At 42.3% G+C, this 67,055-nt stretch overlaps 2 protein-coding genes across 2 annotated transcripts; both read left to right on the top strand.

Annotated features, from left to right (window-relative positions):
* The first annotated feature begins 2,103 nt into the window (after nucleotides 1-2,103).
* LOC311004128 (protein NLRC3-like) lies at nucleotides 2,104-21,390 on the top strand. Its single transcript, XM_083996076.1, has 7 exons — nucleotides 2,104-2,466; nucleotides 2,604-2,636; nucleotides 2,762-4,556; nucleotides 4,666-4,926; nucleotides 5,018-5,174; nucleotides 19,264-19,300; nucleotides 20,728-21,390. The coding sequence occupies exons 1-7, from the start codon at nucleotides 2,223-2,225 to the stop codon at nucleotides 21,282-21,284; spliced, it is 3,084 nt and encodes a 1,027-aa protein (XP_083852202.1). The 5' UTR covers nucleotides 2,104-2,222; the 3' UTR covers nucleotides 21,285-21,390.
* A 10,554-nt stretch (nucleotides 21,391-31,944) lies between these two features.
* LOC311004360 (protein NLRC3-like) lies at nucleotides 31,945-46,913 on the top strand. The gene is made up of 9 exons (XM_083996387.1): nucleotides 31,945-31,970; nucleotides 34,779-34,931; nucleotides 38,066-38,318; nucleotides 38,456-38,488; nucleotides 38,614-40,414; nucleotides 40,528-40,788; nucleotides 40,877-41,050; nucleotides 43,811-43,857; nucleotides 46,278-46,913. Exons 3-9 carry the CDS (start codon nucleotides 38,075-38,077, stop codon nucleotides 46,841-46,843), a joined length of 3,126 nt encoding a protein of 1,041 aa, XP_083852513.1. The 5' UTR covers nucleotides 31,945-31,970; nucleotides 34,779-34,931; nucleotides 38,066-38,074; the 3' UTR covers nucleotides 46,844-46,913.
* Nucleotides 46,914-67,055: the final 20,142 nt, after the last annotated feature.

The raw sequence follows: 67,055 nt of genomic DNA on the forward strand, positions 1-67,055 counted from the left end.
TATATTCTGATGACTGGGTTGTAGGTCTGCATGTCATCTTCTCCTCTGCCTTTTTTCCAGGAGAAACTGAGCAGCACTGCTCAGTCCACTCCATTAACCCTCCACGAAGTCAAAGTTAACCTTGGACATGTTATGTTAAAACTATATGCCTTATATTTCGCAGCAAAAACATAAATAAACAGGAGGATTTCGCTTACAGTAGCCTGATATGTGCCAGTTATGCAGCAGCTAGTCCCCGTGAAGTAAAGTTTGACAACAAACGGACGTTGTGCCTCACATGTAGTAGGCTACGGACTATTAAAAAAAATAATTAAAAAAAAAAAAAAGCCAGTTCACAGTCGCCTGTCACTCACCAGCAGCAGCTGACTGCGCTGTCAGAGGATCTCTGCTGCTCCTCTCTCTTTAGACACTGGTGTTTGGCTGCACTCTGTAGGAGTTCGATATGAAGATCTAACCTCCATCTGAATAACGTTACCGGCCATGTGGCGCTGCTCTGCTAGTGGTGTGTTAAAGGCAAAAAAAAAAAAAGATAGTCGGTCGTCCTGTCAGGAGGGAGGCACGAGCCAAAAAAAAAAAAGATTATTCACGAGTCTCAAAACACGAGTCCAAGTCAAGTCTGAAGTCTCTGTGGGTGCGACTTAAGTGCGACTCGAGTTCGAGTCGCAAACTCGAGTCCCCATCTCTGGTGACAGCGGCTTTGACAGGTGTTGCGTCTTTTCACCGACAGCTGTGTGATTAGCGCACTGCACTCACTCCGATGCCCAACAACAACAAAAAACAAAAAAAAGACAACAACAAACAAATTCATACCCTCGCTTTGTAATTATTACCTCTTAGTTCATACCTATTATTCCAAAAACTAACAACCGGCTCCACTTTGGAATCGTATTAGCCTTGTAAACCAGCCTCTCGCGGAAATGCATTTCATTTCATTTCTGAGGGAGAGTCTGGCCTCATCCCCCCTGTAAGCGTTTGGGGTGGGCGGGAGCTAGGCGGGAGTAGTAGCGTTGACAGACAACCCCATTCAGCCAATCAGCAAGTTGGTGTAGTGACAGGGCTTTGCACCACTCGGTCCCTGATTGGCCAACGTGCTGTGTCAATCACAGCGGCGACGCTGATTGGCTCGGCCTTCTGAGGGTTTCAGGCCAAACGCTTAGAATGGGGATGAGGCCAGACTCTCCCTCAGAATGAAATGAATTGCATTTCCGGGAGCGGCTGGTTTACGAGGCTAGAATCGTATATGTACAAGTTTATACACCTCAATCATGTCACCCCTATACCTCCTATAGACAAGGGTTGGCAGTCTTAAGTGCCTTAATCTTTCTCCATATCTTCATATCATATCCCTCCCTGGGATTCATTTGGTTACTCGTCTCTGAACTGCTTCAATTTTTTCAATATATTTTACTTTATAGGGACACCAGACAGAGCTTGCAAATTCGAGATGAGATCTCACCAGAGCTTTATACAATGGTAAAACAATTTCCTTACTTAAGTTTGTGAAGGTCCGTTTTATCATGGCCACCCTTGAATTAGTTATTTTTATTTAATCATGTGTTTTTGAAATTCTAATGCGCCATTAACCACCACACCTATATCCTTTTCCTCTTCTACTTTATGGACAAGCATATCTCCAACCAGATAGTTAACACAGTTGTTATGCCCTCTTCCAAGTTGCAGATATTTACATTTTTCTGGATTTAATTTCAATAAACAGGTATCACACCAATTACTCATCTAAACCGTCAGATCTTCTTCACAAGTAATCTTTTATGTGGGACTTCGTCAAAAGCTTTTTGAAAGTCCATATATACACAGTCAATTCATACAATTTTTATATCATAGTTTTATTTTGGATGCTTGATTTAATTTATGCACACCAAAACAGAATTATTTCACACACAAAAAAAACTACCTGGGTCAAAATGATGAGACTGTGTCTGAGTGAACACTGAAATACCTTCTGTCTGTTGTTGGCCATCACTGCTGTGAGTCACACTGATGTTTGTCCTGTGTAAAGATGGAAGACATTTCAGATTTATCCTACCAGTGTTAAATACTAAGTATAAGTAATAAACAAACATATTACAAATATTACAAGTATTAATTAACAAACCAGGGATGTGATGGCACTAAATAGAGTCACATCCCTTACCATGATAAATGGTGGTATCAGTCTTAGTGAAACAGTGTCACTGATCTGATTCTTACAGACAACAAAGATGGCGATGTCTGTGAAGGAGCAGCTGCTGCGGATTTTGATGAATTTGGGGAGTGCAGAGCTGGAAAGCTTCCAGTGGTACCTGCAGAATGCCGACTTAGTAGATGGTTTCCCTGCCATCCCAAAGTGTAAGCTGGAGGATGCAAGCAGAGAGAAAACGGTGGACTTGATGGTCGGCATGTACACTACTGAGAATGTTCTGCAGGTGGCGACGTTCATTCTGAAGAAGATGAGAAATAATGAAGGTCAGTCATGGGAAGTGCAGCCAGTGTTTTACCTTTGTTAAATCTCTTGGCTTTGTAACTATTTCCACACAGAGGACAAAGTCAACTGGGTTGGTCCTGCTACTCCTCATGATTAATGATTCCCTTTCCTCCAACAGGACAAGACCCGTCAGCAGCAGCAGCAGCAGCAGGTAAAGTTCAGCACCTTTTGTGAGGGGATGTCACATTTCACGGTTGTAGTCATCACCATGACTATGACCTGTTGTTACGAGGACCTTTACCTTACTGTCCTATTATCTGTTGTTTATTCATTCAGAAGCTCTTCACAAATGCCAGCCTAAACTCAAAAACAAGCTGAAGGAGAAGTTCCAGTGTGTGTTTGAGGGCATCGCTAAAGCAGGACACCAAACCCTTCTGAACCAGATCTACACGGAGCTCTACATCACAGAGGGAGGGGCTGGAGGGGTCAATGAGGAACATGAGGTCAGACAGATTGAAACAGTGTCCAGGAAACCAGACAGACCAGAAACAACCATCAGACAAGAAGACATCTTTAAAGCCCCACCTGGAAGAGACCGACCAATCAGAAGAGTGATGACAAAGGGAGTGGCTGGCATTGGGAAAACAGTCTTAACACAGAAGTTCACTCTGGACTGGGCTGAAGACAAAACCAACCAGGACATACACTTCACATTTCCCTTCACCTTCAGAGAGCTGAATGTGCTGAAAGAGAGAAAGTTCAGCTTGGTGGAACTTGTTCATCACTTCTTCTCTGAAACCAAAGAAGCAGGAATCTGCAGCTTTGATCAGTTCCAGGTCGTCTTCATCTTTGACGGTCTGGACGAGTGTCGACTTCCTCTGGACTTCCACAACACTGAGATCCTGACTGATGTGACAGAGTCCAGCTCAGTCAACGTGCTGCTGACCAACCTCATCAGGGGGAACCTGCTTCCCTCTGCTCGCCTCTGGATAACCACACGACCTGCAGCAGCCAATCAGATCCCTCCTCAGTGTGTTGACATGGTGACAGAGGTCAGAGGGTTCACTGACCCACAGAAGGAGAAGTACTTCAGGAAGAGGTTCAGAGATGAGGAGCAGGCCAGAAAGATCATCTCCCACATCAAGAGATCACGAAGCCTCCACATCATGTGCCACATCCCAGTCTTCTGCTGGATCACTGCTACAGTTCTGGAGGAGCTGTTGAAGACCAAAAGGAGAGGAGAGCTGCCCAAGACCCTGACTGAGATGTACATCCACTTCCTGGTGGTTCATCTAAAACTGAACAAGGTCAAGTATGATGGAGGAGCTGAGACAGATCAACACTGGAGTCCAGAGAGCAGGAAGATGATTGAGTCTCTGGGAAAACTGGCTTTTGAGCAGCTGCAGAAAGGAAACCTGATCTTCTATGAATCAGACCTGACAGCGTGTGGCATCGATATCAGAGCAGCCTCAGTGTACTCAGGAGTGTTCACACAGATCTTTAAAGAGGAGAGCGGCCTGTACCAGGACAAGGTGTTCTGCTTCGTCCATCTGAGTGTTCAGGAGTTTCTGGCTGCTCTTCATGTCCATCTGACCTTCCTCAAATCTGGACTCAACCTGATGTCACAACAACAAACAACCTCCTGGTGGTCTCAAGTGTTTGGAGACAAATCAGCATCTTTCTACCAGAGTGCTGTGGACGAGGCCTTACAGAGTCCAAATGGACACCTGGACTTGTTCCTCCGCTTCCTCCTGGGTCTTTCACTGACGACCAATCAGAATCTCCTACGAGGTCTGATGACACAGACAGGAAGTGACTCACAGTCCAATCAGAAAACAGTCCTGTACATCAAGAAGAAGATTGAAAAGACTCCCTCTGCAGAGAAAAGCATCAACCTGTTCCACTGTCTGAATGAACTGAATGATCGTTCTCTAGTGGAGGAGATCCAACAGTCCCTGAGCTCAGGAAGTCTCTCCACAGATGAACTGTCTCCTGCTCAATGGTCGGCTCTGGTCTTCATCTTACTGTCATCAGAAGAAGATCTGGATGAGTTTGACCTGAAGAAATACTCTGCTTCAGAGGAGGTTCTTCTGAGGCTGCTGCCAGTGGTCAAAGCCTCTAACAAAATTATGTAAGTGTAAGTGTAGAGATAGTTGGATTTATTCATCAGTACATACATCTTTCAACAGAACAGATAATAAATTCCTTTCTTCTTTAATTCCTCATGATCATCTCTTCAGACTGAGCAGCTGTAACCTCTCAGAGAGAAGCTGTGAAGCTCTGTCCTCAGTCCTCAGCTCCCAGTCCTCTAGTCTGAGACACCTGGACCTGAGTAACAACAACCTGCAGGACTCAGGAGTGAAGCTGCTGTCTGGTGGACTGGAGAGTCCACACTGTAGACTGGAGACTCTGGACCTGAGTAACAACAACCTGCAGGACTCAGGAGTGAAGCTGCTGTCTGGTGGACTGGAGAGTCCACACTGTAGACTGGAGACTCTCAGGTGAGGATCCATCCAGCTGTTTATCTGATGCCACTTGAACACAGCAGCAGGTGTTGACAGAGGGTTCCTGAGTGTTGTTGTGTGTATTCAGTCTGTCAGGATGTCTGGTCACAGAGGAAGGCTGTGCTTCTCTGGCCTCAGCTCTGAGCTCCAACCCCTCCCATCTGAGAGAGCTGGACCTGAGCTACAACCATCCAGGAGCCTCAGGAGTGAAGCTGCTGTCTGCTGGACTGGAGGATCCAGACTGGAGACTGGACTCTCTCAGGTATGGAGAGGCTTCTGCAGCCACACACACTGTCTGATAGAGGAGGAGGAGCTGGAACATTTTCTATGGCCCCGTTCACACCTGGTATCTGTCTCAGGTGATCCATGCATTGATGACACCAGATCCCATCACACAGACCATATCCAGAGGTGGTGTAGGCCACAGTGAAGCTCCGCCCACTCCACTGACGTCCTCTGTCTCAGTCTGACTCGTCCCAACACAGTTTATACTGAAGCCAAAATCTCAGAGTGTTTCAAACATGAGCTGTGCAGCTTTCATCAGTCACAGTGATGAACTACTGGGATCTGAAGTTTCTCCCAAGGGGGCAGTTGTCGGTCTGAGAAGTGAAGCTCACCTCCGCGTTAAAAAAACTGCAATCCCCTCGGCTTTCTCTGGGGGCTGGCTCCAGAAGGGAGCAACTCCAATTGAGCCCCATGTTAAAATAGCCGACTTAACAGCTTAAAAAAACCTATTTACAGCCTGGTACACTTCATTTTTTTGGTCTCAACCGATAGTTTCTACCCCCGCACACACTCTGAGGGGGGTGAATTTTTTAAAAACTCTACCGTTTTACTGTTATAAGGTTAAAATTCTGGCCAATTAACGTTGAGTGACCGGAGTCCGGAGACCGCTGCTTCGAGGCCAGTGGGCGGGTTCTCGGCCGGCCAACCGCCGCACCGCTCCAAATGGCAAGTAGAATCCAACATGGCGCAGTTCAAACCCCCGTAGTAGCGGCACAAAACAGACTCCCCCAAAGCAGTGGGTGACGTCACGGGTGCTACGTCCATTCTTTTTACAGTCTATGGTTTCTCCTCATGATGACTTCAGTGTCTCATCATGACTCACTGTGTCATATTCAGGAGAAGAGATGTCAGTGATGAAAGCAGCTGTTGGCAGCTGTGCTCTGAGTCTCTCCAGATGTTTGGATCAGACTTTATTTCAGAGTGTATCAGGAAACATTTCAGCTGCAGCTGGTTGAACTGCTCCTGAACCAACAGAGTGTTTGACCTGAACAGTCCCAGAGACTGTAGACACCTGTAGAGTGTGGACACTAGTGTTGTCACGATACCAATATTTTCGATACTTTTAGATACTTTTCGGTACTTTTCCAAATAAAAAGAGAACACAAAAAATTTCACTATTTACTTTATTTTAATAGAAAATCTTAGAACTATATGTATCAGTAGCTAAATAATCATTAAATCAATAGTATAAGTAGCTAAATAATCAGTAAATCAATAAACAATCTGCTGCATGATTAAAATAGAAATTTCCATCTATATTAATCTGAACTCTAAATTAAATCATTAGTGGTCTGTTTAAAAATGAATATCAACTGCATTATTTGAGGTCTGAAAACACTCAAACACACACCTATTGTTTCCCATATGTAGACCTGATGTAGACCAATGTGTGGTGCAGCGTCACAGAATCAAGACCAAGCCACAAATTGACTCTTTTTTCTTCCATCAACGCGATATCGTTCCGTTAATTAATCTCCGCGTAGCGCTCTTGAGAGAGAGAGAGAGAGAGAGAGAGAGAGAGTCTCTCTCGCACGCGCGGCGCACACACACACAAACACAGGCACATGGACAGGTGGCGCTGTAACGGTAATAAAAAAAAAAAGCACCTTGCTTCGTTTGTGACTCGCTCACTCGCTCGCCTCGTTTCAAATTACAATGCGGCGACTTCACGCGGCGACGTCACCGCTGCCGGCGGCGCAAAATGAAAGTACCGGTCCCATCTAAGCGCAGTATAGTACCTTTTTAAATGCCTCAGTACCCCGGTACCAATCTAGTACCGGTATACCGAACAACCCTAGTGGACACACTAATAACAACACAGCAACAAGAATCAAAGCATGTCCACTGCTCAGAGACATTCGTCTCCCAGCGTCTCCAACCAAGGAGGAAATGAGAGACAGAAACCAGGCGACACCATCAGGTCTCTGTCTGGTCAGATATTGATGATCAATAATCAGCTCAGTCTCTCTGAGATCCTGGTCTTGTCCTGATGAGATGTGTTGTTGTGTTGAGGAGACAGTAAATCACAGTGTGACATCCAGATGTCCTCACTGTCCAGAGGCCTGGAGCTGTCAATCAGAAGACAGTGAGTGTAGTGAACAGTGTAATAATCAGTGTTTGTGGCTGAATGTGTGTGTGGTCAAACAGCTGTTTTCAGACTGTGTGTGTGCTGCAAGGTTATAATAGTTTTGGATTTTTAATTATAGTTTAGTTTTATTTAGTTTCGACTTCTTTTTCTCTAATTCAGTTAGTTTTAATTAGTTTTTAGAGCGGGTTTGCTAGTTTTAGTTAGTTTTTATTTTTTCCTAAACGCTTGGTTTTAGTTTAGTTTTTATTAGTTTTAGTTTTTTTCATACTTTGGGTTATTTGTTAGTTGAAGGATTCAAAAAGATCAGAGGAAGTATTGTGTAATAAAACTCAAAAGATACCATTTAACAAATGTGTTCATTTACTGCAGTTTTTTTACATACCAGTGCAGTAAAGTAACAATAGGTCTACAGTAGCCTACCTTGCACGTTGTATTGACATAAAGTAGCATAAAGTGAACACAGCAAATGTTTTGGACATTTAAAGTGCACTTTTATCTGGTAGTGCACAGAGCCAGACAGCTGATAATATACTTCTCCACCTCAGCTTGATGCTGGTGTGCTTAGCTTTTCTATGTTAAAGTACTGGTTCAGGATGAGGCATTTGAATTAAAATAAAATTCCAAATAGGTGTAATAATATAAAATCTCACTCACTCACACACTGCCTCTGTGTGTGTGTGTGTGTGTGTGTGTGGGGTATTTTACTGTTGGTTCTCTCTCTCACACTCGCACGCACGCACGCACGCATACACACACAGTCTTTCTGCTCTCTGGGAGTGGGCAGCTTGTCTGTTCTTCTGAGCTCCCAGATGTTCAAGGATCTGTATGGGCTGCTACATTTCAGTTCTCAACGGGCCTGTCAGGTCAACCTAATCGGTCGCGCGGGCTTGGACCGAGTCTGGCCGCGTCTGGTTCGGGCTTCAGCACGCGTGTTGGACCACGTCTGGTTTAATCAATACAAGGATAAACATCGCACACACACATTTCAACCATAGAGCGCTGCAAGCATAACCCCGAGTATTGCGGCTAAACTGAGACCAATAAAAACAATCAGCCGCGGTGGGCTGAACACGGGAGAAATAGTTGACGCGCACACTTCGCTTTACTCTTGCTCTCAAAGCACCTTTATTTCCATATCACGGCAACACAGAAGCTCCAACTGCTTACAAACGTCCGCGCAAGGTTAATAAGGGAAGCACAATATGATGTGATAGCGCAGCGGTCAACAGAAAGTTTCACCCCCGTGGCTCACCCCACGCCATGTTCAAACGCCAACTGATGAGACCAGGTGAGTGCAATCACAAGTAACCACGGATCACACGCCCACAGTGACACACCCCTACCCACGCACCAATGCAGTGTTCACATCCACAAACCAAACACACACAGACTTACATACGGCTCCTACATTCCGGCCCCTAATTATTTAAGGCAATAATTACACAATTATAACATGTAGGAGACCAAACTTAAGGTTAGCAAGATATCAACATCACACTCAAAAATATCTCTTACCCATGACCTACGATTTATGGCAAATAGTCCCGGTAATCATACAAATCAGTCCAAGTCCATTCACGTGCACAAATGTCCAAGTCAATACAAACTGTCCATATTCAGAGTCCATGCAGCTCTTCTGACTCCTCCGCCTCTTGAAGAAGGCACACCTTGGTGATGGGCCTGTCCAGATAGCTGCTCCTAGTCTTAATGCGGACCCGACGCACAAGTCCTCCTCTGTCAGGGTCTGCCCGCACAATCCTTCCAGTAAGCCATGAATTACGGGGAGCCGAGTCGTCCACGATGATCACAACATCCCCTGGCATGAAGTTTCGTCTGGTGCTCTGCCACTTCTGGCGCTCCTGAAGCTGGGGCAAATACTCCTTGACCCAGCGTTTCCAAAACAAGTCGGACATATACTGCACTTGTTTCCACCGTCGACGAGCGTATATGTCCTCCCTTTGAAACACTCCTGGTGGCAATGCAGGTTTGGACTTGAGCAGCAGCAGATGATTCGGGGTCAGCGCTTCTAAGTCATTTGGATCAGTGGATGCCTTGGTTATAGGGCGGCTATTAATAATAGCCTCAACTTCACAAAAGACTGTACAGAGACACTCTTCATCCAGATTCTGCGTTCTCAAGACAGAATTCAACACTTTCCTCACAGATCTAATCAATCGCTCCCACACTCCGCCGTGATGTGAACCAGTGGGCGGGTTGAAAATCCACTTGATTCCCTTCTGAAGGAGTGTGTCATTGATCTGGGCATGGTTCCATTTTCCGACAGCTTCCCTCAATTCACGCTCAGCTCCGATAAAATTCGTGCCATTATCGGAACGCAACTCCAACACCTGACCACGTCTTGCAATGAACCGTCTAAGGGCGTTCACAAAGGAATCGGTGTCTAAAGACGATGCCAGCTCCAGGTGTATAGCTCTCATCGCAAGACATGTAAAAATTACACCGTACCTTTTCGCTGTTCCCCTTCCCCGCTTGACCTCAAACGGTCCAAAGCAATCCACTCCCACTCTGGTGAATGGAGGCTCATCAGGTGACACTCTGTCTTGGGGAAGATCTGCCATGCGCTGATGTCCTGGGGCAGCATGTAATCTACGACAGACAACACACTTGGATAAAGTCTTCCTTATTGCAATGCTCGCACCAGGAATCCAATATCTTTGGCGTAACTTTGCCAACATGTGGTTACGCCCACCATGACCTGTCTGCAGATGTACATGATGTAAAATGAGGTCAGAAATATGAAGATCCTTGGCCAATATAGCCGGATGTTTTGCCTCATCCGGCATGGCTGTTCTGCTAAGTCTGCCTCCAACTCTTAGAACACCTCCTTCGAGTATGGGATCAAGCTTGCAAAGGTGACTGGTCCTCTTCACACCTTCTCTCTTTTGCAAACTAGTTATCTCTTCTGGAAACCGCTTCCTTTGACAAAAACAGAGAATTGCGGTTTCTGCCCTGTCAAACTCTTCAAGTGAAAGAGGCCCGAGGGCAGCACGAGCCTTGACACTCCGCATCTCCTCTTCTATCTTCTTCTTGAGCTGTTCTTCATCCAGGCCAGATTGAACAAGAACAGCTTTCAATTGCTTCCTCCTTCCAACAAGATCCCACAGCCAACTCTTGAACCTGAGAAGCCAGCCCACCATCCTTTTCAACCTGATCCAAGAAGAGAAATGATTCATAAAGCTCATAATGATGTCCACCTGCTCATTAGCTTGGATAGCATTCACAGAAATGACAGTCTTGATCTCAGGATCTTCTGAAGAGACATTTCCTGACAAATCAGGAGTTATTGGCCATTTCATTTCAGGTTCGACAAGAAACTTAGGCCCAGACACCCAACTATCGCTCTTTAGGAAGGACTCAACCTTGGCTCCTCTTGAAGCCAAGTCTGCAGGATTGCTGGATGTATTCACATATCTCCACTGAGATGAGTTAGTCGAGGCAAGTATCTCTGAGACCCGATTTGCAACAAATATCTTGAACCTTGATGTTTCATTCCTGATGTACTTTAATACCGAGGTACTGTCAGTCCAAAAAATGGACTCCTGCAGCGGCATTTTCAGCTCTTTCCTCCACAACTTATCCATTCTGCTCGCAACCACCGCAGCTGTTAACTCCATGCGAGGGATGGTGATCGATTTCAATGGAGCTACACGTGCCTTTCCCATTATAAAGGCACTATGTGCCTGTCCACAGATGTTATGCAGCAACAGGTAGGTCACGGTTCCATACCCATCCTCACTCGCATCTGCAAAGTGGTGGAGCCGAGCAGAAGCAACTTCCCCAAAGTTGAGAGGTTTTAAGCACCTGTCGACCTTAAACTCCTCGAGCCGATGTAACTCATTTAGCCAGGCCCTCCACTCCTGGGCCACAATGAGGGGCAAGGCATCATCCCAACCAAGCTGTCGCCTACACAAGTCTTGAAGAATCCTTTTGGCGGATAGCACAACGGGCGCTAGCAATCCCAAAGGATCGTAAATAGAGCTGACAGTGGACAAGATCCCTCTCCTTGTTAGAGGTCTGTCCCGGAGCGTGATTTTAAACTTGAATGAATCTGACTGGACACACCATTGTACCCCTAAAGCTCTTTCCATAGGCAAGATGTCATTGTCCAAGTCCAGATCCTTCACCTCTATAGCTCTTTCCTGTTGAGGTATGGCAGCGATGACAGCACGTCTGTTGCTAATCCATTTAGTGAGCTTGAAGCCTCCTTTAGCACAAAGCGCGCATAATTCTTCATAAAGTGAGACTGCCTCCTCTTCTGAACCAACAGACACAAGGCAGTCGTCAACATAAAAATTATGCAACACAGAATCAACTGACCTTGGACTGAACTGTTCCTTGTTGTCATCTGCACACTTTCTTAAAGCAAAACTTGCACAACTTGGAGAGGATGTGGCGCCAAACAGATGTGCAACCATTCTATACTCCACCAGATCCTGGCCATGGTCTCCATCCGGCCACCAAAGAAACCTTAAGAGGTCTGTGTCAACACGTGGTACTCTGACCTGATGGAACATAGCCTCAATGTCCGCCATTAGTACTACAGGCTCCTTTCGGAATCTGGTTATGACCCCCACCAGCGAGCTAGTCAGATCAGGGCCCTGGACGAGCTGGGCATTTAGAGATGTTCCCCGGAATGAAGCTCCACAGTCAAAGACCACCCTAATCTTTCTCTTCTGTGGGTGGTACACACCGTGATGAGGTATGTACCATACCCTACCATCACAGCGCTCCAGATCCCCGGCTGGGACACTCTCAGCATAACCTTTGGAAATTATGTCACCCATGAAGTTGGTGTAGTCAGCATGGAATGAGCTGTCCCTGTTAAACCTCCTTTTGAGACTCAGAGCACGCTGTTCTGCAACAGTTCTGTTATTAGGCAATTTGACATCATCTTGTCTCAAAGGTAAACCAACACTGTAATGACCATCCACCAATGTGGCAGACTTGTTGACCAACTTCATGAAATGACAGTCTTCTTTCGATAATCCAAGCTGCTCATCCTGTGCACATTCAGGGAAATCGGCCTTTGTTTGCTGCTCCCACAATTCCTCAAGTCTTGAAACAGAAATCCTATTGACAGTGGCATGTCGCTGCATACAAGCAGCGTCACTGCCGAAGTCTCCTCTGAGAGGACCGTTTACAGTCCAGCCTAACACAGTTTTGACTGCGTATGGACCTCCATTCGTGCTCCGAACAACCTCCCATGGCTCTAGAGCAATAGGAACATTAGTACCAATCAGAAGATCTACCCCTGAATTGATCTCCGAAATTTTCACATGTTCCAGGTGTGGCCATCTTTGAAGGTCTTCCTGTCGAGGAATGTTACCTTGAAGGACAGGCATGCTTTTCTGGGTGAATATGTCAGGCAGCTCACAGAAACAATCTGTGTCCAATCCAGCTACCTCCAGGTCTGAAACAATGTGACTATCGACAGCTTTCTCCTGACCCATTGTCCGTAGGAGAATAGCTGTTCTTCTCCCTGTGAGATTCAGCTTGTTCATGAGCCTTTCAGTACAAAATGATGCAGAACTCCCAGGGTCCAGGAAGGCATAAGTGATCAATGTTTCATCTCCTTTCTTCGACTTCACTTGAACAGGAAGTATGGAGAGTGTACAGTCGCGATCACCGGCCCCAGTAAGCCCGCTAGATTGTACTGAGATTAAAGCCCTTCTGTTAGCTGTCTCTGGCCCCATGTTAGCTTGCTCTGAAACAGCTTCCTTTTCCTTAGAATGGATATGCAACATGGTAGGATGTTTCAGATTGCATACTTTACACAAAAGACGCTTACGACAATCTTTGCTCCTGTGCCCAATGCACAGACAGCCAAAACACACCCCATTTTGTTTCAAGAAAGACATTTTTTCACTGTGTGACTTCCTTTCCAATAGACGACACAGATCCAGGGCATGTCCAGCACCACAAAACAAGCAAACCTTTACAACAGCTGAGGCCCTTTCCCTCCTCATACTGGCCTCGACAGTTTTGTCCAATGTAGCGACGGTGGTAGCGAAGCTACTTCCTTTTGCTTTAGAATAAGGTTGGGATTTATAATTCCTCACATCCTTTCTTACTGCTGTTTGAGAATCCTGAATATCTCCAAACAGTGGGTCACTTGCAATCTTTACTTGTTTTTCAATAAATTCAACAATGTCACAAAAGGTCACTCTGCGATGGAATTTATCCTGTAACTCACAGGCAACGTTTCTCCATCTATCCCGGAGTTTATAAGGCAATTTCTTAATGACTGTTTGCATATTAGCTGTAACGTCCAACTCATGCATGGCACCTACCTCTCCCATGGCATTGCAGCATCCTCGTAATAAAAAACTATATGCCTGCAGGGCTTTCAGGTCCTCAGGTTTCAAAACTGACCATGTGAGGACCTTCTCCATGTAGGCAGAAGCGATTTTTAAAGAATTGCCAAAATGTTCTTGCAACAAAGATTTAGCTTTGGCATATCCTTGATCATGAGGCATATGCTGACAGCTTCTAACCAGGTCCTTGGGCTGGCCTCTGGTGTACTGCTCAAGAAAGTATAAGCAATCTTTAGCACTGTGCGTCTTGTCTTCGATACTATGTTCAAATGCCCTCATGAAAGTTTGGAATTGTAAAGGATCACCATCAAAAATCTGAATGTCCCGTCTTGGAAGAAAAAAGAGAGACTGCTGCTCAACCAACAAGGATGTAATTTCATTCTGTTTCTCCAAGACTGTTATTAAACGATTATGATCCATGGTATTTTGCATCACAGGTAAAGGATTTTCTGAGTTCAACTGAAACTGATGACATGATCGTGTACTTTGTATTTTACCTTGTTGCACCTTTGGCTCCAACCCATTTGACCATGTGACTTGTGACTGCAGCTCATTCCTTTTCTCCTTAGGTCTCGCATCCAACAAATGTGAACGTGGCTGGTCACCTATTGGCATATACTGAGATGGCTGTTTAGCTACCACAGGCACAAATGTCTCAGCATCAGCATTCAGTTTTGGAGCTCTCCTTTGTTGTCTCTCCAAATATGAGTTCATTCCGTTAGATTTAATGCTGGAAACTCTAGAGCCTTCCGAGGCCTTTAACACTTTAACTTTAGCTATTGATGCAGCTAATTCCATATCCAAATCAAGCTGCTCTTTCTTTTTTCTGAGCAGCTCTTCTTGCTCTTCCAAAGCATGTTTGTCCTTTAAAAGGCTTTGGCGAGCAAGGAGGGCCGCCATGTCTGCCTCAGCTTTAATACGTGCTGATGAGGTAGATGAAACACAGGACTTACTTCCTGCTGAACTTCTTTTCCTTGAGGTTCTACTTACAACATTGGAAATGCTGTCCCTCGGTTCAACATCATCTACTGTCACTGCAATCCCCGCACCATTTTCAGAGTGTTTAGATAAATCATTTCCATTAGTTTTTACATCAAATGGTTCAATGTAAGGTGGATGTAACTGAGGCGAGGTGAGGACATCATCTGTGCTCATTTGTGCAGCACTTTGATTAGATTGTCTACTTGCATCAGAAAGCCACCCCCTTACATTGTCTATAAAGCCACTGTTATGCTTAAGTATACTCGAGAACCAGGTGTTTTGTTTTTCTTGTTCCTCTTGAGGAAGCAACTGAATCACAGCTTCATGAAGTTGGCTTGCATCCTCAAGCAACACAGATAAGTTTGCAAGATGAGACTGAACACTTGGCGCATTATCTTCATTTTGCATAAGTTCTTTAATTTTCTTTATAGCGGCTTTAATTTTATTAACCTTAGCTTGACGATCTGTTTGAAACGTTTGTATTTGATTTTCCAATGCTTTCACAGAGAGTTTTATTATTCGTTTTTCAATTCCCACATTAACATCAGGACATGAAGAAGATCTACTTAAATCCATGTTCATTTATGAATTATCAAAACATCCATGCACAGCCCAAAACATTATAGATCACACACAGCGCTTTAATGGCATGAATACGTCACAGGAAGCCTTGCATACACACGAGCGATAACGATCCACAAACAGGCAATTGCGTAATGTATTCCCCGCTGAACTGCCTATAGAAAACTATCTAAACTCACCCTAGTCTTCTGTGCATACTAGCGGTGGGTATTTATGTACCTATATACCGTTAGTCTTGAACAAGACAAACTGTCTTAGAAAAAGAACTACGGCGGCACTCCCGAGCCAATGGCTCCACCCGCTTGATGACACGAAAATAACAAACGGCTTAAAACAAAAAAGGAGTACAACCACCTTATGTGGTTACACTGCTAAAGCCTACCAGGGGAATTATTTAGGCTAATTCGCAAATATTACCTGTTGTGTGTGTGTGTTTGTGTATGCGTGACCATACCTCCGCTCCCGTAGCTGTGATGAATGAGCCGCACGGGCTGGCTTGTGAATAAATGAAAACCTACTATGGCGATGAATGAACTGGTGCGTCTCTGCGCGCTCCAACTTCCTTGTTTGAAGCGTTCCAGAATGATCCCAGGAATCCAGCGTAAACGAAACTTTCCGTGGATCAACACTTCGGTAACTTTTCTGTTGACTATTATTGCGGCTAAACTGAGACCAATAAAAACAATCAGCCGCGGTGGGCTGAACACGGGAGAAATAGTTGACGCGCACACTTCGCTTTACTCTTGCTCTCAAAGCACCTTTATTTCCATATCACGGCAACACAGAAGCTCCAACTGCTTACAAACGTCCGCGCAAGGTTAATAAGGGAAGCACAATATGATGTGATAGCGCAGCGGTCAACAGAAAGTTTCACCCCCGTGGCTCACCCCACGCCATGTTCAAACGCCAACTGATGAGACCAGGTGAGTGCAATCACAAGTAACCACGGATCACACGCCCACAGTGACACACCCCTACCCACGCACCAATGCAGTGTTCACATCCACAAACCAAACACACACAGACTTACATACGGCTCCTACACCGAGTGTCTTTCTAAGGGACGTTTGGTCACGGGAAGTGACAGACCGTGAGGTGCCAGCTCACGTAAAATTGCACGAGTGAAATAACCTGAATCGATTTCTATTAATCCGAAATTGACAAAGACGAAAACGAAGGGAATTTCATCTATAATTTCAATACGTTTTAGTTAGTTTTGTAAACACACAATACAGTTTCAGTTAGTTATCGTTTTTTCATTTGATTATAGTTTTTATTTATTTCAGTTAACGAAAATGTTTTTTCAATTCTAGTTTTCGTCATTTCGTTAATTTTCGTTAACGATAATAACCTTGGTGTGCTGCTCCAACACGTCTGACTCCAGATCAGATGAAGCCACAAAGCGGCTCCTTAAAGCCCCAGTATGTAGGATTTACCCCCATCTAGCGGTGTGGTTGCATATCGGAACGTATCCTTGATGTTGCGTTTACGTGAACTCGGGCAGAAGTCAGACAGACAACAGACGCTGCATTTAACAGGATAAACAAGCCTCTATGTAAACAAACAGTCCGCCAGCACAACGCAAAACAATACAGGTGTGACAATATGTTGTCATGGTGATGTCGTATTGTTTACCTGACCCACGTTTTACCGTCTTTCTCTCGTCGAGTAAAATGACATCCAGTTGGTTTGCCGACGGCGTTATTCAGGTGTCTGACTGCACCTGAATGCAACATCAGTGCCTCCGTCCTTCCTCACACTACACGGTGGTGACAGTTTTAACAGGCGCTACCTGGAAAACTTTCTCCCCGAGCCGACAGCTCTGGTGAGTTTCCGTGGTTACCTACAGACACGCTGACACTGAACGTAAAAAATGGCGATGCAACATGGCCGCCTCGGTTCCGTGCACCCCCCCTTGTATATTTGTAACAATTTGTAACAACTCATTCTAAGGTACGAGAAAGCTTTCGTTTGTATGCGGGTGTGATTCCACTTCAGTGAAATACGTATTTATGAAAGCAATATTAGATTTTTGTAGCCAGGCTAGCGCCGCCTACTGGTTCCGGCAAATTTCATTTGCCTCAACAATGTAGTCAGGACACTAGCAATGCGTTTCGGTTTGCTCCGTCCAATCAGCGAACAGACGGGTAAGTGAAGGCGATGACGTTGAACTCAAGCGCTCAAGATTAACCTATGAGCTTAACCGGTGTATAGCACACGTGACCACCAAGCAGCAGCGATTAGTTGAAGCAAATGTAAGCAACCGCCTCCCGGAAGCAAACGAATCCCTATGGCTCGTGTTCAGACGCTATATGAAATGTAATGAAATAAGCGGCTGATGCATCAGGCTAAGATTTTTGCTCATAAAAAGCCAAATAAATCGCATACTGGGGCTTTAATGAAAGTCTCCAGCAGCTGGAGCTTCACTTCCTGTCTGAGTCCATGTGCTCTGAGCTGAGCCTGCTTCTCTCTGCTCTACAGTTTCTCTGCTTCCTCTGGACTCTGACTTCAAGTCCAGTCAAAATGTGTGGACAGGTTTGATGGAGCTCAGGACTGGTCCTGAGGACGGCTGCTTTATTCCACATGATGTGACTGATCTCAGTGAGTCAGTGTGTTGCAGCTGATCTGTGTGAAGAGCAGAGAAGAACAGAGTCATTGATCATGAGATCCTGATCCGTCCTGTCACTGTGATCAGATGGTTTCTATTAGAGCTCCTTCATCCACTCACTGCTGCTGTGGCTCCTGTGGAAACCTGCTCACAGCCTCATTCTTCAGCTTCCTGGGGAGTTTTCTTCAGACAAACACAAGTTGTGTTCACACTCAGTGTTTCTCACTAAACTCACTGTGTTTCACTGAGCTCTAACAAACGTGTTGAGTGTGTTTCCTTCCTCATCAAACACTGAAACCACACTGCAAAAATTCAACATCTTACCAAGAATATTTGTCTTATTTCTAGTCAAAATAAATCTAATTATACTTAAAATAAGACTCATCACATTTAAAAAGTAGCTTGTTTTTAGACACTTTTTTAAATTTTTTCAAGCAAATTTTCCACTTTAAATAAGTAGAAAAATCTGACAGCGGAGCAAGTTTTTCTTTCTTATTACAATCACAAAAAACTTGCTTTCACTGGCAGATTTTTCTACTTATTTCAAGTGAAAATTTGGGTAACACTTTATTTTAAGGGGTCCTTGTTCCTGTGTATCTACCTAATTAATTACAGTGTAATTACCTATGTAACCGTATGTAATAACATGTACTTACATTGTAAATACATAGTGTATTTTGGTGTACTTACAGGTCCTTGTTACACTTGTAATAGAATGCTTGTGCAAAGAGAGAGGCCACTTTGGCATTTCTTATTACAAGTGTAACAAGGACCTGTAAGTACACCAAAATACACTATGTATTTACAATGTAAGTACATGTTATTACATACGGTTACATAGGTAATTACACTGTAATTAATTAGGTAGATACACAGGAACAACGACCCCTTAAAATAAAGTGTTACCAAAATTTGTTTGAAACAAGTGAAAATGATCTAAAAACAAGTTCATTTTCAGGTGATGAGTCTTATTTAAAGTGGAAAGAGATTAGTTTTGACATTTTGACAAGAAATAAGACAAATATTCTTGGAAAGATTTTGAGTTTTTGCAATGCATCCACTCTTCACAGCTGCACACTTCTTCTTTCCTGGTGCATTGTGGGATATCTGGGCTGGTCAGCTCCACCTGTTGTGTCTTCATCTTCTTTGCTGTGACGTGTGTTTGTGCAGCTTGAGAGTCAGAGAGTGAAAGTGTGTGTCTCACACTGCAGTGACATCACATGGAGAAAAGACATGATGAAGTGTTTCCTCCTCGTCTCCTCCTGCTCTGTATCATCACTAGATAAAGACTCCAGCTCCTTCTTCTCTGTGCTCAGTGTTCATCCATACATACCAGCCTCCATGTGAACACAGTGATAAAACAGTGTGTGTGTGAGAGCCATGTAATGTCCATGTGTGCATGCTGACAGAGAAGGTGCTGCTCTGACCCCCCTCCTCCTTTCAGGGTGGAGCCTGCTGGAGTCCCATGGTTGACACCAGGTCTGAGGAAGTGTAAGTCTGTTTTTACTTTGATTCATGGAAACGAGGGATGCACATGTTGAACCGTTTAACTGTTAACCGATAACAAGAACTTTGACCGATTAATACTATCCATTATTTATTTATTTATTTATTATCTCCTTATGTCGTCAACTCATGGGGGCGTGTCGACACGTGCAGATTTCCACGTGCCTTCAGTCATATTTTGCAGTAAAAAGTTCCACAGGAGGACTGACAGTATGTGCAGCAGCCCCCGTGAAGGAAGGTCAGACCATAAATGTAGCTACACAGACATAGATGTGAATCATCTGTAACAACGGCGCTGAAAAAAATGAAAAAATAAGTAAATAAAAGAGGAGGCTGATGCAGCTCTCCTGCAGCTCCACAGAGGAGCTCTGCTGCTCCTTCAGTCTGGTGTTTGGCTGCACTTTGTAACTAAAACAGTTCTACACTGGACGATCTAACCTCCATATGAGAGATCACCTGAGACAGAGCAGAGTGGATGTGGCACTGATCAGCTGTCACAGCACACGTGTGTATTTAAAGGGACAGTTCAACATTTTGGCAAATTGGCCCATCACCATAATCCCTATAGTCATAGCAGTAGGTTCGTTACCTTTAATTGTCGGTGCAAGCTGTTTTTAGAACGGCGGAGCAGAGCCGTGAGCTGCTCAGAGCTACGCTACGGAGGTTCATTATGGGATTTCTTGGTTTCCCTCATCAAACTCATCAAATACAAAATCCCAAAACTCCAAAACGCTCTGGTGGACAAGTTGTGAGCTGCACATTCACCACGCTATGAGATAATAACACAACGTTACCAGACAGAGTTGTTTTAGAGGGAAATGCAGAGACTGTTGATGAAAAACTGTCCCTGAAGGCAACGTGCATCAGCGGTTTTGCATGAATTTCCATCTAAAACAACTCTGTGTGGTAACGTTGTGTTATTATCTCATAGCGTGGTGAATGTGCAGCTCACAACTTGTCCACCAGAGCGTTGTGGAGTTGTTGGATTGTGTATTTGATGAGTTTGATGAGGGAAACCAAGAAATCCCATAATGAGCCTCTGTAGCGTAGCTCTGAGCAGCTCACGGCTCTGCTCCGCCGTTCTAAAAAACAGCTTGCACTGACAAAGGTAATGAACCTACTGCTATGACTATAGGGATTATGGCAATGGGCCAAAATGTTGAACTATCCCTTTAATAGCAAAAAAAAAGAATTGGAGCGTCGTAATCTTATCGGTTAACGGTTAATAATCGGTTAACGAGTGTCGGTTATCGGTCAGAAATTTTTTTCAAAATGTGCATCCCTACTGGAAACAAAGCAGCACATTCAACCATCTTCACACTGTCACATCACTGACCTCATGAGTCTTCATCAAACTGTCAATAACTGATCAATGATCAATAACTGCAGCTGTGTCTTGTTCTCTCCATCAGATTCCTGTCGACTCACAATCGACACAAACACAGTGAACACAAGGATCAAACTGTCTGACAACAACAGGAAGGCAACAGATGTGGAGGAGGATCAGTCATATCCTGATCATCCAGACAGATTTGACTTCTGGCCTCAGCTGCTGTGTTCAACTGGTCTGACTGGTCGCTGCTACTGGGAGGTCGAGTGGAGAGGAGAGGTTTATATATCAGTGAGTTACAGAGGAATCAGCAGGAAAGGAAACAGTGAAGACTGTGAGTTTGGAGGGAACGATCAGTCCTGGAGTCTGATCTGCTCTGATGGTCGTTACAGAGTCTGGCACAATAACAGACCGACACCTATCTCCTCCTCCACCTCCTCCTCCTCCTCCTCCTCCTCCTCCTCCTCCTCTGTCTCTACCAGAGTAGCAGTGTATGTGGACTGTCCTGCTGGCTCTCTGTCCTTCTACAGAGTCTCCTCTGACTCACTGATCCACCTCTACACCTTCAACACCACCTTCACTCAACCTCTCTATCCTGGGTTCTGGATCAGTTCTGGTTCGTCAGTGAGTCTGTGTTGAGTGAAGCAGAGTCTCCTCCTGTCACAGAAACCTTCTCTCTGTTGAACAGACAGTTCAGTCTCTACACGTCTGTCTCTGTCTCTCACTCACGTCGTCTTCACAGGACAGAGATGAACACAGTTTAATAATGAACTCATCAGCGTCATGGCAACAGAAAAATCACTGGGACCTGAAAAACAAGAAGAAGTTTACGAGAATCACTGAGAAGAGTTTAAAAAATCAACTGATTTAATCCATGAATGTAAATAATCTGATGTGAAATTAAAGCAGAAGTAAGCGATCCGGTGGTTTTGGCTAATGCTGCGTTCCAGGCAGGCTTTTGAAACCGTAAATTACAGCTTCAAGTCACAACTTACGACTTTGTAGTGTTCCAGACAACCCACTCGTGTTTTTCCGACCTGTTTTACCTGTGAAAGTCACTATAACGGCCACTCGTAACTTCTGACCCGTGAACTCGTACCAGATCGAACTGGTACGACTTCACAGGTCGGAAAAACACGAGTTACGAGTTTCCTTGAACGCACCATAACAGTCCTCGTCCCTACGTCACCACATTCACGGCGTTCCTTGGCTGCACACACAGCCCTGCATGCCGTTCTCTCTCCTCATTGGATAAAAACTGTAGGATACGATAAATGTTTTCTCCTCGGCTCAGAGCAGAGCAGAGTGACTGAGAGACCCGTGTTTCAGTCCAAACACTCTATGTAAGTGATTGCTGTTGGAAGATATAACTATTTAAGACTTATATTAACACAAATATATCACTCACTTCTGCTTTAATAAAGAATCAGTAAATAAATGAATTAATAAACAAACATTTACATGTCGACATTTATTACTGGATTTATTTTGAGATTCATTTCCTGGCAGATTTTAATTCATTCATCAAGTTTTGACTAAAATGTCTCTCCATAGGCGTCAACGTCTTATTCTGAAATTGTTCACTGCTGCCAATGTGTGACTTTACTTTGTAGAATGTTTATCAGTTGTTTTTCTCTAGTTGTTAAAGGGATAGTTCACCCAAAATTCACATTTCACTCATTATCTACTCACCCTCATGTGGACTAAGAGCTGGGAGAAGTTTCAGAGTCCTCCGAGGCTTCTCTGAGTTACGGGGGGTCGGCGCAGCAGTATTTGTCCATATAATGGTTGTGAATGGATACCACTTTCCTTCGTCCAAAAAGACACACCAAAAAACATCCAAATACCTCCATGCTGCTCGTCTGTAATGTCCCTCTTGTATTGAAGCCCCGACATGAGAAATTGTTCCGAAAAAAATTAAATAAGTCTAGGATTTTAAGCTTGTTTGTAGCGGAAGCTCCCAGTGTCTCAGTTCACTGCTCTTCCTGTGTCCCGGCGGAACAATTTGTCATGTTGGGCGGCTACCTAAAGCACCAGAAAAGAGACCAAGATGGATCACTGCAATCCGGAGAAACGGCTGGGCTCCTGGCAACGACTCCTGGATTTGCAGTTCACATTTCGTGTCAGGTAACTTTAAATGATGTTGTATTTTTGGGCAAAATCATTTCATTACATGTATTGGCCAACGTTTCCCCAGTAAAACTCTGAACGCTAGCGTCTTTCATTTAACTACATCATAAAAATAAAACTGTTTAACTTTATTTCCTGGACTGTCATCATTTATGCTAATTACCTGTAGTGGGAATAACAGTTGGATTGTTTCGCTGGCATTTTGTAAAGTGTCTAAAAAAAAAAAAAGTTTTTTCTGTTGGTCCTGCCCACAGTTAAAGCTACTGCAGGTATATTCATAACATCATACAAGCTTACTATCCAAAAAAAAAATATTTAGCCTAATATATAAAGAAAGTGACTAAACCTCCATAAATGAACTTTCCTTTGGGGTTAATAAAGTAATTCTTATCGTATCTTAAAGTCCAAATTTAGGTGTAGGTAATACTTTTTTTTTTTTAAATTCTGATTATTAATTAATCATACTCTATTACAAATACTGCTTTCTTTTTATTGCTGTTGCTCTTTATTATCTGTGCTATACTTCCTTTACTGTTGTCTGCTGCTGCAACCTTGTAAATCCCCTCCACTGTGGTACAAATAAAGGATGATCTTATCTTAACCCTAACCCCTAACCCTATAACTAAACTTACATAATATTATTTATAGTGTTTCTAATGGTTCTTCTCCCTGGCTTTCTGCAGACGACCACAGCCGTGATGTTTGTCTTTGCCTCATAAAGCAGGTCAAAGGTCAGAGAGGACTGAGGCCTTGAACTGAGCCCACTGGCAGCAGAGACATTTACAAACCACAGGTCTATTCTTACCACTCACATGATGAACCTATTTCTGTGCTGTCAGGTAGGGAGGGGGGGGGGGGGGGGTCAGATGATCTATCTCTACAGATCACAGATAAATAAACACACACACACAAAAACATCAATCATTTATAATATATATTTTAATTTTTGTAGAAAAAATAGTTTATAAATCATGCAGTCGGTACATCTCTGGAGCCATCTCACATTCAACACATCATCATCATCATCATCATCATCATCATCATCATCATCATCATCATCATCATCATCATCATCATCATCATCATCATGAGATTAAACTCAGATTAGAACCGTTCTCTTTAAAAGCAGTGAATATAGTTCTTTCTTATGTGATCGTCTCAAAACCGATATTTACACTTGAACTAAGTCATAAATATGATAAAATGAGAATAATGTTTACAAATGAAGATAAATACGCTGCCAGGAGGCCCGGAGGAGGCACTGTATCTATTAAACAGCTGAGAGATTAAAGGGATAGTATCATTTTTTAAAAGTGGGGTTGTATGATCTACAGATAGCCCCTAGGTACTTTAATTGCAGTAGAAGACTCTCTGCACTCCTCCCGTTAGCAACGCCAGCCCATAATAGCCCTGCCCAGAGATTTACTGTGTTTTTCCTGCACTTTGAAGGGCTGGAAAAAATTATATTATAGTGAACAATGGAACTGTGTATTTCTTTCCAGGTAAAACCTCTTTTAGGTCTTGAAAATAGGCCGTTTCTTTGGGTCTGTTCACAACACTGTATGTTGTAAATCTCTGAGCAGGGCTATTATGGGCTGGCGTTGCTAACGGGAGGAGTGCAGAGAGTCTTCTACTGCAATTAAAGTACTTAGGGGCTATTTGTAGATCATACAACCCCACTTTAAAAAAAAATGCTACTATCCCTTTAAAGTAAAAACTCTTCACTTTGACTCCAGCTCAAAAAACAGAAGAATAAAAACTATTTCTTTACTTCTTTGAGCTGCAGAGGTCAGACACTGCCGCTGCTGCTACTTCCTGTTTGAGATCAACCAATCACAACTCTTATAATAACCATAATAATAATAATAATAATACATCAGCTAAAAGCAGCATCAATAACAACAGCTTGAAGATTTGTATTTATCAAGGTTTCAAACCAGCGACCAGATTAAATCTGGCATGGATTTGATTCTCTATCACAGTCTAAACATCGTCACTGTCTCAGTCTTGTATCATCAACAGGTTTCCTGTCACATCGTCTCTGTTTGTGTATTTATATACAACAGATACATCACATTGTTGGTATTGTTAGTGACAGTGGGTTTTCACACTTGCTCAGCTGCATTTCAAAAATAACACTTACACTGCTCTTATTGCACACATGAGAAAAAACAACACAAACACCCTTTAGCTTTGTAATAATTCAGCAACTCTTATGTCCAGCATCGCTCTCTAATAATAATGACCAGAGCATAGTGTAACAGGAAGAAGAAGAAACAAAACACTGCCCCCTACTGAGCAAAAAGTAGTAGTTACAGTACAGTTAGTCCGTCTGTCTAACCTGCCTCTGCCCTTCACTCTTATATTTATATTTATATTTATATATTCTACTATAATATACAACATGTGTTTGTCTGTGCAGATGAAGAAGTCTTTAAACCACGGTGTGCAGGTTAGTAGCTGAGCCTCGTCTCTGGTTTTATACCATGACGTCATGGTTTTAAAGATTAACAATCTATATATTGATTGATTGTAACAGGAGGAATCCTGACACCAGCGATATGGATTTAAGTTCCCTGATGTAACGACGTCGACTTTACAACAGGAACAGAGTGAAAATATGTTTAGTTAAAGGTAGATTATTAAAAACAGATATAAATCATCCCCCCCAAAAAAAAAGTAATGGATCCCTAACAACAACACATTGACATTTACACTGGTTAATGTTTGATGGGGAGTTTGAAGTCACACCTGGTTTAGTTTCTACTAGATACCTGAGCAGAACCTGAACAGTCTGGTGCAGTCAGATCAGATCTGGTCTGAGTTGTTGCGTTGTGCCCTTCGTCACAGACCATCATCAAGGTTTCTTAGTGTGTTTGTATTGGACCCTGGTCGTACAGCGATTGGTGCAGCCGACTGTGTCATCACATCATCATCATCATCATCATCATCAAAGTCTGAGGCCCTGGGGGCTTGAAAACGCAGAAAAGTGACACTGCCACCTCGGCGCCTGGCGTGCTACAACATTCAATTCCACAGACTTTTGCGTCGCCGTGTGCACGCGGATTTCCACCCTAGAAACGCTCGTCTAAACACGGAATAAGTGTAAACGCCACTTTACACTGCAAAAACTCAAAATCTTTCCAAGAATATTTGTCTTATTTCTTGTCAAAATGTCTCATTTCTAGTCAAAACTAATCTCTTTCCACTTAAAATAAGACTCATCACCTAAAAATTAACTTGTTTTTAGATCATTTTCACTTGTTTCAAATTATTTTCACTTCAAAAATCTGCCAGTGAAAGGAAGTTTTTTGTGCTTGTAATAAGAAAGAAAAACTTGCTCCACTATCAGATTTTTCTACTTATTTCAAATGAAAATAGGCTTGAAAAAAGTAAAAAAAAAAGTGTCTAAAAACAAGCTACTTTTAAATGTGATGAGTCTTATTTTAAGTAGAATGAGATTGTTTTGACTAGAAATAAGACAAATATTCTTGGTAAGATTTTTGAGTTTTTGCAGTTTGACCGTTTCCGTGTGAACGTACTCTTTAACGGGTCAATAATGAAAAGCAGGAGTTCCTCTCAGCTCTCTGCTTCCTGTCTGATCCTCTCAGCTAATTATTATTATTACATTCAGTCTGTTATCTCCTTGACAACATCCAGAAGCTTCACCTCAGACTCTGCACAGAACGTGTTTTTTCTCCCTTTGTTGTGTAGAAACTGAATATTCAGAGGTTTTTCTGACTCTTGAAGACATTCCTCATCTGTCATGGTCGTTTTCAGACCAAAATAACTGATCAATTAATCAATATAATGATCAATCAATGATGAGATAGTTGCGTGGTGTCGCTGTCATTAACTACATCTGGTCCATGTTATGTATACACTCTCCATAAACGGGTGTTTTATTTTGAAGGGTGCCGTGCCGTCTTTTCAAAGTAAAGGTCAGCGCAGGTTCACAGGTTTACAGATGTGATGACACATCTGCTCGACCAATCAGGACCGACAGCGGCGCTCGCTCCGCCTCACGCTCGCAGCGCCAGGCGGCTCTCGGGTGATGGAGGTGTTCAGCACCGAGGTGGATCTGACCTCTGATCAGGTCGCTGGGAGTGAGTTTGGTCGTTGCAGAGAAATAAAAGGCACTGACATGAACATTCAGTTGAACTCAGGTGTTCTCTCTACTAGGGATGTCACCATTACTTGTTTTCACAGTTAATCGCGGTATTAAACGCCACAATTAATTAATCGTAAAGATTCCTCCAAAAAAAGATTATGTCTGAACCGGTTGTGGTTGAAAATTAGCCAACTTGGCTAAACCGGCATGTTTACAGAAATGTTTATTAATGTGCATTGTCTGTGTATATTTAAACCAATAAATTCAAAATTCGAACCGTATCGGCAGATGTGGCACCAAAGTAAAGGTAAATGCTCAGATACTGGTCCATACGTAACATTGAACTGGTAGGAATTTAAATGCTAGAGTCAGTGTCATTTGTAATAATAAAAAAAAGGATTCAACGATTAAAATCACCATAACTCACTGAATATTCAACTGATTTTCAAGCCGCTTGGTTTATTATAAATGTCAGACAGATATTTATGATACAACAACAATCTTGTAGGCTATCTAACATACATTTAGGCTACATACACCCACATGCATAAATACACTGAAATGTGTTCTACAAGGGTCTGACTGCTGGGTCAGAAACCCCGGACCAAGATGGCGGCCGTGTTGACATACGCTGAGAAGCAGAAGGCGGCCTCTAGTCAGTATATATATCTATGACATCAGACCCAGCTGGTCACCTGACCTGAACTCACCTGTTGATGAGCGGCGCTCTTCTGGACACTTTACACACAAAGCGCTGCAGGAAGCGGTCAGTGAAGTAACCGTGAGCTGCAGCCGACACCTTACTGACCACACTGCTGTCGTTGGTGCCCTGCACCTGGGACACACACACACACACACACACACACACACACACACACACACACACACACACACACACACACACACAGGATAGTTACGTTACTCACAAATACTGTAGTAATAGTAATATTTATTACAGGTAGAAAGAGGAAATCACTTTATATTCAGTAATTGAGTGTCTAAGTAGCATTAATCTGTTTCATTCATGTTCTTGGTGATAAAGAACTAATTACAACTGCTACATCATCTAAAACTCATCATGTTATCATCACATTAAATAAAAATAAAGAGAATCTCAATATGGAAAATAACTTTTTGATGTTTTTTCTTAGAAAGAAAAAAGACCTGATTCATTCTCTGGGAAACCAACTTAATCCATATAGAAATAGTATTTTCATTATAATTCTACTGTTTTTTATTCTACTGTTATTGTTTCTCTGAATGATTTCTTTGATAAAAAGGTATTAAAACAAAACAATAAAACTTAACACACTGTGTTGTTTGATATGTTTTAATTGAGTCATGTTTGTCAGATGAATGAAGGAAAAAGTTCATATGTCCCTGTGAATTATTGTGAAACAAAAACATAAAGTGGTTTATATGGAAATAAGTAGGGTGGATTCGCCTAATGTGGGACACTGCCTAATGTGGGACACTTAAGCTTAAATGGGTGTAGGTCTTCCTATAGCAAAAGAAAGTTAATGTAAATGTGGTCTCACACAAGCTGTGATATTGCATTATCAAAATCACATGACATCTCAAATGTCCAATCATAGATTTGGGAGGGACAGCCTTCAAACCGGGGGCACCCTGTGTGAAGACCACCAAAATGCTAGGTACTAAGGGTTTGGACAAATATAATGTTAAGGCCATAATTTATTAAAAAAAACAAAATGATTGCAATTTTTTGTCAAAATGTGTTTATAATATGTTGATGCATTAAAATATATCTTAATATGGTGTAACCATTCTCAATATTTAGGATTTTGATCAACATTTCTACTGTCCCACTTTAGGAAACATGCTTTCCTAAAGCGGGACAGGTGGTTCTTCCTAATGTGGGACAGTGCTTTTCCAGGTAAAACTAATAGGTTGAACAATAACAATGGTTGTTTACATGGTTTTATTGTTATAATGCATTGTTTTGAATATTTTACAACAAAAGAAAATTATATTTATTAACTGGAAGTGGTCATTTACTGTTAAAGGGGTAAATGGCTCTGAATTTTTTTCTTTCTTGTTTCTAAATCTTGTCTTTTTTGATAATGTTCATGAAAAATGTTGTGTTTAGAAGTAATCAAAGGATAGCACATTATTGATTAATTAAATGGAATGTATTTCAGATCACAGTGGCAAAAAAGAGTAAGGCAATGAGACAAAATCAGGGAAAGAAAACATGGGAAAAGAAAGGAAAATAATCAAGCAAGAGAACTCAACCAGTGGAAAAAAGACAGGATGAGAGGAGACATTACTGAATATAGGGAGATCACTGATGGTGGTGTCCCACAATTGAGGTTGTTGACCAGGGCTTGGAATGACCCTAATAGTCCACTCTTTAGCGAAGGGTCAAAGGTCACCTCCACCACACAATTGCTAGAAAACCATTAATACTATAGAAGATGAAGCAGAACTAGGACAATAAGTGATATTATTGAACACTGGTTTGCAATCTAGCATTTATCATGTAAATTAAGATGACTTTTAAACAGACTTTTTAGTGTCCCACATTAGGAGCATGACTGTCCCACATTAGGGAACGGAAATTGCCGCAAAAAACTTTGCAATCAAAGTTGAAATATGTTTGGTATTTCTTTTAGGAGTGTGATATCAGAATTTTCTCTTTGGATTCCATTAGATCACAACCTAAGGATTTCAGAATGGTACAGGATGTAGATTGAAAGTGTTTGCTTCATATCACAATATACACCAGAAGTCTAAATTGCAAAAAATGTCCCACATTAGGCGAATTCACCCTAGGCCTAATGAGTAAATATACTGAACTGCTGCTACATAGTTACTGTATAGAGTTAAAGCAGAAGGAAGTGGTCCGGTCGTTTTCGCTAATGCTGCGTTCCAGGCAGGCTTTTGAAATCGTCCTCATTGGATAAAAACTGTAGGATACGATAAATGTTTTCTCTTCGGCTCAGAGCAGAGCAGAGGGACTGAGAGACCCGTGTTTCAGTCCAAACACTCTATGTAAGTGATTGCTGTCGGAAGATACAACTATTTAAGACTTATATTAACACAAATATATCACTTAGGCTACTTCTGCTTTAAGGTTTAAATGTGTTGTTCACTGGTAAAGTAAAATCAATGTTCAACATGTTCCTCTGAACTGTAACGTTAGTAGTGATGGAGTAGCTGCAGCAGCATGTCATGGAAATCCCTACTCTAGTTTAGTAACGGAGTACTTAGTTGCAGTTCCTCGGTACAGTAACGTTACAGTAACAGTAGCTACATGACGTGTTTTTACCGCGGTGTCTCTTCGCTGCTGCTGCCGCTTCTTCGCGCTGTTCGCGGGCATCGTGTCAGCGGTGAACGGAGCCTCTTAACGGGGCCGCTTCACCGGGAGTCTCTCCGGTCTCAGTCTCTCTCTCTCTCTGTCCAAAAACACCCACGGACACGGAGCTCCGGTCCACACGGGTCATAACAATTCAAACATCCGTCACGTGGAGGTCGCGTCACTTCCGCCGCTCCGCTCCGCCGCGTCGCGCTCTGCCGCCTCCCGCCGCGCGGAGGACGAAGCTCCCGCCGCTCAGAGCAGAGGCCTCGACTGCTGAGATCAGTGGCTTTTACCTGTAATATTCACTTCACACGTTACACTAATACTGTGTCACAAACAAACTTAAGGACGTTTCTTTCAAAATTATACACTCAAATTACCCTGTTAATCAGGCCATCTCTAAATTTAAAAATATTAATATCCACTGTACTTTTTGTGAACAGGAGGAGGAAAATATTTGTCATCTTTTTTTTGAATGTCGTTATACTCATTTGTTTTGGATAGGACTAGAAAACATGTTTAAATGTTTGACAGGCATCAAGATTAAACTAAAAAAAAAAAAAGATATAATTCTTACTTATGATGGAAAAAACCTTAAGGGAAAGGAATTGTTTTTGTTGAATCTTTTTATTTTACAAGGAAAATATTATATCCATAAATGTAAATGCTCATCCAAAAAAACATATTTTTATGAGTTTAAAATAGAAATCAGATATTACATGCAGCTATTACAAAATATGAAAGACAGAAAAGCTATAAAAACCTTAGAATATTATAAATTATTGCAAACAACTATTTAATAATACCTATAATATAGTGTTGGTACCCCTTTCAGTGTATATATGTATATATGTTTTGTTTGTCTGTTCATGGTATGTTTATTGTTTGAATATTTGTATGTTTGTATAAATGTTTAATAATAAAAAAATAATAAAAAACTTCACAGGTTACATTTATTATTTCATTTTCAGGTTGGTTTATGTTCAGCTGCAGGTTAATTATCACCATAGATACGCTGGAAAGTATTATAGGATACAGTTAATAATGTTCAGGAGGATGCACTGATTTGAACACCTGCAGTCCCTCCATCTTCCAAGACCTCTCCCATCTTCTCTTCCTTAAGAACCTTTATTAGAAAGATGGATTCCTTATCATCTGGCAATGTTTATTTTATGTTTTTTCCTTCTTTTTCTTTTAAATTGGCATTATTTTTTATTGTCATTGTCATTTTTGTCTCCTTTTTTCATGATCCCCCTGTCTGCTTTGTCCACCTTTATCTTTCTGTATAATGCATAATGTCAACATATGTCTATGTTATGTGCTTAGATAATGCTGTTATGCTCATCTCACCTCAATAAAGCACAAAAAAAAAGAAAATCTGTTTTTCCATGGATGTTTTCTAGGAAGCTCCCAGTTCTTCTCCTGTGGGTGTTGTCCCTGCTGCAGTGGATCAGTGTCGCCCCCTGCTGACGCTCCTGACCACATCACAACAACACAACACACACAGGGGAAACACACACATGTTCTTCTGACAAGCGGCGGACTGGAGATCGATATTATCATGAATGTTTTAACTCTTTATGGTTCAGTAGTAGAAATAAACAGCAGTAAAAACACCAGTCTGTCTACTCAGATTACACATGTCACCTCCTCCTCCTCCCCCCCCCCCCCCCCCTCCTCCTCCTCCTCCTCCTCTTCCTGTGTAAAGTTTACTTTCACTTTCACCCAGCGGTTGTGTCGCAGTTTATTTCGTCGTGTGAAGGTAAGGTGAACAGTCTGAAGGTTTTCCTCGTTAACACCTGTCGTTACCTGAGTTCTCTGCCCTTCAACTTGTCGTTGTGTTGTTGTTGTGTTGTTATAATGTTACTGTAGCTGAGTCAGAGCTGTAACTGTAAAGTCTGGACCGACAGAACCGTGTCCTCCATGTTGTGTGGGTGTTTTTTTTTTTTTTTTTTTTTTTTAAGTCTCTAATACAAAATACAAACATTAAAGGCACATTGGTAATAGATAAATGCACAGTGCTGAATCAGCTTGTTGTGTGGATGTTGTGGGTAGAAGCCATAGTGCGAAATACGGGGGGGTTTGGGGGGGTCGGACCCCCCCGATTAACCCCTTGAGACCCCCTGAAAGACTCAAAAGCAAAATCTGAGGGCAGGGGCGCAGATAGGTTTTTGAAACTGGGGGGGACAAAGCTGTCAGCAAAGCAAACTGATTCACACCAAAAGAGCAGGCTGTAAAAAACAAAAATGTAATTAAAACACTTCTTACTGTGCCTTACAAACACAAACAGCAAAGCCTACATATATACAAAAATAAGTTTGTAAATAAGTACTCTACATGAGTTTTCAATAAGTGGCCTCAAATGCAAAAACAGATTAAACTTCCTGTCTGCATAAATGAGCCTGTCAACCAACATCACAGTACAAGCATTTTATTTTAATAAGCTTAAAATAATAAAATATATGTTATTTTGTGTAGTGCATTTTTGTCTATAATGGTTAGTAATGCCTACAAAGTTCAATTCTGGACTCTAAAAAATAATTAACTGTGTCTGTAAGGCGAGATAATAACAAGCTAACAGGCTCAGTCATTCAAATTCAATGGAGGTGATGTATGACAACAACACAATAATTGTGTTAAATACTGATTCACCTTAAATGGAACACATTGCGCCGAGTGTTAGTAACTAAAATAACAGTTCACGGTTTAAAATGATGACGTTAGCAATCGCTGTTGAAACTGTAACCTAACAACTTAGAGTCTAGACCATTAGACTTGGCAATATCACGGATTCAAGCAGGCCTACACATTTCCAGAAGACCCCAGAAAGCTGCAATGGACGATTTAATTGATAATAAATAAATGCATAAAGGTTTCCCCCTCCCCTCCCCCTTGTGAAATTGGTCTCTCTTCCTCTATTCTCACTCTGTGTCTCTACTACGATTTTACTTCCACGGCGAGATTTCTTTGAACAGACAGACTACCAACAAAAATTGCAAGGTGATATGATAACGTTTATGATAACACACAGTTTACTTACAGTTGATGCTTTTTGAAAAAACGATGCAATCGTTTTCTGCTTTTTGGGTTTGGCTGGCCTCATCTTGCATGCCGTTTTGTTGTTGGTAGTTCTAGGTTATGGGGTCCTAAACTAGGAGCTGTCCCACTGATGCCTGTCATATGCGTTCTGGGTAACTATGGTAACCAGGCTTGAGACGACGCAGCCTACCCAGCTCAACAACCGAATACAGGAGTGTAATACCGTTTCTCGCCACATAGCCCATACGCGTCCAGAGAGGCGCTATTTCGCATTTTTTTCGCATTTTTTTTGCATTTCGAGATTTTTCTCTCCATAAAAGTGAGGGGGACGGATCCAAGTGAATCAGAATCTGGGGGTGTCGAGTCCCACCTGTCCCACCCTCTATCTGCGCCCTTGTCTGAGGGGGGTCTCAATCTTGTCAAAAAATAAATAATATAATATAATATAATAATTTTATTGTGGTCAATTAAATGTGTTTAAGATCACCATGTCCAGTATTCATAATTCAAAACATTTATTCGTTTAACATTAAGCTGAACCGTGTCACCTGCGCATTATGCAAATTAGCCATGTGCGCCAGCCCAGCGCAAGAGTCGAGCCCACTCGCTATCAGAACAGAGGATCCCGTTCCTCTCCCACCCTCTGCCGAAGAAAGTGAAGTTGAGGCCGAGTGCTCTGAAGACGTAGCCGCAGCCCCTGCTGCTGGCACTGGTGATTGGCCGCCTTTTTTTCTTTTTCTTTTTACACCTAAGCAGGTGGGGTAATGGAAATACCGCAACCCTTGGTTTGACATTAAGGCAGGAATATAACTTGAGGTAAGAGGCTAGCCTGCTTCAGCATACTATGGCCTGAACCCCCAGTAGTGTTGTTTGGCCAGGCGCCTGTTGTGAGCTATTTGTCTGTGCTTTTTCAATTTTTATGATGGCCCGTTATACTAATGTGATTTGTGGATGTGTTCAATGCTGTGTTTAAACGTATTTGCCAGATGGATGGTTAGATAAGGTTACATGATCGGTCATAGTTGCAGGCTGAGGATCTCGTGCACATAATTGCACGCCAGTCTCTGATCTCCAGATTTATACAGTTGTTATTTGAGTGCACGAGTTTGGTGTCTTTCATTCATTTTAATTATTGTATTTTATTTATTGTCTATTCGTTTCTGCATTGCCCTGATCGCGCCAGTCTCCTATACCTGGCATTTATTCATTGTTCAAGTGCGCCAGTGTGGTGCCAATTATTGTCTTTTATTTATTGAATTATCGTCTATTTATTATCAATTACTTTCTGCATTGTAATGCACAACTTTGCCTCTCCTTTTTAGGCTATAGGCTAATTTTCTTGGCTTATTGTAATGTTATAGTCCTACTTTATAAAAAGAAAAAAAAAACGGTATTGCGCAACAATCGCGAGTTAGGGACCCCCCCGAATATTGATGGGTATTTCGCACACTGGTAGAAGCGCTGGAATAAGAGCAGAAGCAGAGTTAGTGGATGGTCAGTAGTTGAACACAGAGTGGTTCTTTGTGTGCAGCTCCACTTCCTGATGACTGGAGGCAGCTTTACCGCCTGAATCAGCCTGTGGAGGAGGTGGAGAGGAGCCGCTGCCCTCCCGCTGTCTGAGCCACTAAACGCGGCCTGAGCTCGTCTGGACAGCCGCTGGAGAACAGCTGGGACTTTGTCTGTGGTGAGTAGAGTGGTCTGTCATTAGAGTTACACTACAGGACTGATGTGGACTCAGTGTCTGTCATTAGAGTTACACTACAGGACTGATGTGGACTCAGTGTCTGTCATTAGAGTTACACTACAGGACTGATGTGGACTCAGTGTCTGTCATTAGAGTTACACTACAGGACTGATGTGGACTCAGTGTCTGTCATTCGCCCTCATGTTGTCCTGGGCTCATTTTCACCCCAAACCAAAATTCTTTCCTTCATAATTTTCTATTTTTTTGTGTTTTTTTTTTATCAAATGGCCTGAAATTAACGGAGGTTGTTTAATACTATGGTATTAACAGTTACAATACATTTGAAGCAATTTGGTTGGATTTTGGGTGTTTTATTGAAAACACAAAACATAACATTATCACAGAAATTGTGTTTTTATTCAACTTCAGACCAACCTAATACTAATTTCACACCTCATTTATATGAAATAATACCTATTTTCTGAGTTTCACAAAACAGAAAATGACCCCGACTGATTTGACTGCTAAAAAGCACAAAACATAACGCAGGTGGGCACAATTCGTAAACAAGACACAAGAATTATCTTTCTTGCAGCTGTTAGTTTATTAACTTTGTTTATGAACTTCAATAAAACAATTTATGTATGAATTAAGCAATACCGTATACGCTCAGAACTCCCTTACTGTGATAATGAGCCCATACCACGGACTGATGTGGTTTTACAAAACGGTTACTAATACTGACAATATCAAAGAGAGATACACAATCAATTTCATGTAGTTTTTTGAATCAGAAATCCATATTATCTAATAAAATAGTCCCACTGTAAAAAAAAAAAAAGATGTATATATTTGTATATTCTGATGACTGGGTTGTAGGTCTGCATGTCGTCTTCTCCTCTGCCTTTTTTCCAGGAGAAACTGAGCAGCACTGCTCAGTCCACTCCATTGTTAACACTCCACGAAGTCAAAGTTAACCTTGGACATGTTATGTTAAAACGAATGACCAGAGGGGTCATTCCCTGGCAAATCGCACCCTGGGCTACAGTTTATTTCAGAACTGTGTGAGTGCAGCCGAGAGTGGGGATTTCAGAACCACGGATAGCGCACGTAAAAAGATTTGACAGCCTTTTAAATGTGTTTGCTGCAAGCAAAATTATACATAATAAATGAAGACAGTGACAGATTTCTAATAAAAAACAATGAGTTGAATGTTCATTTCAGCGAATTTCAGAAATGTGTGAGTGCGGCTGGAGAGCGGGCAGAAGTGTTGATGTAGGTAGAAATATGGACTTGAACATCAATTTTGGCATGGGGAGGTTCGGAACAGCAGTGTTTAGGAATGGAGGGCTGTCCCAGAGAAGGTGAAGGAACTGTATGAAAAGGCAAAAGAGAAGCAGTGGAAATCTTCTTGGGAATACACATTTAATTGAGTTAAGCTACAGTTGAGAATGAAATTATTTTGTCCCCCCATGAAATTTTAACTTTTTTGTAAGTATTTACCAAGCGAGATATAAACAGAGATATAGATCCTCTACATCAGACTCAAAATAATAACAACATACAGAAATTAAACACAAATATACCAACTCATACATAATCACTTAAATACATATAACAAAATAATCAAAAAATCTCCCACATTACCTCAAAGAAAAACTACACAAAAAAGAAAAACAACAACAACAAAAAACAAAAAAAAGACAACAACAAACAAATTCATACCCTCGCTTTGTAATTATTACCTCTTAGTTCATACCTATTATTCCCAAAACTAACAACCGGCTCCACTGTGGAATCGTATTAGCCTCGTAAACCAGCCTCTCGCGGAAATGCATTTCATTTCATTTCTGAGGGAGAGTCTGGCCTCATCCCCCCTGTAAGCGTTTGGGGTGGGCGGGAGCTGGACGGGAGTAGTAGCGTTGACAGACAACCCCATTCAGCCAATCAGCAAGTTGGTGTAGTGACAGGGCTTTGCACCACTCGGTCCCTGATTGGCCAACGTGCTGTGTCAATCACAGCGGCGACGCTGATTGGCTCGGCCTTCTGAGGGTTTCAGGCCAAACGCTTAGAATGGGGATGAGGCCAGACTCTCCCTCAGAAATGAAATGAATTGCATTTCCGGGAGCGGCTGGTTTACGAGGCTAGAATCGTATATCTTATGTACAAGTTTATACACCTCAATCATGTCACCCCTATACCTCCTATAGACAAGGGTTGGCAGTCTTAAGTGCCTTAATCTTTCTCCATATCTTCATATCATATCCCTCCCTGGGATTCATTTGGTTACTCGTCTCTGAACTGCTTCAATTTTTTCAATATATTTTACTTTATAGGGACACCAGACAGAGCTTGCAAATTCGAGATGAGATCTCACCAGAGCTTTATACAATGGTAAAACAATTTCCTTACTTAAGTTTGTGAAGGTCTGTTTTATCATGGCCACCCTTGAATTAGTTATTTTTATTTAATCATGTGTTTTTGAAATTCTAATGCGCCATTAACCACCACACCTATATCCTTTTCCTCTTCTACTTTATGGACAAGCATATCTCCAACCAGATAGTTAACACAGTTGTTATGCCCTCTTCCAAGTTGCAGATATTTACATTTTTCTGGATTTAATTTCAATAAACAGGTATCACACCAATTACTCATCTAAACCGTCAGATCTTCTTCACAAGTAATCTTTTATGTGGGACTTCGTCAAAAGCTTTTTGAAAGTCCATATATACACAGTCAATTCATACAATTTTTATATCATAGTTTTATTTTGGATGCTTGATTTAATTTATGCACACCAAAACAGAATTATTTCACACACAAAAAAAACTACCTGGGTCAAAATGATGAGACTGTGTCTGAGTGAACACTGAAATACCTTCTGTCTGTTGTTGGCCATCACTGCTGTGAGTCACACTGATGTTTGTCCTGTGTAAAGATGGAAGACATTTCAGATTTATCCTACCAGTGTTAAATACTAAGTATAAGTAATAAACAAACATATTACAAATATTACAAGTATTAATTAACAAACCAGGGATGTGATGGCACTAAATAGAGTCACATCCCTTACCATGATAAATGGTGGTATCAGTCTTAGTGAAACAGTGTCACTGATCTGATTCTTACAGACAACAAAGATGGCGATGTCTGTGAAGGAGCAGCTGCTGCGGATTTTGATGAATTTGGGGAGTGCAGAGCTGGAAAGCTTCCAGTGGTACCTGCAGAATGCCGACTTAGTAGATGGTTTCCCTGCCATCCCAAAGTGTAAGCTGGAGGATGCAAGCAGAGAGAAAACGGTGGACTTGATGGTCGACATGTATACTACTGAGAATGTTCTGCAGGTGGCGACGTTCATTCTGAAGAAGATGAGAAATAATGAAGGTCAGTCATGGGAAGTGCAGCCAGTGTTTTACCTTTGTTAAATCTCTTGGCTTTGTAACTATTTCCACACAGAGGACAAAGTCAACTGGGTTGGTCCTGCTACTCCTCATGATTAATGATTCCCTTTCCTCCAACAGGACAAGACCCGTCAGCAGCAGCAGCAGCAGCAGGTAAAGTTCAGCACCTTTTGTGAGGGGATGTCACATTTCACGGTTGTAGTCATCACCATGACTATGACCTGTTGTTACGAGGACCTTTACCTTACTGTCCTATTATCTGTTGTTTATTCATTCAGAAGCTCTTCACAAATGCCAGCCTAAACTAAAAAACAAGCTGAAGGAGAAGTTCCAGTGTGTGTTTGAGGGCATCGCTAAAGCAGGACACCAAACCCTTCTGAACCAGATCTACACGGAGCTCTACGTCACAGAGGGAGGGGCTGGAGGGGTCAATGATGAACATGAGGTCAGACAGATTGAAACAGCATCCAGGAAACCAGACAGACCAGAAACAACCATCAGACAAGAAGACATCTTTAAAGCCCCACCTGGAAGAGACCGACCAATCAGAAGAGTGATGACAAAGGGAGTGGCTGGCATTGGGAAAACAGTCTTAACACAGAAGTTCACTCTGGACTGGGCTGAAGACAAAACCAACCAGGACATACACTTCACATTTCCCTTCACCTTCAGAGAGCTGAATGGGCTGAAAGAGAGAAAGTTCAGCTTGGTGGAACTTGTTCATCACTTCTTCTCTGAAACCAAAGCAGCAGGAATCTGCAGCTTTGATCAGTTCCAGGTCGTCTTCATCTTTGACGGTCTGGACGAGTGTCGACTTCCTCTGGACTTCCACAACACTGAGATCCTGACTGATGTGACAGAGTCCACCTCAGTCAACGTGCTGCTGACCAACCTCATCAGGGGGTACCTGCTTCCCTCTGCTCGCCTCTGGATAACCACACGACCTGCAGCAGCCAATCAGATCCCTCCTCAGTGTGTTGACATGGTGACAGAGGTCAGAGGGTTCACTGACCCACAGAAGGAGAAGTACTTCAGGAAGAGGTTCAGAGATGAGGAGCAGGCCAGAAAGATCATCTCCCACATCAAGAGATCACGAAGCCTCCACATCATGTGCCACATCCCAGTCTTCTGCTGGATCACTGCTACAGTTCTGGAGGAGCTGTTGAAGACCAAAAGGAGAGGAGAGCTGCCCAAGACCCTGACTGAGATGTACATCCACTTCCTGGTGGTTCATCTAAAACTGAACAAGGTCAAGTATGATGGAGGAGCTGAGACAGATCAACACTGGAGTCCAGAGAGCAGGAAGATGATTGAGTCTCTGGGAAAACTGGCTTTTGAGCAGCTGCAGAAAGGAAACCTGATCTTCTATGAATCAGACCTGACAGAGTGTGGCATCGATATCAGAGCAGCCTCAGTGTACTCAGGAGTGTTCACACAGATCTTTAAAGAGGAGAGCGGCCTGTACCAGTACAAGGTGTTCTGCTTCGTCCATCTGAGTGTTCAGGAGTTTCTGGCTGCTCTTCATGTCCATCTGACCTTCATCAACTCTGGACTCAACCTGATGTCACAACAACAACCAACCTCCAAGAAGACTGAAACAACAGGAGGCAAATCTGCAGAGACAAACTTCTACCAGAGCGCTGTGGACGAGGCCTTACAGAGTCCAAATGGACACCTGGACTTGTTCCTCCGCTTCCTCCTGGGTCTTTCACTGACGACCAATCAGAATCTCCTACGAGGTCTGATGACTCAGACAGGAAGTGAGTCACGGTCCAATCAGGAAACAGCCGAGTACATCAAGAAGAAGATTGAAGAGATTCCCTCTGCAGAGAAAAGCATCAACCTGTTCCACTGTCTGAATGAACTGAATGATCATTCTCTAGTGGAGGGGATCCAATGGTCCCTGAGCTCAGGACGTCTCTCCACAGATAAACTGTCTCCTGCTCAGTGGTCGGCTCTGGTCTTCATCTTACTGTCATCAGAAGAAGATCTGGACGAGTTTGACCTGAAGAAATACTCTGCTTCAGAGGAGGCTCTTCTGAGGCTGCTGCCAGTGGTCAAAGCCTCTAACAAAGCTCTGTAAGTGTAGAGATAGTTGGATTTATTCATCATTATATAAAAACCCTTCTGTCTTTCAACAGGACAGATAATAAACTCCTTTCTTCTTTAATTCCTCATGATCATTTCTTCAGACTGAGCGGCTGTAACCTCTCAGAGAGAAGCTGTGAAGCTCTGTCCTCAGTCCTCAGCTCCCAATCCTCTAGTCTGAGACACCTGGACCTGAGTAACAACAACCTGCAGGACTCAGGGGTGAAGCTGCTGTCTGGTGGACTGGAGAGTCCACACTGTAGACTGGAGACTCTGGACCTGAGTAACAACAACCTGCAGGACTCAGGAGTGAAGCTGCTGTCTGCTGGACTGGAGAGTCCACACTGTAGACTGGAGACTCTCAGGTGAGGATCCATCCTGTTTATCTGATGCCACTTGAACACAGCAGCAGGTGTTGACAGAGGGTTCCTGTGTGTTGTTGTGTGTGTTCAGTCTGTCAGGATGTCTGGTCACAGAGGAAGGCTGTGCTTCTCTAGCCTCAGCTCTGAGCTCCAACCCCTCCCATCTGAGAGAGCTGGACCTGAGCTACAACCATCCAGGAGCCTCAGGAGTGAAGCTGCTGTCTGCTGGACTGGAGGATCCAGACTGGAGACTGGACTCTCTCAGGTATGGAGAGGCTGCTGCAGCCACACACACTGTCTGATAGAGGAGGAGGAGCTGGAACATCTTCTATGGCCCCGTTCACACCTGGTCACACCTGGTATTAACATCTGTCTCAGGTGATCCATGCACTGATGACATCAGATCCCATCACTCTGACCATATCCAGAGGTGGTGTAGGCCACAGTGAAGCTCCGCCCACTCCACTGACGTCCTCTGTCTCAGTCTGACTCGTCCCAACACAGTTTATACTGAAGCCAAAATCTCAGAGTGTTTCAAACATGAGCTGTGCGGCTTTCATCAGTCACAGTGATGAACTACTGGGATCAGGAGTTTCTCCTCATGAAGACTTCAGTGTCTCATCATGACTCACTGTGTCATATTCAGGAGAAGAGATGTCAGTGATGAAAGCAGCTGTTGGCAGCTGTGCTCTGAGTCTCTCCAGATGTTTGGATCAGACTTTATTTCAGAGTGTATCAGGAAACATTTCAGCTGCAGCTGGTTGAACTGCTCCTGAACCAACAGAGTGTTTGACCTGAACAGTCCCAGAGACTGTAGACACCTGTTGAGTGTGGACACACTAACAACAACACAGCAACAAGAATCAAAGCATGTCCACTGCTCAGAGACATTCGTCTCCCAGCGTCTCCAACCAAGGAGGAAATAAGAGACAGAAACCAGGCGGCACCATCAGATCTCTGTCTGGTCAGATATTGATGATCAATAATCAGCTCAGTCTCTCTGAGATCCTGGTCTTGTCCTGATGAGATGTGTTGTTGTGTTGAGGAGACAGTCAATCACAGTGTGACATCCAGATGTCCTCACTGTCCAGAGGCCTGGAGCTGTCAATCAGAAGACAGTGAGTGTAGTGAACAGTGTAATAATCAGTGTTTGTGGCTGAATGTGTGTGTGGTCAAACAGCTGTTTTCAGACTGTGTGTGTGCTGACTCCAGATCAGATGAAGCCACAAAGTGGCTCCTTAATGAAAGTCTCCAGCAGCTGGAGCTTCACTTCCTGTCTGAGTCCATGTGCTCTGAGCTGAGCCTGCTTCTCTCTGCTCTACAGTTTCTCTGCTTCCTCTGGACTCTGACTTCAAGTCCAGTCAAAATGTGTGGACAGGTTTGATGGAGCTCAGGACTGGTCCTGAGGACGGCTGCTTTATTCCACATGATGTGACTGATCTCAGTGAGTCAGTGTGTTGCAGCTGATCTGTGTGAAGAGCAGAGAAGAACAGAGTCATTGATCATGAGATCCTGATCCGTCCTGTCACTGTGATCAGATGGTTTCTATTAGAGCTCCTTCATCCACTCACTGCTGCTGTGGCTCCTGTGGAAACCTGCTCACAGCCTCATTCTTCAGCTTCCTGGGGAGTTTTCTTCAGACAAACACAAGTTGTGTTCACACTCAGTGTTTCTCACTAAACTCACTGTGTGTTTCACTGAGCTCTAACAAACGTGTTGAGTGTGTTTCCTTCCTCATCAAACACTGAAACCACACTGCAAAAATTCAAAATCTTACCAAGAATATTTGTCTTATTTCTAGTCAAAATGTCATTTCTAGTCAAAATAAATCTAATTATACTTAAAATAAGACTCATCACATTTAAAAAGTAGCTTGTTTTTAGACACTTTTTAATTTTTTCAAGCAAATTTTCCACTTTAAATGAGTAGAAAAATCTGACAGTGGAGCAAGTTTTTCTTTCTTATTACAAGCACAAAAAACTTGCTTTCACTGTCAGATTTTTCTACTTATTTCAAGTGAAAATTTGTTTGAAACAAGTGAAAATGATCTAAAAACAAGTTGATTTTAGGTGATGAGTCTTATTTAAAGTGGAAAGAGATTCGTTTTGACATGAAATAAGACAAATATTCTTGGAAAGATTTTGAGTTTTTGCAGTGCATCCACTGTTCACAGCTGCACTCTTCTTCTTTCCTGGTGCATTGTGGGATATCTGGGCTGGTCAGCTCCATAGATATATATAAGAACTAGATGACTCACCCCCAGCTGTTTCCCAAAGACACGGCGTAGCCAGTACGGCGGCCATCTTGGAACGGGCAACTCTCTCCCTCAGAGCATTAAGCCTATGGTGCATATTCTGCTATAATGACCATAACTTGCTCAGTTTTTGTCCGATTTCAAAACGGTTTGATTTTTATGAACGTTTATGCAGTTATGATGCAGCATATTTAGAATCATGGATAATTTTAATAATATATATATTTTTGTAAAAGTAACATTTTAGTGACATTATGCAAATAGTTAAAGTAATAGCTACATATTGATTTATTTTACACAGAGTTATGAATCGTTTTTTTAGTGCAGATGACTGGATCACATATCTACTGCACTGTAACTGCAGCCAGAGTCAGAGCAATTTGCCCGTTCAAATATGGCCGACTGTGAGCTGCGCCTGCGTATAGTGCGATCTACCCCCTTGGTCAGCTCCACCTGTTGTGTCTTCATCTTCTTTGCTGTGACGTGTGTTTGTGCAGCTTGAGAGTCAGAGAGTGAAAGTGTGTGTCTCACACTGCAGTGACATCACATGGAGAAAAGACATGATGAAGTGTTTCCTCCTCGTCTCCTCCTGCTCTGTATCATCACTAGATAAAGACTCCAGCTCCTTCTTCTCTGTGCTCAGTGTTCATCCAGACATACCAGCCTCCATGTGAACACAGTGATAAAACAGTGTGTGTGTGAGAGCCATGTAATGTCCATGTGTGCATGCTGACAGAGAAGGTGCTGCTCTGACCCCCCTCCTCCTTTCAGGGTGGAGCCTGCTGGAGTCCCATGGTTGACACCAGGTCTGAGGAAGTGTAAGTCTGTTTTTACTTTGATTCATGGAAACGAGGGATGCACATGTTGAACCGTTTAACCGTTAACCGATAACAAGAACTTTGACCGATTAATACTATCATTTTTTTTTATTAGCTCCTTGTCGTCAACTCATGGGGGCGTGTCGACACCAGTGTTGGGTATAGTTACTTTTGAAAGTAGTTAATTAAGTTACAACGTTACCATCAATTAAAAGTAATCAGTTACGTTACTGCGTTACCTATTAATAAAAGTAACGCGTTAGAGTACTCATGCGTTACCAAAAATTAAAAGCCTTTTGCAGCGCCTCGCACATGCTGCAACTTAACAGACAGACACACAGCCTCTTTTAAATGCACTGAGTCCTGACGAATAACATCAGTCATCCAACCAAATTAACTCTACAGGATAACAATAACAGGAAAGACAGTCAGAAATATGCCACATAGCGGGTTTTTTTTTTTTTTTTTTGATCGCAGAACTGATCAAAATTCAGGAGTTGCCGTGAATCCCTCTCAGCGGCTTCACTGCTCGATCTGTCTGTCAGTTTGAACGGAGGACTCACGTGTGGAGAGGAGGGAGGCTGGCGAGACGTGAACGCCCTGCCTTGTTGTGTGTAATAAAAGTTTTTTAAATGCAGTTGAATGTACTGGTATCACACTGCTGCTACGGCAGCTATGGAGTAGAGATCCGGGGCTGGACCGGGGGAGAACTGGGCTGCCGCTCGCCGAGAGGGAGCTGCTGAAAGCAGCAAGCACTGAGAGCCGGCTGCTTGTTGCTGCTGGAGAAGCAGGTCCGTACGTGGAGCTGATCCATGTAAATGGGCCCTTAAATTGGATGTGGATTTTTTTTGCGGTCGATAGAAGCTTATCACCACCGCAGAGTGTGCATTTTACCGTTATGTTCTTGTCCTTTTCGCCGGCGAATTGAAACGCACGCGCACACACACACACAGGCAACGTAGGTCAGCCGGGCACAGACGCATCACAGCGCTGCGCCTCGGCTGACACATCCGCAGGTTGCACAGTAGTCTGTCTGACAAAAAGCAGGCTGCAGTCGGGATTTTCCTTTCCTTATCCGGCGAAAAGTAACGGATTACTTTTTTTTAAAAATAACTAAGTTACTGATTGCTCAACTCACGAAACTAACGCGTTACGTTACACGTTACACGAAAAAAGTAATTAAAGTACTCTAACGCGTTACCCACAACACTGGTCGACACGTGCAGCAGCCCCCATGAAGGAAGATCAGACCATAAATGTAGCTACACAGACATAGATGTGAATCACCTGTAACAACAGCGCTGAAAAAGCTAAATAAAAGAGGAGGCTGATGCAGCTCTCCTGCAGCTCCACAGAGGAGCTCTGCTGCTCCTTCAGTCTGGTGTTTGGCTGCACTTTGTAACTAAAACAGTTCTACACTGGACGATCTAACCTCCATATGAGAGATCAGCTGAGACAGAGCAGAGTGGATGTGGCACTGATCAGCTGTCACAGCGCACGTGTGTATTTAAAGGGATAGTTCAACATTTAGTCAAATTGGCCCATCACCATAATCCCTATAGTCATAGCAGTAGGTTCGTTACCTTTAATTGTCGGTGCAAGCTGTTTTTAGAACGGCGGAGCAGAGCCGTGAGCTGCTCAGAGCTACGCTACGGAGGCTCATTATGGGATTTCTTGGTTTCCCTCATCAAACTCATCAAATACACAATCCAACAACTCCACAACGCTCTGGTGGACAAGTTGTGACCTGCACATTCACCACGCTATGAGATAATAACACAACGTTACCACACAGAGTTGTTTTAGAGGGAAATACAGAGACTGCTTGGTGAAAAACTGTCCCTGAAGGCAACGTGCATCAGTGGTTTTGCATGAATTTCCCTCTAAAACAACTCTGTGTGGTAACGTTGTGTTATTATCTCATAGCGTGGTGAATGTGCAGGTCACAACTTGTCCACCAGAGCGTTGTGGAGTTGTTGGATTGTGTATTTGATGAGTTTGATGAGGGAAACCAAGAAATCCCATAATGAGCCTCCGTAGCGTAGCTCTGAGCAGCTCACGGCTCTGCTCCACCGTTCTAAAAATAGCTTGCATCGACAATTAAAGGTAACAAACCTACTGCTATGACTATAGGGATTATGGCAATGGGCCAATTTGTCAAAATGTTGAACTGTCACTTTAACGGCAAAAAACAAAACAAATGGAGCGTCATAATCTTATCGGTTAACGGTTAATAATCGGTTAACGAGCGTCGGTTATCGGTCAGAAAAGAAATTCAAAATGTGCATCCCCACTGGAAACAAAGCAGCACATTCAACCATCTTCACACTGTCACATCACTGACCTCATGAGTCTTCATCAAACTGTCAATAACTGATCAATGATCAATAACTGCAGCTGTGTCTTGTTCTCTCCATCAGATTCCTGTCGACTCACAATCGACACAAACACAGTGAACACAAAGATCAAACTGTCTGACAACAACAGGAAGGCAACACGTGTGGAGGAGCATCAGTCATATCCTGATCATCCAGACAGATTTGACTGGTGGGAACAGCTGCTGTGTTCAACTGGTCTGACTGGTCGCTGCTACTGGGAGGTCGAGTGGAGAGGAGTGGTTGAAATATCAGTGAGTTACAGAGGAATCAGCAGGACAGGAAACAGTAAAGACTGTTGGTTTGGAGGGAACAATCAGTCCTGGAGTCTGTACTGCTATGATGGTCGTTACTACGTCAGGCACAATGACAGAGAGACATCTATCTCCTCCTCCTCCTCCTCCTCCTCCTCCTCCTCCTCCTCCTCCTCCTCTGTCTCTAACAGAGTAGCAGTGTATGTGGACTGTCCTGCTGGCTCTCTGTCCTTCTACAGAGTCTCCTCTGACTCACTGATCCACCTCTACACCTTCAACACCACCTTCACTCAACCTCTCTATCCTGGGTTTGGATTCTGCTGGTCCAGTCCTGGTTCGTCAGTGTCTCTGTGTTGAGTGAAGCAGAGTCTCCTCCTGTCACAGAAACCTTCTCTCTGTTGAACAGACAGTTCAGTCTCTACACGTCTGTCTCTGTCTCTCACTCACGTCGTCTTCACAGGACAGAGATGAACACAGTTTAATAATGAACTCATCAGCGTCATGGCAACAGAAAAATCACTGGGACCTGAAAAACAAGAAGAAGTTTACGAGAATCACTGAGAAGAGTTTAAAAAATCAACTGATTTAATCCATGAATGTAAATAATCTGATGTGAAATTAAAGCAGAAGTAAGCGATCCGGTGGTTTTGGTTAATGCTGCGTTCCAGGCAGGCTTTTGAAACCGTAAATTACAGCTTCAAGTCACAACTTACGACTTTGTAGCGTTCCAGGCAACACACTCGTGTTTTTCCGACCTGTTTTACCGGTGAAAGTCACTATAACGGCCACTCGTAACTTCTGACCCGTGAACTCGTACCAGATCGAACTGGTACCACTTCACAGGTCGGAAAAACACGAGTTACGAGTTTCCTTGAACACACCATAACAGTCCTCGTCCCTACGTCACCACATTCACGGCGTCCCTTGGCTGCACACACAGCCCTGCATGCAGTTCTCTCTCCCCATTGGATAAAAACTGTAGGATACGATAAATGTTTTCTCCTCGGCTCAGAGCAGAGCAGAGGGACTGACAGACCCGTGTTTCAGTCCAAACACTCTATGTAAGTGATTGCTGTCGGAAGATACAACTATTTAAGACTTATATTAACACAAATATATCACTCACTTCTGCTTTAATAAAGAATCAGTAAATAAATGAATTAATAAACAAACATTTACATGTCGACTTTTATTACTGGATTTATTTTGAGTTTCATTTCCTGGCAGATTTTAATTCATTCATCAAGTTTTGACTAAAATGTCTCTCCATAGGCGTCAACGTCTTATTCTGAAATTGTTCACTGCTGCCAATGTGTGACTTTACTTTGTAGAATGTTTATCAGTTGTTTTTTCTCTAGTTGTTAAAGGGATAGTTCACCCAAAATTCAAATTTCACTCATTATCTACTCACACTCATGTCGACTAAAGAGCTGGGAGAAGTTTCAGAGTCCTCCGTGGCTTCTCTGAGTTACGGGGGGCTCCACGCAGCAGTATTTGTCCATATAACGGTTGTGAATGGACACCACTTTCCTTCGTCCAAAAAGACACACCAAAAAATATCCAAATACCTCCATACTGCTCGTCTGTAATGTCCCTCTTGTATTGAAGCCCCGACATGAGAAATTGTTCCGAAAAAAATTAAATAAGTCTATGTTTTAAGCTTGTTTGTAGCGGAAGCTCCCAGTGTCTCAGTTCACTGCTCTTCCTGTGTCGCGGAACAATTTCTCATGTCGGGCGGCTACCTAAAGCACCAGAAAAGAGACCAAGATGGATCACTGCAATCCGGAGAAACGGCTGGGCTCCTGGCAACGACTCCTGGATTTGCAGTTCACATTTCGTGTCAGGTAACTTTAAATGATGTTGTATTTTTGGGCAAAATCATTTCATTACATGTATTGGCCAACGTTTCCCCAGTAAAACTCTGAACGCTAGCGTCTTTCATTTAGCTACATCATAAAAATAAAACTGTTTAACTTTATTTCCTTTACTGTCATCATTTATGCTAATTACCTGTAGTGGGAATAACAGTTGGATTGTTTCAGTGGCATTTTTTAAAGTGTCTAATAAAAACAAAAGTTTTTTCTGTTGGTCCTGCCCACAGTTAAAGCTACTGCAGGTATATTCATAACATCATACAAGCTTACTATCCAAAAAAAAAATATTTAGCCTAATATATAAAGAAAGTGACTAAACCTCCATAAATGAACTTTCCTTTGGGGTTAATAAAGTAATTCTTATCGTATCTTAAAGTCCAAATTTAGGTGTAGGTAATACTTTTTTTTTTTTATTCTGATTATTAATTAATCATACTCTATTACAAATACTGCTTTCTTTTTATTGCTGTTGCTCTTTATTATCTGTGCTATACTTCCTTTGCTGTTGTCTGCTGCTGCAACCTTGTACATTCCTCCACTGTGGTACAAATAAAGGATGATCTTATCTTAACCCTACCCCCTAACCCTAAAACTAAACTTACATAATATTATTTATAGTGTTTCTAATGGTTCTTCTCCCTGGCTTTCTGGAGACGACCACAGCCGTGATGTTTGTCTTTGCCTCATAAAGCAGGTCAAAGGTCAGAGAGGACTGAGGCCTTGAACTGAGCCCACTGGCAGCAGAGACATTTACAAACCACAGGTCTATTCTTACCACTCACATGATGAACCTATTTCTGTGCTGTCAGGTAGGGAGGGGGGGGGGGGGGGGGGTCAGATGATCTATCTCTACAGATCACAGATAAATAAACACACACAGACAAAAACATCAATCATTTATAATATATATTTTTTAATTTTTGTAGAAAAAATAGTTTATAAATCATGCAGTCGGTACATCTCTGGAGCCATCTCACATTCAACACATCATCATCATCATCATCATCATCATCATCATCATCATCATCATCATCATCATCATCATCATCATCATCATCATCATCACAAACACTCCCCTCATGAAACTCAGATTAGAACCGTTCTCTTTAAAAGCAGTGAATATAGTTCTTTCTTATGTGATCGTCTCAAAACCGATATTTACACTTGAACTAAGTCATAAATATGATAAAATGAGAATAATGTTTAGAAATGAAGATAAATACGCTGCCAGGAGGCCAGGAGGAGGCACTGTATCTATTAAACAGCTGAGAGATTCAAGTAAAAACTCTTCAGTTTGACTCCAGCTCAAAAAACAGAAGAATAAAAACTATTTCTTTACTTCTTTGAGCTGCAGAGGTCAGACACTGCAGCTGCTGCTACTTCCTGTTTGAGATCAACCAATAACAACTCTTATAATAACCATAATAATAATAATAATAATACATCAGCTAAAAGCAGCATCAATAACAACAGCTTGAAGATTTGTATTTATCAAGGTTTCAAACCAGCGACCAGATTAAATCTGGCATGGATTTGATTCTCTATCACAGTCTAAACATCGTCACTGTCTCAGTCTTGTATCATCAACAGGTTTCCTGTCACATCGTCTCTGTTTGTGTATTTATATACAACAGATACATCACATTGTTGGTATTGTTAGTGACAGTGGGTTTTCACACTTGCTCAGCTGCATTTCAAAAATAACACTTACACTGCTCTTATTGCACACATGAGAAAAAACAACACAAACACCCTTTAGCTCTGTAATAATTCAGCAACTCTTATGTCCAGCATCGCTCTCTAATAATAATGACCAGAGCATAGTGTAACAGGAAGAAGAAGAAACAAAACACTGCCCCCTACTGAGCAAAAAGTAGTAGTTACAGTACAGTTAGTCCGTCTGTCTAACCTGCCTCTGCCCTTCACTCTTATATTTATATTTATATTTATATATTCTACTATAATATACAACATGTGTTTGTCTGTGCAGATGAAGAAGTCTTTAAACCACGGTGTGCAGGTTAGTAGCTGAGCCTCGTCTCTGGTTTTATACCATGACGTCACGGTTTTAAAGATTAACAATCTATATATTGATTGATTGTAACAGGAGGAATCCTGACACCAGCGATATGGATTTAAGTTCCCTGATGTAACGACGTCGACTTTACAACAGGAACAGAGTGAAAATATGTTTAGTTAATATAGGAACAATTATTAATCCCCCAGAGGAAATGTGTGAAATATTCAGGTCATAAATTGTCATCTATACCAAATGTTTACATTTTTTTTTTAATCGTTTTTTGTTTTATTTTGTTTTCTTTAAATTACAAATGACACTCAACATTTAAATTCCTACCAATTCAATGTTATGTTAGGTAAATGGACCAGTATCTGACTGTGGATTAACCTTTATTTTGGCGCTCATCTTCCGATATGGTTCTAACATCATCTTTTTTGGAAAGTAACGGTATTTAGGAATCTTTACGATTAATTAATTGTGGCGTTTAATACCACGATTAATTGTGAAAACAAATAATCGTGACACCCCTACTGGAAACAGTTTAAAGCTCATCAGCATTAATATTCTGTTGGTACTTTTAGTTCTTATAGAGCAGTGTTATGTTGCATCATGCAGTATTTGTTCTTAACTCATTCACTGCCAGAGTTTTTTTCCCTCAGTGTACAGCCAGTGCCAGCACTTTTGAAGATCTCTACTACTTTTCACGCAGCCACAGAAAATGTTGCGCTGTGACTAAAATGACACAGGATATCTCAAATGAAAGATATCCTGTTTGGGCAGAATTTTGCACAAAGTTTGGGCTACATCGTCTGATAGATGAGTTATTACACTAATTTTATGACCCAGAGTGCAATCAAATTCAATTTTCTTTTCTGTACACCTTTAATCTTTAGTCTGATGAAGTCATGAGTCACTGGTCCACAGTCCACATCCAGGTTTAAGTCCCGTCGGGGTCATGTGACTGAGTCGGGGTCGTGTGACTGAGTCGGGATCATGTGACTGAGTCGGGGTCCCGGCACGCCGTCATCATGCAGCCAGACTCCGCCCACCAGCACCAGCTTCTCTCCAACCACATGAGCACAGTGAGAGTATCTGAAACAAACAAACATCAGACGAGATGAGACGAGACGTCCTGGAGCTTCAGAGTCTCAGTCCTGGTCTCATGCTGCGTTCAAGACAAAGATTATATTTTTTCCCATGAAATTAAAATTCCACCATCTGGTTGACACACCTTTACTGCTCAGCAGGAGGCGCCGGGGGAACTTCATCAACTGACATGAAATTGAAAGGTACCTGAGAATAAGCATCAATCAAATCTATCGTAACCCAATTTCCCCTGTGCATCTTCAGCTTTAACAATGAGTGCATCCAGGCAATTCATAAGCAGCTTAAAGGCCAAGACATGACGCATGTCTCTCGTTTTATCCCTATTTTCCATGAAGTAACAAGAATAGAGTCCTTTCTCCCAGTTCTGTATAGGATCTATTAAATTGCTCCCTTGAGCAAAAGTTTCAGTCCTCAAATGAAAAGGACTGAATGCTCTTTTTCTTCTTTTACACTTGTGGGGTCAAGGATCGCAAACTGGGGGCAGCTTGTTTTGTGGGCAGCAGTTAATGTGTTAATATTTCTTTATGTGACAGCTGAGGTTAGTGTCATTTCAGATAACAGATGTAACTGACATTTAGAAAATCTGTATCAGTGTGGGGGACATCAGGACAGGCTGTGGGACTAGTATCACAGATTTTCCTAGAAACGACATGTGGGGTCAGTACATTGACATATTCACTCTGCAACTTTAAATAGGATGTACTTAGCAACCAGGCTAACGGACTAGACAGATAGAGAGATACAAACTGAAAAATAACAGATGTAGGCAACTGAATTTCCTTGCCGAATGAGACCTGTACAGTTGTCCTTGTGAGTTTATATAATCAGAATGACAACATACAAAAGACTACTGATACACTGATGTGTAGCAGGAAGGCTATAGCGTTTACCATATTTATTCTCATAGTTTGATGAAGCAATAATTTACCAACCATTGCCTATAATCCTTTGGTTAGCTCTGTTAAATGGTCTCATCATAGCATACACAATTTCCCAATGCTGTCTGTACTTATATGCTGTAAGGTACAAAGTGGAGGGAGGCAGCTGCATAAGCTGTGACATTTCTGGAGCACACATTACATGGTCTAGGTAAATATTTCCCCTACTGGAGTCATATAAAAACACCTGTGACAGGAGAGATGTTGTAAAGGCACACCGAGGCACACATAAAATATACAATCATGTTTTCCTCAATAGCCAAACAAACTGAAAACAGGGATAGCTCCTGTTTCATTGTGAAAACAATAGCAAAAAAAAGTTTTCTGTTACATGTATCACGCAACATTCTATACATTCCACTGCCATCAAAGCCTGTTTTAAGAAACATTGGCATATCCTCAAGTCCGGCCCGGAATTGGCATCCACTTTTAAAGATCCTCCTCTGTTTGTAAATAAAAAAGGGAGAAATTTAAAGGGATAGTTCAACATTTTGGCAAATTGGCCCATTGCCATAATCCCTATAGTCATAGCAGTAGGTTCGTTACCTTTATTTGTCGGTGTAAGCTATTTTTAGAACGGCGGAGCAGAGCCGTGAGCTGCTCAGAGCTACGCTACGGAGGCTAATGGAATTTCTTGGTTTCCCTCATCAAACTCATCAAATACAAAATCCCAAAACTCCAAAACGCTTTCGTGGACAAGTTGTGAGCTGCACAATCACCACGCTATGAGATAATAATGGAACGTTACGAGACAGAGTTGTTTTAGAGGTAAATTCATGCAAAACCGCTGATGCGCGTTGCGTTCAGGGACAGTTTTTCAGCAAGCAGACTCTGTATTTACCTCGAAAACGGCTCCGTTTCGTAACGTTCCATTATTATCTCATAGCGTGGTGATTGTGCAGGTCACAACTTGTCCACGAAAGCGTTTTGGAGTTTTGGGATTTTGTATTTGATGAGTTTGATGAGGGAAACCAAGAAATTCCATTAGCCTCCATAGTGTAGCTCTGAGCAGCCTGCCGCTCCGCTCCTCCGTTCTAAAAATAGCTTACACCGACAAATAAAGGTAACGAACCTACTGCTATGACTATAGCGATTATGGCAATGGGCCAATTTGCCAAAATGTTGAACTATCCCTTTAAGGGATCATTTAGTTCGTGCCAATTTTGATAAAAATGTTCGATCCAGTCGACTCACCCAGACACTCCTCCAACCGCTTCCTAATGGCAATTATCGCTGCGGTAACTGCGCACAGTGTAACAACACTTACAAGACCAATCAGTTTTCCCATCCCCACACGGGCAAAAAATTTTCAATCAATAGTGTTATCACGTGTGCGTCCACCCACGTGATATATATGATACGATGTCCGTGTGGTCTGGCTTATGTTGGGAAAACCACAAGAAAACTCAAACAAAGAATAAGTGAACATAAAAGCAGTATCCGCAGAAATGACCCGAACTATCCCATAGCCATACACTTCAATAATTCTCATCATGACATCTCCTCCTTACGGTTCTGTGGCATTGAGCAGGTCACCTTACCACCCAGGGGAGGTGACCATGACAAATTATTAAAACAGAGAGAAGCGTTCTGGATCGACACCCTCCAAACACTGGCACCTAAGGGACTTAATGATGAACTGTTGTTTACCTGTTTCCTATGATCCCTTAGTGATGAAATGTTGTTCACCTGTTTCCTGTGATCCCCCAGACTTCACATTTTTCATGTTAACATTGCTATTGTTAACATTTTTTATGTCTATTGGTGGGGTTTTGTCCAGCTATAGAAGATGCAGCCACGTATGTTTATGTCCACATCACCAGACTTATGAACCTATATGACCTCTGGTCTTGTGCTCATTTACATATGTAGGTAGACCCTGCATGATTTGTTTAGACTTTTTCAGATTTCTATTGTATCCTTGCACACTTTTTATTGCAAGTCCCTCTGTCTTCTATTTTACTATTGTATCTGTCGTATTTATTGTTTCTGACTGTGATTATTTGCTATTACCTTCCATTAGGACCTAATGTATCCAGTCACGGCAGTCTAATATTTATTGTATATTCATTGTTCTTTACCTACTACATTGATGCTGTTTCTATTGTTTATATGTTGATATTTAATATTTGAATTCCCCACATCCAGACGTGTGGGAAAGTGATTGGTTTGTGTCACACAGCCACTCCTATTTAAGATTTAAGCTTCCTGTGGTGGCGCAAACATTTGCTTGAGAAAGGTCTAGTACCGAAACGTTGCATAATAAAATTCTGCAAGTTGGCTTAGTGTGCGGGAACTCTTCTTTTTCTAATTTGGACTTGATTGTCGCCCTCCGACGCACCTGCCTGAGAAGTGGATGTGCGAAGATTTTTGCTTTTTCTGGAAATGAAATGAGAAATAACTGTCCATCATGAGAGTAAAAGTTTTGGTAATATCTGTCTGAGAAGTTGTGATTCGTTTCAAATACTGTCCATTCATAAATATTAAAAAAAAATATATAGCATATCTATATTTAAATGTGAAAGGTAAATTAACCAGATGTTGTGGGTACAGAAGAAAGCAACATAATAGATTTGAATTTTGGACCATCAGGAAAGAAACATTATTGAAACATTATTGAATATAAAAGAATAATCGATGCTGAGCCACACAACCTCCTCTTCACCATGAAGACATGTAAAGAAGACAGACAACACAAACATAGACAAAGCTAAACCGCATAATTCCCATGTCCAGGAGAAGTAAACAAACACAGCAAGAGTGAGTAACGTGGAGGAGGCTGTGACTCCTGGAGGATGAAGATCACAACCCAGAACATCTGGAATGAGGCACCGACTGCCAGGGAACCCGGACAGAAGTCCCAGGGCGTCCAAGTGTCCAATACAGAGAGGCTCAGTGAAAAAAGAGGGAGGGAGCAGAAAGTAGGGGAAGAGAGAGAGACATAGGCACACAGCCTGCAGGCTCATGTGCTTGAGGAAATAAACAGGCAGAGGATTAGAGAGCTGCCGTGGTTATCAGAAAGTTAACAGTAATTTCATTGGCAGGTCCACATGACGACTGTCGCCTGCGTACCAGGTTTGTGGTTAGAGACGGTAACAGGTACCAGACCTGGAAGAATAAAAAGAATAAGCCACTGATAAAGATAAAGGTGATTTTGGTTGCCTGTGCACACGACAACGAGCTCACACAGATGTGATTATATGAGGAATGTCTGGGTGTGTTGTTGGCGACTTCAACACTACAAGAGGTAGGAAGGACATTCGATTCCAAAGGTCCAAAACCACACTACCTATAAATCCAGCAGGATTGCTTGCCAAGCACTAAGTCACTAAGGTCAAACCTGACTTCTAACCTTGACTACTGTAGATATTCCTGAAGTAGCAGCACCTGTTTCAAAACGATAACACCGTCAGGGCAGCCCCAGGAAAAAGATCATCAATAAAACCAAACCCCTGCTCACTACAGTGACTAGCCAGTAGCCAGATAAGCCTACTCACCAGTGTTGTGCATGAATGCACTAAATGAGAACTCTTTATTGAGTTGTGGACCTATGCCACAGGACTACAAACAGGGCAGGACCTCTGCACCACCTTGTGACAATGCAACGGTAGTGCTCATGCTATCAGCACTGTCTGAAATGACTGTCACATCTGTGGTAACATTGGGCAACAGTAGCTTTTGTGTATGTGACAAACAAGTTTCTTTAGCAGAGATCAAGGTCAAGGTTGTCCACAGGACAATTTGTCTCTGCGACTATGGACTAGGCTAGGAGCCAGGCTGACAGGTAACAACAAGCTACCTGCAAACACTAAGTTTGCTTTACATTATAAGGTAGAGAGTCTGACATTATGATGTCCTCTGGCTAATTTATAAAAAGTTCAAATATGCTTAAAAATGCTAAACAGGGGTAGCCTACTTCAAGCTAAATGACCCCTTGTCCTGATTATATAAAACATATACTGTGTTGGCCAACATTTAACCCTCTGAGTGGTTTGCTGTTTAAGTTATGAGAACAGTGATCTGATTAAGTATTGTACAATTTATACTAATGGGTAATTGGCCATCTCTAACCAGCATTAGGGAGGATTTTCATAGAGCAAGCACTGTAGATTTCTAATGTTCCAAGTAAGCAAGGCAGCACTCCAGGGGGCTGGATTAACATGAATAATTATTAGGACAGATGAAAGTGAATTATAGGGCTTTCTGGTCATGCTGGCAAGAACTCTGCGACCCCTCTCTGGCATACTGGTGTGATATTTAACAGCTATTATAAAACATTTCCAGTGTATTCTGCTCACACCACATTGATCAAGACAATATGAGAATTAAACTGTCGTTGGTCGTCGTATGTGTGAGTGTGTTGTTATTAACACGGTTATGTAAAGGAGTTGGCAGAGGCAGCAGGTACAGCCTAAAACAAGGAAGCTGCTTTGGGACCTGGAAATGATCCAGACCAACCAGTTCAACAACATACCAGCACTAACGGACTCTCTGGAAAACTACAGGTGACGTAGACAGAATCATTTGTTCTCCTCCATATCCAGACAACCTTTCACTTTGAAACTCAGATTAGAATTTGCTTCATTTATGACCACTGTTGAAAGAAAATGTGCAACAATGTGACTAACCGGATGACACCAAAAAATAACCAAAAGCAGAAATAGGTCAAATGGAAAATATATGAGCATATATGAGGAATGACATAAATCTAGGGAATATAAATCTACCTAGTCACACAATCCACACATTGCCGATGTGGTTTTAAATTCTGAAATTTCTATGAATGCAAGCAGTTGCAATATCAAGTTGTTGGGGGAAAAAGGTTTTATTGCAGGACAGGTCCTGCAATAAAACCTTTTTTCCCCCAACAACTTATGCATAAACAAACAGCAAGAATGAGAACAAATGTAATGTTAAGGCACACAGTCAACTTGGAAAATCAAGAAGACAAGTTGATGAATCACATGATCTTGTGATTTTGTTACTGATTGATGAATGAAGGAGGGCTTCATAAGCTCACTCTCTCAACAACAAGACACAGGGAATGAAACCTTCATTTTTGATTTCCCTCTTCAGAAAACATGGAGAAAGCTACAACTGCTGAAGGTGAGTCGATAAAGCAACTGTGATTTATCTACAGGCTGTGAGTATATTTCCTTCATGTTAATGTCTCACTGTCTTTCTGTCAGAGCTGAATGCAGTGATTGTGGGATCAAAGGGCTCACATAAAAATCTGGTTGGAAACATAATTCTGGGAAGGAAGGAATTCTGTGCATTTGATGCAGCATTCGACTGTGAGAAAGGAGAAGGAGAAGTATGTCTGCACAGAGTCACATTGGTCCAAACCCCAGGGTGGCTACCAGGATATCAACTCTGTGATACACCAGAACTTTTCAAGACAGAGACTATTCTCAGCGTCACTCTGTGTCCATCTGGACTGCACGCTTTCCTCCTGGTGATTAATGCTGAGCTACCATTCAAAGATGTCTACAAGAAGGCAACAAAGCAGCACATGGAGCACTGTTTTGGTGAGAAGGTGTGGGATCACACTGTGGTGGTCTTCAGCCACAAAGGTGACTTAGATCATGAAGCCATTGAAGATTACAGATTGACAGCAGTTTGAAAAAGAGCATTGTTTTGCTCGAAACGTCACGCTATTAAATTTTTCTGAAGGGAGCTCATGGTGTGCGGATTTTTTCTCTTTTTGCCATTGAAGATTACGTCAGAAAAGAAGGTGAACCTCTCCAGTCACTTCTGGAGGCCTGTGGTAACAGGTATCACATCTTTTGTGTTGGCAGCAATGACAACAGCAAAAATGTCAGGCAGCTGTTTGAGAAGATTGACAACATGGTGGCAAAAAACTGCTGTTATGAAATTGAGACCACACGGATACAAAGTGTTCAGGAGAGGAGGAAGGAAGTGGACAAAGGAGCTGAGGAGCTGCGTCTGCAGTCACAACAAAAAAGGGAAAAGCTCAGAAGTCTGCTAAGTGGTGAGTTGAATTATACGTGTTTGTTGAGGAAAATTTTGGGTATTGTTTCTGTCATTTTGGCTATAATTAGATTAGATTAGGTTATTAAACTTCATTGATCCTGATAGGGAAACTGGTTTACCACCAGAGCAGACATACATAGATATACAGACACAGGCACACGGCCATTGGAACATGATTAAAAGCCTTTGAGACATGATTAAAAGCTAATAGGACAAGATTAAAGTGTAAAGGAGCGATAAAAAAATACTATATGAAACAAAATAAAATACATTAATTGATAAATACCTCAGCAAACCTGTACAAACAGTTAAGGCCCAATCCCATTTCTCTTTTTTACCCCTACCCCTTCCCCTACCCCTTGTCCCTCGCCCCTTGAAACGGAGCTACAAGGGGTAGGGGTAGAAAGTCAACCCCTACGAATTGGGACACCCCTTCAACAATCGCATACGTCATCACGTAGGCTTTTACGTAAGCTGATGCGCCGAGCTTTTGCCAGAAATCAAATAGCCGTGTACCATATAACTTAATAAAATAAGATAAAACTTAATGCAGACTGATCGGTTCATTGTAAAACATTTATTTACTGATGTAAATGTGGTGATTTCTGTACGTACAGAGCCCAGAGGCAGCGCTGCCTGCTCCTCTGTCTGATACGAATGTGGCAAGGTGAAGAGGGCCCGGGCGGGGATTGAACCCACACCTCCCGGGTAAGAGTCATGCGCGCTTGCCAGTCACCCAAAGGGACATCCCCTTGGCCAAGTAGCCAGGGCGCATGATCAATTGGAGGCATAGTGACAGGAACCTCAACTGTCACACACACATGAAGCTTCACTTTTCATTAAAATAAACTAATGCTTCTGCCACAATTGTCAGATTTCATCAATGAGACCAACATTTAAATGCTAAAAAGAATTTAACTAGCCGGTGATAAAGCTCTAAAAACCCGCGGATAAGTTAATTAACGATCGTCTTTTCCCCCGGGACGAGGACGTAGTTTCACCGGCGGAGCAGCTCTGCAGACCGGCTGCTGCCTCTGTGAGGAGCCGCTCCTCCTGGAGCTTCACTTCTCCCAAAAAACGTCGGAGCAAACTTCTAACCCGCCGTCATTTGGGTAAACTAACCACACATTTGGGACCTAAACAGTTACTTTCTCGCATGAAAAAATATTAAATTAAAACTTAATAAAGTGATGTAATAACAGCGCTACAGTGAGAAATAAAACAGCTTTTCGTTTTAGAGCCACCGCTGCCGGTTGCCGCAAGATGCATTCTGGGAAACTTTTCATACCCCTCCGTTTGGAGTGTGCCTCTGAAAAATCTCCGTTTGGAGGGGTATGTAGCCCTACCACTTCCCCCTACCCCTCTGTCCTAACGGGAATTGGGACACCCCTACCCCTACACGTGAACGCGCAAAACGGAGGGGTAGGGGTAAGTGGTAGGGCCAAGGGGTGAGTCCAGACTGAGTGAACACAGCCTTGCTATTGAAACAGGGAGGCACAGGAAAATCTGGCTCCCTGCAGAGCAAAGGCTGTGCTGTCACTGCAGCCTTAGTCAACCAGAAACCGAATTACACTTCCTCACCAAAGTATTAGAGAAACATATTTCCCAAAATTTGAATTAATAAAAACAGTTTTTTTTTAATTATCAGATGAGGAAAAACTGCCCATCCTGTTGGGGGAAGAATCAAAGAGTAATAAATTATAGCAGCAGTCTATGTCTCTGTCTGCCATAGACTGAGGGACAGGGAGTGACACTCGTCAGCTGACACATACATGTTATTTGTTGTTTTTTACTTTGTATTTATACAGTGTCTATTTATTTCTATACTGTAGCCTAGATGTTGTTTTCTTTTATTGTTACAATCATTATTTTTAATTCCAAACGCTTGCTTTGGCTATATATACAATGTATGTCACGCCAATAAAGCCATTTGAATTGAGAGAGAGAGAGAGAGAGAGAGAGAGAGAGAGAGAGAGAGAGAGAGAGAGAGAGAGAGAGAGAGAGAGAGAGAGAGAAATGGAGCAAAGAGCAGTAGAGCAGGTTTGTCCAGGTAAGACCTCGTCCTCATGTCAAACAGGTGAGGCAACTTTCATATTTCACTTTAACCCAGCGGTTGTGTCGCAGTTTATTTCGTCGTGTGAAGGTAAGGTGAACAGTCTGAATGTTTTCCTCTTTAACACCTGTCGTTACCTGAGTTCTCTGCCCTTCAACTTGTCGTTGTGTTGTTGTTGTGTTGTTATAATGTGACTGTAGCTGAGTCAGAGCTGTAACTGTAAAGTCTGGACCGACAGAACCGCGTCCTCCATGTTGTGTGGATGTTGTGGGTAGAAGCGCTGGAATAAGAGCAGAAGCAGAGTTAGTGGATGGTCAGTAGTTGAACACAGAGTGGTTCTTTGTGTGCAGCTCCACTTCCTGATGACTGGAGGCAGCTTTACCGTCTGAATCAGCCTGTGGAGGAGGTGGAGAGGAGACGCTGCTCTCCCGCTGTCTGAGCCACTAAACGCGGCCTGAGCTCATCCGGACAGCCACTGGAGAACAGCTGGGACTTTGTCTGTGGTGAGTAGAGTGGTCTGTCATTAGAGTTACACTACAGGACTGATGTGGACTCAGTGTCTGTCATTAGAGTTACACTACAGGACTGATGTGGACTCAGTGTCTCATTAGAGTTACACTACAGGACTGATGTGGACTCAGTGTCTGTCATTCGCCCTCATGTTGTCCTGAGCTCATTTTCACCCCAAACCAAAATTCTTTCCTTCATAATTTTCTTGTTTTTTTTTGTTTTTTTTAATCAAATGGCCTGAAATTAACGGAGGTTGTTTAATACTATGGTATTAACAGTTACAATAAATTTGAAGCAATTTGGTTGAATTATGGCTGTTTTATTGAATTTAATAACACAAAACATAACATTATCACAGAAGTTGTGTTTCATCTTTTTATTCAACTTCAGACCAACCTAATACTAATTTCACACCTCATTTATATGAAATAATACCTATTTTCTGGTTTCACAAAACAGAAAATGACCCCAACTGATTTGACTGCTAAAAAGCACAAAACATAACGCAGGTGGGCACAATTCGTAAACAAGACACAAGAATTATCTTTCTTGCAGCTGTTAGTTTATTAACTTTGTTTATGAACTTCAATAAAACAATTTCGGACCACCGTGTAGACAATTGCTTATTAACTTGCCATTTTTACTGTTGGGAGTATGAATTAAGCAATACCGTATACGCTCAGAACTCCCTTACTGTGATAATGAGCCCATATCACGGACTGATGTGCTTTTACAAAACAGTTACTAATACTGACAATATCAAAGAGAGATACACAATCAATTTCATGTAGTTTTTTTAATCAGAAATCCATATTATAAATAATAATAATAATATAAAAAAAATAAAAAATAGTCCCACTGTTAAATATATATATATATATATATTCTGATGATGACTGGGTTGTAGGTCTGCATGTCGTCTTCTCCTCTGCCTTTTTTCCAGGAGAAACTGAGCAGCACTGCTCAATCCACTCCATTAACCCTCCACGAAGTCAAAGTTAACCTTGGACATGTTATGTTAAAACTAGAGTTGTCACGATACCAAAACGAGTAACCACGGTACTATACCAGACAAAGTATCACGGTTACGGGTAATATCACGATACCGCAGCCTTTTTAAAATTATTTTTAATTAAATTATTATTTTTTATGAAAATACATTATGAAAAAATATTTACACAAGTTATTACTTATTAATGGCTCATACATGGAAATATTTCAACTTTTTTTTTAAATCAACAGACAATCAGTATTTGATGCATACAGGTGAATTGGTCTCTCCTGTCACTACACTATCATCATGCTATTTACTCTGATATGAATTACATCTTATTACTGTATTTAACTACTTAAATCGCAGTAGCATACTGATTTGTTGAACTCAAACAAAACTCAAAAACCAGTCACACAAACAGCTCCATGTTGTCCCTGTGTGATGGATGTTCAGCTACAGGTCAGGACAGTCAGCTTGGAGGCTGAAGTTTATATTAAAGCAGAAGTAAGTGATATATTTGTGTTAATCTAAGTCTTAAATAGTTATATCTTCACACAGCAATCACTTACATAGAGTGTTTGGTCTGAAACACAGGTCTGTCAGTCACTCTGCTCTGCTCTGAGCCCAGGAGAAAACATTTATCGTATCCTACAGTTTTTATCCAATGAGGAGAGAGAACGGCATGCAGGGCTGTGTGTGCAGCCAAGGGATGCGCCTGAATGTGGTGACGTAGGGACGAGGACTGTTATGGTGCGTTCAAGGAAACTCGTAACTCGTGTTTTTCCGACCTGTGAAGTCGTACCAGTTCGATCTGGTACGAGTTCACGGGTCAGAAGTTACGAGTGGCCGTTATAGTGATTTTCACAGGTAAAACAGGTCGGAAAAACACGAGTGGGTTGCCTGGAACGCTACAAAGTCGTAAGTTGTGACTTGAAGCTGTAATTTACGGTTTCAAAAGCCTGCCTGGAACGCAGCATTAGCCAAAACCACCGGATCGCTTACTTCTGCTTTAATGAAGGGTGCACTGTGAGACTGTGACCACATGCTGTAGTAGAGGAAAACTCAGCTGTTCTCATCTCCACCGCGACGAGCACTTTTTTTTTTTTACATCGATAAAGCTCCGTTAGCGACCCCACTAAAATACGTGAGGATACTGTACACCGGGTTGGTTTCAGCGGCGTTCACATGGAGTTCTACTTTAAACTCTTCAGGCAGTGATCAGTGACAGCCAGAGATGTTCACAAGTCTTTTTTTGCAAGTCCAAGTCAAGTCTCAAGTCTTTGAGGGGTGAGACTTCATCAAGTCTCAAGTCTTTGGTCACGAGTCCAAGTCAAGTCTCAAGTCTCTAAAAAATAAAAGTCTCCTGTCCTTTCTGGTTGTAATGACCCTTCTATCATCTGCTGCTACCCGGCCTACTAATAATACTGCACAGCTATATCTAAGAAATTCAAAGCATTTATGAAAGCTCCTTTAAAGGAAACTGTATTCTGAGTCAAGAAAGATAAGGCTGCTCTGCCCCTCTGCACTGGCCTTTTCTCTTTTTTTTTTTTTTGCTTTGTTGAATTCAGAAAACATCAACATGGAAAATGATTTAGGCTGTTAATTATATCTATAAGATCTGGATGGTATAGATCACATCTATGTGCAGCAAAACCTTTCTGGAACCGCATGTTTCTGAGAGAAGAACTGGTTATTATTTTTTAATTAGCTCCGTCAACTCATGGGGGCGTGTCGACACGTCCAGACTTCCATACGTGCCTTATATTTCGCAGCAAAAACATAAATAAACAGGAGGATTTCGCTTACAGTAGCCTGATATGTGCCAGTTATGCAGCAGCTAGTCCCCGTGAAGTAAAGTTTGACAACAAACGGACGTTGTGCCTCACATGTAGTAGGCTACGGACTATTAAAAATATTTTTAAAAAGCCGGTTCACAGTCGCCTGTCACTCACCCGCAGCTGACTGCGCTGTCAGAGGAGCTCTGCTGTTCCTCTCTCTTTAGACACTGGTGTTTGGCTGCACTCTGTAGGAGTTCAATATGAAGATCTAACCTCCATCTGAATAACGTTACCGGCCATGTGGCGCTGCTCTGCTAGTGGTGTGTTAACGGCAAAAAAAAAAAAGATCGTCGGCCGTCCTGTCAGGAGGGAGGCACGAGCCAAAAAAAAAAAAGATTGTTCACGAGTCTCAAAACACGAGTCCAAGTCAAGTCTGAAGTCTCTGTGGGTGCGACTTAAGTGCGACTCGAGTTCGAGTCGCAAACTCGAGTCCCCATCTCTGGTGACAGCGGCTTTGACAGGTGTTGCGTCTTTTCACCGACAGCTGTGTGATTAGCGCACTGCACTCACTCCGATGCCCATTTTATTTTATTTTTTAAGTATATTTTTTGGGCTTCTATTGCTTTTAATTGATAGCGCAGTCGAGAGAGAGACAGGAAATGGGGAGGCAGAGAGTGGGGGAATGACACGCAGGAAAGGGCCGTCCGACGCGGGACCCGAACCGGGGCCGCCTGCACCGAGGACCGAGCCTCAACATGGGGCGGCAGCTCTACCCAGCGAGCCAAACGCTGCCCCTCCGATGCCCATTTTAAACAGAGATCTTGCTGCATTAGGACGCCAGTAACAGACAAACAGCCAATCATTCATCAGCTGTGTATTTCGGTGGCAGCATAGTCGCCTTGGTTTTTTGGGGGGGTTTTTTCAAAAGAATTTTAATATATAACAGCAGCGCTCAGTGAGAAGCCAGGAGGAGAGTAGAGGCGGCTGCTAGCGGAAAGTGGCACCAGTAGTATAGTAATCCACGGTAGTACCGTCATGTAGGATTTCTGGTATAGTAGTAACCATGGCAACTTGGCACCGCAGGGTACCGTGGGTACCGTGGATATCGTGCAACTCTAGTTAAAACGAATGACCAGAGGGGTCATTCCCTGGCAAATCGCACCCTGAGCTACAGTTTATTTCAGAACTGTGAGTGCAGCCGAGAGTGGGGATTTCAGAACCACGGATAGCGCACGTAAAAAGATTTGACAACCTTTTAAATGTGTTTGCTGCAAGCAAAATTATACATAATAAATGAAGACAGTGACATATTTCTAATAAAAAACAATGAGTTGAATGTTCATTTCAGCGAATTTCAGAAATGTGCGAGTGCAGCCGGAGAGCGGGCAGAAGTGTTGATGTAGGTAGAAATATGGACTTGAACATCAATTTTGGCATGGGGAGGTTCGGAACAGCAGTGTTTAGGAATGGAGGGCTGTCCCAGAGAAGGGGAAGGAACTGTATGAAAAGGCAAAAGAGAAGCAGCGGAAATCTTCTTGGGAATACACATTTAATTGAGTTAAGCTACAGTTGAGAATGAAATTATTTGTCCCCCCATGAAATTTTTACTTTTTTGTAGGTATTTACCAAGCGCTGTTAAACAGAGATATAGATCCTCTACATCAGACTCAAAATAATAACAACTTACAGAAATTAAACACAAATATACCGACCCATACATAATCACTTAAATACACATAACAAAATAATCAAAAAATCTCCCACATTACCTCAAAGAAAAACTACACAAAAAAAAGAAAAACAACAACAACAAAAAACAAAAAAAAGACAACAACAAACAAATTCATACCCTCGCTTTGTAATTATTACCTCTTAGTTCATACCTGTTATTCCAAAAACTAACAACCGGCTCCACTGTGCAATCGTATTAGCCTCGTAAACCAGCCTCTCGCGGAAATGCATTTCATTTCATTTCTGAGGGAGAGTCTGACCTCATTCCTCCTGTAAGCGTTTGGGGTGGGCGAGAGCTGGGCGAGAGCTAGGCGGGAGTTGTAGCGTTGACAGACAACCCCATTCAGCCAATCAGCAAGTTGGTGTAGTGACGGGGCTTTGCACCACTCGGTCCCTGATTGGCCAACGTGCTGTGTCAATCACAGCGGCGACGCTGATTGGCTCGGCCTTCTGAGGGTTTCAGGCCAAACGCTTACAACGGGGATGAGGCCAGACTCTCCCTCGGAATGAAATGAATTGCATTTCCGGGAGCGGCTGGTTTACGAGGCTAGAATCGTATACCTTATGTACAAGTTTATACACCTCAATCATGTCACCCCTATACCTCCTATAGACAAGAGTTGGCAGTCTTAAAGCAGATATCAGCTTCACGGCCGTTTCGGCTAATGCTGCGTTCAAGGCAGGCTTTTGAAACCGTAAGTTACAGCTTCAAGTCACAACTACGACTTGGTAGCGTTCCAGGTAACCCGTAGCTCGTGTTTTTACCATCCTGTTGTCTGTGAAAGTTCCCTATAACGGCCACTCGTAACTTCCGACCCGTGAACTCGTACCAGATCGAACTGGTATGACTTCACAGGAAGGAAAAACACAAAGTACGAGTTTCTTTGAACGCACCATGAGTTAGCAGCCCCCGCCCTTGTCAGGCATCAATTGGTCCTCGTGCTACGTCACCACATTCACGCGCATCCCTTGGCTGCACACACAGCCCTTCATGCCGTTCTCTCTCCTCATTGGATAACACTTGTATCCCACAAGGAAAATTTTCTCCTCGGGTTACAGCAGAGCAGAGTGACGGAGAGACTCGTGTTTAGGCTGAAATACTTCATGTAAGTGATTGCTGACGGAAAATAGGACTATTTAGGACTTATATTAACAAAAACATTCCACTGATATCTGCTTTAAGTGCCATATCATATCCCTCCCTGGGATTCATTTGGTTACTCGTCTCTGAACTGCTTCAATTTTTTCAATATATTTTACTTTATAGGGACACCAGACAGAGCTTGCAAATTCGAGATGAGATCTCACCAGAGCTTTATACAATGGTAAAACAATTTCCTTACTTAAGTTTGTGAAGGTCCGTTTTATCATGGCCACCCTTGAATTAGTTATTTTTATTTAATCATGTGTTTTTGAAATTCTAATGCGCCATTAACCACCACACCTATATCCTTTTCCTCTTCTACTTTATGGACAAGCATATCTCCAACCAGATAGTTAACACAGTTGTTATGCCCTCTTCCAAGTTGCAGATATTTACATTTTTCTGGATTTAATTTCAATAAACAGG

The sequence above is a fragment of the Trachurus trachurus genome, assembly GCF_905171665.1.
Source record: "Trachurus trachurus genome assembly, chromosome: 21".
NCBI lineage: Eukaryota > Metazoa > Chordata > Actinopteri > Carangiformes > Carangidae > Trachurus > Trachurus trachurus.

Excerpts from the sequence above, each read along its gene's own strand:
- LOC311004360 (XM_083996387.1), top strand. The coding sequence starts at position 38,075 with ATGGCGATGTCTGTGAAGGAGCAGCTGCTGCGGATTTTGATGAATTTG. Across the intron at positions 38,489-38,613 it reads AGCAGCAGCAGCAGCAGCAG|AAGCTCTTCACAAATGCCAG; the intron begins GTAAAGTTCAGC and ends TTATTCATTCAG. Across the intron at positions 41,051-43,810 it reads TGGAGACTGGACTCTCTCAG|GGTGGAGCCTGCTGGAGTCC; the intron begins GTATGGAGAGGC and ends TCCTCCTTTCAG.
- LOC311004128 (XM_083996076.1), top strand. The coding sequence starts at position 2,223 with ATGGCGATGTCTGTGAAGGAGCAGCTGCTGCGGATTTTGATGAATTTG. Across the intron at positions 2,467-2,603 it reads GAAGATGAGAAATAATGAAG|GACAAGACCCGTCAGCAGCA; the intron begins GTCAGTCATGGG and ends TTCCTCCAACAG. Across the intron at positions 4,557-4,665 it reads AAAGCCTCTAACAAAATTAT|ACTGAGCAGCTGTAACCTCT; the intron begins GTAAGTGTAAGT and ends TCATCTCTTCAG.